General features: G+C 36.8%; 3 protein-coding genes and 3 non-coding genes across 9 annotated transcripts in view; 4 read left to right on the top strand and 2 right to left on the bottom strand.

Annotated features, from left to right (window-relative positions):
- The first annotated feature begins 546 nt into the window (after positions 1-546).
- SAG (S-antigen visual arrestin) lies at positions 547-16,273 on the top strand. Its single transcript, XM_072410112.1, has 13 exons — positions 547-667; positions 3,963-4,041; positions 5,328-5,388; positions 5,514-5,558; positions 6,300-6,493; positions 7,638-7,697; positions 7,964-8,031; positions 9,195-9,330; positions 11,695-11,805; positions 12,724-12,845; positions 13,536-13,559; positions 14,320-14,385; positions 15,931-16,273. The coding sequence occupies exons 2-13, from the start codon at positions 3,982-3,984 to the stop codon at positions 16,031-16,033; spliced, it is 1,050 nt and encodes a 349-aa protein (XP_072266213.1). The 5' UTR covers positions 547-667; positions 3,963-3,981; the 3' UTR covers positions 16,034-16,273.
- A 9,445-nt stretch (positions 16,274-25,718) lies between these two features.
- On the top strand, positions 25,719-25,789 carry TRNAF-GAA (transfer RNA phenylalanine (anticodon GAA)). Its single transcript has one exon. It is a non-coding gene; the product is annotated as a tRNA-Phe (tRNA).
- Positions 25,790-25,979: 190 nt separating this feature from the next.
- TRNAF-GAA (transfer RNA phenylalanine (anticodon GAA)) lies at positions 25,980-26,052 on the top strand. The gene has a single exon. It is a non-coding gene; the product is annotated as a tRNA-Phe (tRNA).
- A 1,868-nt stretch (positions 26,053-27,920) lies between these two features.
- On the top strand, positions 27,921-27,993 carry TRNAF-GAA (transfer RNA phenylalanine (anticodon GAA)). The gene has a single exon. It is a non-coding gene; the product is annotated as a tRNA-Phe (tRNA).
- Positions 27,994-33,346: 5,353 nt separating this feature from the next.
- Positions 33,347-57,628, bottom strand: YEATS2 (YEATS domain containing 2). Its single transcript, XM_072410110.1, is given in 22 exon segments — positions 33,347-33,771; positions 34,266-34,339; positions 34,494-34,568; positions 37,050-37,273; positions 38,052-38,253; positions 39,193-39,275; positions 39,903-39,976; positions 42,221-42,317; positions 42,552-42,741; positions 42,878-43,051; positions 43,935-44,084; positions 44,177-44,289; positions 44,812-44,973; positions 46,863-47,121; positions 48,276-48,431; positions 48,983-49,090; positions 50,579-50,977; positions 53,168-53,392; positions 53,550-53,642; positions 54,943-55,040; positions 56,978-57,097; positions 57,529-57,628. Coding segments are annotated over 21 exon segments (3,180 nt in total). The 5' UTR covers positions 57,078-57,097; positions 57,529-57,628; the 3' UTR covers positions 33,347-33,647.
- Positions 57,629-65,781: 8,153 nt separating this feature from the next.
- The window catches only part of KLHL24 (kelch like family member 24), a 37,469-nt gene continuing 31,161 nt past the window's right edge, over positions 65,782-72,089 (bottom strand). For 3 of the 4 annotated variants that reach the window (XM_072407761.1, XM_072407760.1, XM_072407762.1), the window contains 2 exons: positions 71,661-71,696; positions 65,782-71,304 (listed from right to left, as the gene is read on the bottom strand). In XM_072407761.1, coding sequence (XP_072263862.1) covers positions 71,104-71,304; positions 71,661-71,696 — 237 coding nt within the window. In that variant the 3' untranslated portion in view covers positions 65,782-71,103. The remainder of the gene's footprint in view (positions 71,305-71,660; positions 71,697-72,089) is intronic. The other variant, XM_072407763.1, reaches the window with a different exon arrangement.

Raw genomic sequence — 72,089 nt, 5'->3', positions numbered from 1 at the left:
TATGACCAGTGAACGTTACCTCTTGCCACATAGCTACCTAATCATCTAATTTTAAACTATTCTAAACCTAATCAACTAATTCTAAAGTGATGGTGTGCTTATATCCATGTGAAGACAAGTAAATCTGCCTGGGTTCAGTAAGAGTTCTGTAAAACCCAGCAGAAAATTAGCACTTAACCCCGCCAAAGTCTATAAGAGACAGATCTTTGAAAAAGGAAGGTATGGTGAGCTGGTCACTGCCATTGGGGCTTATATTAATGCAAAATGAAAAAAAATACTGTAAATTGTAAGAGAGTCTGTGGACAGTTGGTTGCCTTCTAATAAATATAGCCATGGCAGAATGTTTTGGCATCAAGCACTGTAGCATGACCTCCATGCCCAGACCTGATAGAAGCAGTAGGTACACCTAATGACCAGTAATAACTTTGCCTATGCTATGTCCTACAACCTCTTGTTAATGCTCCTAGGTGCTGACACAGATACTTCTGGCTCATCTCCTAATCCCACTTGCTTCACACCCCCAGTTGGGGAATAATTGGATGTTTTCTCCTCCCCACCCTCCTGCTGCTGCTACATATTGGACTGCCGGTACTTAGCAGTCAGAATCTATCACTGTTTGTACCCACAATCTGAAGATCTCCCACTTGATCTTGCTGCTGTCTGCATAGTAAGAAATTTTTGTGAATTTTTGTAAGTGACTTTTTGAAGTTCCTGTAGCAGTTTTATTGTGCATAAGTTTGTGTATAATTTTTTGTAGCTTAGGCATTTTTAAAAGAATGCTTTTACTGTTTTAGTTTTAATTATTATATACATTATTTTTTAGGTATTCTTAATTAAATTTGCATGTCAGATGTATAATTTGTAGCAGCTTTTCTCTCTTGGGAAAACATGAAATTTATACTACTAACATAAATTTACTGTTAGTAAAATTCACATTTCATTTAAATCAAATCTTAAAAGTTCACATTGTTTCTTAAATATTAGTTTCAAACATAAAATATTTTGAAGACAAAATTCCTCTGCACACATCTGGATTGGGTGCTCATGTTGTAATTTATACTTTAAATTGCATCCCTATATAAATGTTTCAGTTTTCACTGACCAATAACAAAAATATACTTTGTTATATCATCATTTCTAAATTGTAACTAAAACTTTGGAGCAATTTTAGCAAGTTTACAAATACCTGTTGATCTTGCCAGAAATACAGTGACCTTGACCTACACTGCCTGGGAACAAGAACCTCATCCAGTAGCCACATGAATCTGCCATGTAATGAAAATTAACCTACTCCGCCAACTCCTGAATGTGACAACTATGGTTCATTCTGCAGACAGAATAGAGAAATATGTTGACACCAAATTATAAAAATAATTGGTGAATAGAAAAATAAAAATGTTCACATCTAAAGAGTGGTAGATTGTAATAATGTGTGCATGTTTTTGGTAGATATACTTTTTGTATATAAAAGGAGTAGCATTTATTCTTCAGACTAGGTCCCATGATGAAAAATAGGCATAATAGGCTGTTCCTATATTTCTGCAAATGTTTTACGATGATTTTGATTATTTACTTGAAGCAATATAATATTTTCTATTTTTTGATCGCATTTTGTTTTTAAAACCTTAAAAAAATATCTTAGCAATGCTTTATGTCTTTCCCAATAGAAAGAAAGAAAAAGAAGCAATGTTAAACAACACACTAACAACAAAAATAGTTACACAGTAAATGACTTTCTCTCCTAGATTGTAAGCTCTTCGGGGCAGGGTCCCCTCCTCTGTCTGTATCTGTCATTTGCAACCCCTATTTAATTTACAGCGCTGCATAACATGTTGGCGCTATATTAATCCTGTTTATTATTAATAATATAAATAATATTAATATTCTATGTAGGTTTCTTTTAACTACGGTACCTGTTCTAAAGCTATAGCAGAAATGAGGGGAACACTCTCCAAGGCTTGGAAGTATTTTAAATTTTTGTCATAAGAACCAAGTGTCGTTGTTAAAGGATTTCCCCTATCCCTTGTTCTAAATATTTACTTTAGAATGATTGGATTGCCCCTTACTTTCAGTTTTAGGGATAATGTCGCCGGAACAAATAAAGGGAGTAATATATCCCTAGTGGGACACAGACAACAGTAAAAATCTGACAAAGGATAAATTTATAAACTATTCTTCTCTAATCCTGTACAATAATTTATTAGACTACATAACATTTGCTATTGTGACTAATGTGCACTTTTGAGGACTGGGTACTAGGTAGCAGAACGAGTCATTGTTTTAATAAGGTTTAAAAGGAAAAATGTAGAAAAATTCAAAAGGCTGTCAGCGAACATGCAGCAAAATTGACAGGGGAATTATTTGTAAATATACCAATAAATATACCCATTTAAAAGTCTTTTTTGTTTTCCTACTATCTCCATAGCAAAAAGGTTGTTTTACTATAGTTTTTAAATCAAAGAACTAAAACCAAAATGGTTTTACAGCATGGTTTTAGGTCCTTTCGTCATATGGCAGTAGTACTTAGCTGTGTCATTGTCTTCTTTTTCAATGTAATATGTTTAGTGCATTTTTAATCTAATGTTCCCTAATCTTGTAATCTTCTTAACACCTTATAGATACACTTCTAAATTCTGGTCTCTTTTTTACATGTTAATAGGATCATCTTAGCTCAGTAGATAAAAGAAGATGAGAAGAAAAACCAAATCAACAAGTTTATTTTTTTAAAGCATGGGCATCTTCTGCAGCACTTTACAGAGTCCATAGTCATGGTACTGTTTTTGGAGAAGCTCACAATCTCACCATAGTCAATATCAAGGTCTAAGCCCTATTTAGGGAAATACCATTAACCTACCAGTATGTTTTTGGGTTATTGGAAGGAACCCACACATACATGGGAAGAAATCGACAAAGATAGTGTTCTGGCTGATATTCAACTTTGGAACCCCAATCCTACAAGGCCATAGTTCTAGCAATTAAGCCGTGGTTGTTCCTTTTTTACATAATTGTATTATAAATTGCTATATTTTACCAGTTTATAACATTAAAAAAACGATTACGGAATTTTAATTTTTTTTAACACCCCTCTGGTTAGGTAGAGGCTTAAGAGATCTAAAAGTTTTGTATTTTACTGTTCCCCTCCTTATATTGCAAGAAGTTATGAACAAATCTAAAGATGTAGAAAATGCCTGATGTAGAGACTTATCTGAATGTATGCAGAACTGGCTGATCCACAGAGAATGATGCAGGCAATTTCAAACCATTATTTTTGATTATTTACTTGATTCTGTCCAGAATGGAACAATCTGCATGCATATATTCAGATAAATTAAATAGCTACAGTTCATCTTTTTTCCCTATCACAAGGGTCTCATTCACGCAATGACTGTTCACTGTGTTTTTCAAATGCACATGTGTTGCCATGCATTGTATTCATCAGCCCATTCATTTAAATAATGTTCCCAATGTACCTCATTGCACAGAATGCTTTGATCCCTATTTATAAAACTGTGAATCAGAAAGTCCCTCAATCATTCCAGGTCCAATGTCAGATTCCCTGTTTTGTGTTTCTGCTTGCTGTGCTGCAGTGTGTTGATAAGGTTCATTTAAGGTTCCACTAACCTTGTATTGCATTACCTCACCAATTTCTGCACATACTAGCAAGAATGAATCCTAATGCAAGTTTTTGTCATTTATACATTTATATGACTCAGGAGTTGGCAAACAGAATAGGACAGATCTCGCTATATATAAAAATTTGAAAACATCATATTAAAAATCACTTTAAAATCGACATTTTTTTATAAAATATATGCTAACATATACACTTTAGTTTCCTTTGGGGCACTAAAAAATTACTTAGGCATGCAAAAAAATGTGATATCCCACAACAAGATACTATATGTTCATATATGTAAAAAGCCAAGTTTCTAAACAGTCTCTAACCCTTTCTTTGCTAACAGATCTCCAAGACCAGGTACTATGAGTGGAGAAAGAAAGTCCCGATCTGTTATCTACAAGAAAACCTCCCGTGATAAGGCGGTAAGAATATCTAACTATGCAGCACAATTTTATTAGCGTGATAATATTTATTTGGCAGATAGTTTTGCATTGAATTAGGATAAGTTAAAAACTCCTTGTTGTTTTAACATCTATGTCCCATTAGTTAGATTTATTTTTACTTTATGTCCTGAATACACATCAAGAAGTAATAGGAAATCACTTGAGGTGAGAAATCATCTCTCCATTAGTTGTTCTGGTATGTTGTTCTGGGGGTGTTTAAAACTAACTAGCTCCAACTGCAGCACCATAAAATACCTAAAATGTATATGGAGATTTTTCAGATATCAGCCTAATTTTCTACTATAGCCTTTATACAAGAAGAAGGATCCACATCTGGCACCTTAACACCTTATCACCTGTGGTGATGTTTATGGTCCTTATCTATTGCTATATTCCAACAAACCTGGAATAAACTTCTTATCCAGGATTGAAAACATTTGCAATAGCAATTGCCTTTGAAAAGATCTATTCCAGGTTTGCTGGATCACCCTGGATGAAAGTGTATCCTCTGCAGTATTGGAACATTGGAAAGCTTTAATAAATCAGACCCTTAGAATTCAGATATGAATGTGAAATACAAGCTTAACATTTTGTAATAAACAAATAAACAAGTCATTGATGACATGTCTTTAATTTGTTTTCATTTACAATGTTTGCTCAATATCCCCAACAATTTTAAGCCTACTAAGATTGCGAAGAAATAACAATGGTACACAATTTTGGGGCCACAATAGCCATTGCATACATTACATACTTGATGAGCTCAACCAAAAAAAAAAAGCTGATCCCCACGCTACAAAAGAGGTGTAGAAGCTGACAATTCTGTGTGGGAAAAGAAACTATAAATTATTTTTAAATAGAAAATATTTTTATTGTTTTTGTTTTACTTTTAAAATGTTATTGGTAAATTTGTAATTTTTGCATTATTGCCAAGCTATCATTGCAATATCCAGCTTCTCATACAGCATTTTGCTTTTTAGTCCCACAAATTCTGTATAAAATTCACAAGTTTAGATCCAGGTAGAAATCAAGGTAAAAATAGGCCAAGTAAAAAAGTACTCTTTTAATAAGTGCCACATACATTCTGACCAAATTTAAAATTATTACATCATTATCATTGACTAATATAAAAATGTATTCACTAATATATTATTAAAGTATTTTAAGTAAATCATAGGAATATAAAGTGTTTGATACAATGGTAAAATTTTTATGTTTATGTTTGTGTTGAATAGTAATAAAGTGTTCCTTTTTTTTACATACAGGTGAGTGTATATCTTGGTAAGAGGGATTATATTGATCATGTAGAGTCTGTGGAACCAGTGGGTAAGTTAATTGTTTACAAAAAGTTGGCAGAATGTTTTTGTGCAATGTTTTATTGTTGACATGTACATTATTAATTTACAACTTTAAAAATATTGTTAAAAAAAATGTACTTACTTGTATTGCAGATGGTGTTGTCTTTGTGGATCCTGATCTTCTTAAAGGAAAAAAAGGTATATATCCAAAGGATTAAAATGGATTACCATGATAAACTGCATGATAGGTCATGTGAGGATTTACTCATTTATGTATGAATTATGTACGCTGGATTCTTTCAAAGTTCAAATCAAAATGTACTTTAAATTGGCTAAATACATATCCGGTAAAACATACAATTTGTGGCATTTATTGATGCTATTTTTTTAACCAAAAGTCAGTAATATTTGATATTTCCTGCCATTTGCTAGAAACTTTTTAAAATTATCTTCTTTCACTTTTTCTCCATGTTATAATAAAAACCAAAAGAAAATAGAGTGTGCAAAGGCTTACAATAAAAATGCTGCCCCCCTACCAACATGCTGCACAAAATGAACCTTGCTTTTTATATAGATCCAGTGGTCTCACTAGAGAGGTCCAGTATGCCCCTTGCTATGTTAGACCAATAGATCTGCAATCAGAATAGCTCATGCTTCTGTATGATTAAAGAGCTCTAGTTATGTTAGATATGGGTCCCTGCAGGTATACTATATACAGATATATACTACTTCCACACAGGGATCTAGGTTTTTTGGCAGGTAAAGGCTTTTTTGATTCCAGCTGTGGTTTCCTTCTACAGAAACTTTGCATCAACAATCATTAGGTTATTCTACCCTGCACAATACCCCAAGCATCAATTATGAAGTTATTGGATTGACCCAATTCCCATGTTAATAATTTTGTAAATTATCTGTTTCTTTTCTATACTCTTTTTACAGTGTATGTTACCCTAACATGTGCATTCCGCTATGGTAATGAGGATATTGATGTTATTGGCTTGACCTTCCGCAAGGACCTCTACTTTGCACGTACGCAGGTGTATCCACCTGTAGAAGATGTAAAATGCCTCACAAAGGTCCAGGAGCGGCTAATGAAGAAGTTGGGAAATAATGCATATCCTTTCTTGGTTGCGGTAATATAATATTTCTCCTATTTTAGTTTTGAACCGAAAATATTCCAGCAGTGGTTGAATGCTTATTTTGTTTTCTTCCCCAATTATAGTGCCACCTTGCAGTGCTAGTCACTATCCCACTAACACAGTACAACTGTTTAAAACACAAATTCCCTGGGTTGCTATGTGCTTCCTTCATCATTTACAGTTGTTTAGATCTCAGACAGGTTAAGGAACACGATTATGTCTATTTTTGTATACGTCTGTATACTGGTTTTGTGCATTAATTATTATTTATTTGTTTAATATTTTATATTCTTGATGACACTTATTTTTGTTTTGTATAACACCTTTAGTGTACAGAGTCTGTCAAAGACATAATTAATTATTTAGTTTATATTTAACTACAATTAGAAACAGTCTTCTTGAAAGGAAATACTTATTGCTGTTCTTAAGCCCTATACATATGTTAGACAGACATGGTTCTGTTCTACTGGGCCTGATTTATTAAAGCTCTCCTGGGCTGGAGAGGATACAATTTCATCAGTGAAGCTGTGTGACCCAGCAAACCTGGAATGAATTTCTTAAAAGTCATTTGCTAATTGTTAGCAAATGTTTTCAATGTTGGACCAGATCCATTCCAGGTTTTCTGGATCACCCAGCTTCACTGATGAAAGTGTATCCTCTTCAGCCTTGGAGAGCTTTAATAAATCAGGCCCTTTAGAAGGGAGCGGAGATGACAAGCAAGTTTCACCTCACTTTGCTCTCCTTCTTAGGAAAGTAGTCATAAATGTTTAGTTTATCAATACATGATGGTGCATTGAGGGACAGCTGTATCAGTGTTAGAGTTTTGTCCCTGATGATCACAACTGTTTGGCCCTGGTGACAACATAGCTAGAGTCTTTTGAAAAGAATCTTGTGCTCTGGCATCTCTGTTATGTGCTAATTTGTTCAATGGACAGATAATAAAAATTAGTTTAAAAAAAAAACTTATTAACCCCAAGGCATTATATTTCTGTTTAAAGGTTGAGTCTACGATGTTAGTTCTCTAAGTTTGAAGAAACACTTTAAGCTGTCTGATGGTTTTCATTTTTTTAAAATTTTTACATATAGTTTGAAAAATACATAAAATTAAATATTTCCTAATTTTCTGTGTTTCTTGCAGTTTCCTGATTACCTACCATGCTCAGTGTGTCTACAGCCAGCTCCATCAGATGTTGGCAAGGTGAGGGGAAACTATATGCTACATTCTATTGTATAAATATAAATCTAAAAGTAGGGCCAAATGAGTTCTCCTTTTTTGTCTGATAATAATGGAGGCCCTAAAAGGAACCAAATAATGAAGAAAAAAGGAAAACAACATTGTAAAAGCATATGAAAGCAAATGATGTAGCTTTTTATATGTGGATATTTGTACATAAAATTATATGCAGAGATAAACTATAACATATGGTCAGTCATGCACTGATGTTTTATCATACTTACATTAAGGCATGCGGCGTGGACTTTGAGATTAAAGCATTTTCAACTACCAACTTAGATGACAGAATTCACAAAAAGTGAGTCAATTATAATTTGTGTTATATGTATCAACTTGCACTTAGATTTGTATATTTCTTTTTGTACAAAATGTGCTGAAACCATAAAAATCAAGTAAATCAGGTAAAACTGAACACTTTTTTGTAACTTTAGTTGCAATGAAATGTTAACTTTAAGTATGAAGACAAAGGATAGTAAAATAAGTGTTCTCACTTTGCCGAAATTTCCTAAAAGAATTAAAACACTTACAAACTTTTTAGTTTAAATTTGTTGGAGACAATTGTGTGGTATTTATTGGTTAAATTCACTTGAAACAGCTCCTAAATGTTCCTTGAAACTAACCTGAACCCGGTCTTTTGAGGGAAAATCTCCTCATTATCTGTAAAAATAGTATATAGATTTGGAGAAAGACTTTAACCCTAACTGCATGCTACAACAATATCCCTATCCCTAATGCTAACCCTATCCTATTTTTATAAAGTCATGTGATTTCTATGTCAACACTGAAGTGGTGATCACAGGGCTTTATTTTACAACAAAAATGTAATTTTCAAGCAAATTTTGTCTAACCAACCTAGATAGTAAAAAAATGGGATATTTCAATGCAAAATAAGTTTCACTAACTCCCTACTCTGATTTCTAATACAAATCAGTATGCAGTTCAGTTATCTAGGGCATTGTACGTGCAAAACGTTACACATGGCCCTACTACATCTTTTAAGTAATATAAGTTATAAATCAAAGATTTTGCAAACAAGGTAATGATTATTAGAACACAGATCCATGTTCGAGCTAAAAAACACTAAATTTTCTTAAGTGCTACATGAGCAAGGGTTGTAAATCCTTTGATATCTGTATTCTTGCCAACTTTCTCCTGTTTTAGATAGACAATCAACTCTGTAATTCAATAAACACCCTGGGGTTTAATTGTTCTTTGATTCCCAAAACCACTACCTGATCAAGTTCCTAATGAATTAGATCTAAATTCCACCTGATAACTTTTCTTTTAGTATAAACTGTTAAAAATATTTGTTACACATGTGTAATATTATTGTACAATGTGTAAAACAGCTTTGTTAACTTTACTTTGGCTTCCAACAAACTGTAGAATAGTGGTTACATTTATAGCCAATGTCCACAAATTATGTCAACTAATTGATTTTGAACATTTTTTATTTTTTAGGAACTCTGTGCGACTACTGATACGAAAAATCCAATATGCCCCTGACCAGCCTGGACCTACACCTCGTGCAGAGACCTCCTGGCAGTTCTTTATGTCAGACAAACCTCTGCACCTGACAGCTTCCTTGGCAAAGGAGGTAAGAGTGAATTTAGTCAAAATATATATTATATAGTATAGTATATTTTGGTATATATATATATATATATATATATATATATATATATATATACACTGTATTTTGGTATATTTTATAGTAAATAGTATTTTTCTTTTTTTCTTTCTTTCTTTTAAACATTCTTTAATAATTTATTTCAAAGGGATACAGAAAATAAAAATAGGGATAGAGAGGCAATAGTGCAATAACAATAACAACCAATAAATAACAATCAAAAATGTGCAAACTTTGCAATTGCATGTAAAATAAGTCATTCAATTACAGTACATACCAAAAACCAAACCAAAAACCTTTAAACTGACTTGTAAATTTTTAAAGTGGACACATGTGTGGAATAAAAGGGTACGGGGGGGATATGCCCTACCAGTAGGAAACTGCCGGGTTAAGGGAGCCTCGCAAATATGAGTGTAGGGAAACTCTTGTCTGGAGAGAGGGTGGAGACGAGGAAACAATGTCTCATTTCAGAACACTAGTTTCAGGTAAAGTAGTCATGATATTCATTGCTTGTCATGAATTAAGACCAATAGAACCATGTGATGGCCACTTTTCTGCTGATACCCCGAATGGAGGTGGTAAGGTCCTCCAAATGGTAGATTTCGTTAACTCTGTGTATCCATAAACGAATCATGGGAGGCTCAGGGCTTCGAGGTTGCAGCTATAATCAGATGTCTTATTACGGATGATTTGTATATTTTTAGGGGGAACGAGTTGTGTTGCAGGAGGAAGAATGCCGGGGCACCACCAGCAGCGATCTGACATGTTAGGAAGGATGTGGTGGAGATTCTCTGGGGTGCAGTACCATCGTGAGACTAGCTTATAGCAGGTTTCTTGAAACCTGCTGCTTATGAACGCCTTATGGGCCCAGTGCAGAATAGGCTCTTTTTGTTCTGCAGAGAATGTGAGGCCTAGGTCTGTTTCCCAGGATTGGAGAAACATAGGCTTGTATTCCGAGGGTGAGGACTGTAAAAGGCCATATACAATGGACAAGGAATGTTGAATACCTCCCCTTGCCTGTACACAGTTGTTCGAAGGGAGTTAAAGGTCTGCTAAAAGTCAAGGCTGGTTGGAGAGTTTGCAAAATATGTGAGAGTTGTGGAGATCTCCAAAAAGTCCAGACCAAATTCTCCTGAGCAATCCCCCAATTCCTCTCGCCTTGTCCATCTACCCGAACAAATGAAATGTTTTGCTCTACAGATACCTATAGAGAGTAGCACCAGAAACTTCCATCCCCCACCCCTGGGGGGAAGGATGGTTTACCCAGGATAGGGAAGAGGGGCGATGGAGAAGGCGAGAGAAACGTTCCTTACCGCTATAAACGCTATAATCGATAAACGTTCCTTACCGCTAATTGCCAGGTATAGCCCACCATAGGGTGGGACTTAATGTGGGGCAGGACCACTAAGGCTAGCCATGGCAAAAGGTTCAGGGGTGTTCGGCAGACAGTTTGCTCAATTGACACCCATTGTTTAGAACCCGCATTTCGACACCAGTCCAAAACTCACATCAAATGTACAGCTAGGTAGTAATGAAACATATTTGATACTCCCAAGCCTCTTTCAGAATTGGATCTCATAGGTAAAGTTCTGCAGAATCTAGGGGCTTGATGCCACCCCATATAAAGTATATTTCTTTTTTACTTATATCAGTTAGTTACATAATGAATTACAACTAGTCAGTCAGTGGCTTTTTGAATGTTTTCCACTTTAATATATGCTGATATATACTACCAAATGCTCAAAGTACTCCTTGAGCAGACATGCTAGACTTTAGATTACATTTGCTTTCTTTATGTATCTATGTTCTATAGGAACAGAGGGCTATTTCTATGTTTGACCGTTTTGACATATTCCTTGTGGGTTGTGGGTGAAGCCATTGTAAGCTTCCATGCACACACATGAGCACACAAGGTCATATAAGTTTTCCATTTTTCAAATCAGTTTCACAGACTCAGTGGACCTGATTTATCAAAGCTTTCCACTGCAAAAAATATACTGTAATGGGTGAAGCTGGGTGATCCAGCAAACATGGAATTGATCTAGTGCAGGACTGAGAACATTTGCCAAATAATAGCAAATGATTTTAGGAAATCCATTCAAGGTTTGCTTCATCACCCAGGTTACCCCATCAGACCCATTCAGACCTATTCGTCTATCTTTTGCAGTCTTTGACAGCTTTGATAAATCACTGAGTCTATGTTACTGATTTATCAACTGATTTGAAAAATGGAAACCATCAGGCCCAGCGTGATTACATTATAATGTAACTTCCTCAGAAATACCATCTTAAATGTAAACTCTATCCTGCCATCATTTCTCCTACCTGCAGGTGTTTTATCATGGAGAACCAATTTCTGTGGCTGTAACTGTGACCAACAATTCAGAAAAAACAGTGAAGAAAATATCTGCTTCAGGTAAGCTGTCTGAACAAAAAATCTTAGTAATATAAGGGATAATGAAACAGAAAAAAAAAAAATACTTGGGGTACTTACGCAGTTTTAAGCTAGAAAATACCTAACTGAAAGAACATGACCTAAGCTTTTACTGAAAACTGGCAAAATAAGAAAGACATCCACTTTAGATATCTTTTATAATTGGACATGGGGAATGTATCCTTTTTTTAAAGGAAAATCTTATCTTCCTCCTCCTTTGCTGCTGCATAGGCTGGGTAAAAGGAAACACTAGTTGAGCAAAGGAGGGCTAAATGGATGGGGGGCAAACAGCAACATTACCCCTGGCTGGAAATACAGTAAGCCACATTTTAATGTAAAATATTAAAAATAGGCAACAATGGGGCCCTTTCAAATTTTGTTATTGCAAGTAAACACTGGAATGGGAGATCAATTAAATCTAGAAAAAAAAGGGACTTGTGCTTAACTGTTTGCTGGGTTTTACTCACATGTGAATTTTGATAAAAATGTATAACATCCATAAAAAATCTATAGGTAGTAAATTATCTGCTACCAATGTAGCATGAGTACAAAAACTCAAAAATAATGACAAGTGTGAACATATGTTCCTCTAAAAATTGGTCAAAAGGTAGAGTGTAAAGTTTTTCATATGAATATGTGGTTAGAGCCATCTGAAATTTAAGAAGAAAAAGTTCCCAAGCACAGATGATAACTATAAAATTATTTTAGTTTTTTTATATTTCCTCCAATTTACAGGATATTCAATTCCTGAAAAAAGCAAGGCCCCCACAACCTGCATCAATGAGGCACTAAATTGTAAAACAAATTGTACATCTTTATTTTAAATATTTTATTGTCTTTTTTTGTGGTAAAAAAATTATAGTAATGTGTTTGCATTTAATTTAGCCAGACAGTTTACAGTGAATTAACAAAAATGACAATTACATTATCATAAGAGTTTATTACTGACTACACCTAACTTTTTTCTTAGCCTAAAGGAAGGCATTGATCGCACTGTGATGGGAATCTTAGTGGATTACAAGATTAAAGTGACTCTTACTGTCTCTGGGTAAGTTATAAAAATTGTATTTTTTATCTAATTTGGACTTTATGTAAATAAAAAAGGGTATTGCCATACCCTCTAGCTATTTAATTGGAATTTTAGAGACCCAGAGTAAGCAAACTATAAACAATTCCATCAACAAAAGTGTACAGGATGTGAAGGGGTGATAACAGTGACGTAATACTGCACTAACAGGCAGGAAAGCAGTTTTATATATAAAAATGTGTCACTATCAACCACATGATGTGTACAAAGCCATGTGCTGACTGTGGAGGTAAATTCCCAATAATGCCTAATCAGAAATCTTGCATAGGTAATAGGTTACCTATGGGGTATTTTTTTTATGTAGACAGGCTCCTAATTTCCACTGGTTCACTAACACAAGAAGTAAGGAGGAAGGCACAACCTGATTGGCTTCCAGTGCATATACAGGAAACAGTAGGCTGATACTAGGATAAAGTTGGGCATCTACCCTATTTTTATTTAAAACAAATTCAATATATATATATATATATATCTGCTTAGAGTTAAGCTTCACATTTTAAAGAAGTTTAGTCATTTAGATTGGCCTACCTTGTCATAGGCCTTGTATGCAAAATTGCAGGCTTCTTTCTAAATGATCTATAACCGTTTAAATGAGCTATGCTTGTTAAATCCATAATTAACCAATTTTCTGTTTTCTCCCCTATCTGGCAGCCTTTTGGGAGACATAACTTCCAGGTATAAATCATTATAACATTGGGCACCCTGTTTACTAAAGAGATGTTTGTAGTCCAGGATTGTTAAGCTCAGGCTGGAAATGTGGCTGTTTTGCCTTTGCTGAAAAGGCTTATTTGTTAGAAGACTTTTGGATTTGTGATGGATTTATGAGTTATAAATGGTTAATTAGCTTTCTTCAGCTTGGACTCTGCTTACAAAGCTAAATAACTTAAGCGGGAATGTAAACATGCTAGCACTAGCAGAAAAAATACCTTCTATAGTCAAATAAAACATTGCATATATTTTATATTCAGGCAGCTTTGAATTTAAATCTAATTTTGTTTATGGTTGTGTTGGCAAGCTGAGGAAATACTTAACAGCCTTTGTAACAGCAAACTTTGTGACTCTAAAGCAGCTTCTGCTCCGACCACTGGGATTACAGCTACCCCAGAAAGTCAAAATTCTCAATGTTCTGCCCTAAGGACTCAATGCGAAGTCTTTAGGGCACAATATATATGTGCGTACCACACTAGCAGAACCATGTTGCACTACTTGTCCATGCCTTGTGCGAATGGCTGTCACACAAGCTGCATGTTCTTAAACTGTAACCAACCACAACAGACATATGTAAGATAGAGGAACTGCATCCCCAACAACACTACAGTAATTGTACACATATATTGTATTTGGTATCATGATAGTTAGTAGAATACTTAACTGTGCATGTAGAGTTTTATTTTATGTTACACCTGAGTTTTATATTTTGTTTTGCTCTTCACAGTGAGGTTTCAACGGAACTCCCTTTCATCCTTATGCATCCTAAACCAGACAGTGGAGGTAAGGAATAGTTTCAAGTCAACAGTAATGAGCTAAAACCATAAAATGGATAAGGAAAAAAAATTAATACATTCCAAAGTAGTACATGCAGTGTAACTAAGACCAATAAATTACTTTGGGTGCTGCTTTTTAAGGCTAATGATAAATGTGCCTTACCAAAAAGAACAGCACCAATTATAGAACCAAGTTGTGTTACATGTTTCATGATAGTAATTCATACAAAGATTCATAGATGTGTAAAAGGCAATGATATCAATATTCTTGTTTAATACAAACTTTTGGAATGTCTTTTATCAGAAAATTTATATTACATATCATATTCATATATGACATATATCTCTATAATATTCATACATGTTTCTGAATCCTAATTTTCCTATGTTTTTTTTTATTTTTTATTACAACACAATGACAGCTAAGGAAAGGTAAGAAACCATAAATATTGCCATTTTCTTCACTGATTGCTCTTTTTTATGTGCCATATGAGTCAATATAAGATTTTACAGCTTACAAAGTGGAGAAATGCTTTTTATTTTAATGCACAATAGTTTGATTGTATTGGTATCCCAAATATGAAAAAAGTCAGGCATGGTTTTAGTATTTAAAATTGTGGAATGTAATAATTATTTAGTATTGTATCAACAATTTGGACATTTTAAACTAGTATGTGAAACAAAAGAAAAAGATTGCAGAGAAAGGCTTTTAGATGGCACTCATATAGTACAAATTTTACAGTAAAAACATACTTTTATTTGATCTACACACAACTATAACGTGTTTCAACAGACAAAAACAGTGCTAAACATTATTACGAGGTATAACAATATCGCTTTTGTTTGTTTGTTTTCATTTGTTTCAACAGCCAAACAATGAAGAAAAAATGTATGGGGGGGGTTTGTGTTTAAACCTTAAATTGCCTCACCTCCACTAGATCTCCAATCCTGGAGTAAAGCTCCTGTGATTTTAGCCTTCAGATATTCATCCATGCATCCTTTTTCTAGCTTTTCTCTCAACAAACTGCTTTCTGTCAGAGCTATAAAAAATGGATATAATTTATATAGAAGTTTTAAAGGGATGCACCTAAAGTGGCAACATCTCAATTATTGAATACACCAGGTACAACAAAAGAGCCCTCATGGCCAGAATCTATGAAGAACAACATGATGCTGCCAAAAAGCACCTATAAATTTGTCACTTGAAACAAAATATTTATTCACAGCTTGCCCATAGCAACATGCAAATCAAATTAGGATATTGAATGGACACATAACAGATTTGATAAAATCAAAAAAATTCACTTATAACCCTTGGATTTTTTTCAGTCCGATCTTGTTTAGGATTGTTGAGTTGTAAATGTAATTTTAATCACTCATACTGCATTGTTGTGTTTTTTTTGGCGTGTGATACAACATAGCTATTGCCAAGGCCAGCCTCAGCAGTTATTTCAACATATGTAAAGTAAACATTTCATTGCTTTGCCATTCTGTTTTTCAATTCCATTTGTAAATGCTTTTGATAAATGTCCATAACATTTTTTGTTTTTACTCTTACACAGTGAGCAGGAAGAAGATCTTGTATTTGAAGATTTTGCCCGTGATCAACTTAAAGACGAATTGCAACCTGAAGAGAAAGAGGAAGAAGAAGAAGATGAGAAATGAGAGGAGATTCAAACTTTCATTATCCTTAATGTATATTGCTCTTTGTAACTTTCATTGCAGCTTGTAATACCCCTTTTTCACAACATAGGATACATTGAAAAGAGGAAGAAGGCCAGAATAGATTACAGAATAAGTTAATGCTGTATATTCAATGTGGATGTTTTATCAGAGCTGATAATTACATGTGTATAATAAATGGTGGTATTGTCCTAAACGCATTAAACATGAGAAGTAGAAACAGGTGAGACTTTCTCTGAACATTTATGAAGATAGGAATACATGATGTGCTACAATTAAAAAATAAAGTAACTTTTTTTTTAACAATTTAGTCATGTGAAAAAAGAATACCTCATAGAACTGATTTTTCAACATGTTTGAATAGGCAAACATTAGATCTGCTTTCAAACAGTGCCTACAAATAAAGGTGATATACCTAAATAAAACAATATTATCCATAGATGTAATCTATAATTATCCAGAATCTGGTGCTGCCCTCTTAGCAGGGCCACATTGTCTTCTTTAAACAGGCACACAATAATTTTTTATTTAACCAGTAACTACAAATAAAGGTGATAAATTAGAACAATAACAAATGGAAAAAAAACCCCACCCCACCGACAACAAACACACACCGATGTCACGGGAACTCCCCTGGTGACTCATCGTGTGCAGAAGACGCTGGAGGAAGAAGGAAGAAGACAGGGATCGTGGCGATAAACAGGGCGGGACACGGGCGGAACAGGTAAGGCTGTATTTACTATTACTTCCCATAGGTTTACCTACCCCGATTGTGACTCAGGGTAACCACTTTGAGCAACTTTTTTCTACCCAGAATAACACACGGGGTTACTGCTAGGTAGGTTAAAGTCAATAGGCCGACTTTAAACATTAATAGTAAAACCCTATGCATGTTAGAACCCCACACATTTGCTGGGTATGTGTAGGAGAACAGTGGCAACAAGGAATGAATACTAACGTTCCAAAAGACCTTGTGGTTTTCCAGAAAATGGCAGATAGCGTGACAGAAGGCAAATAGGATTTTTGCATGATGGACAGCTTCCAGAAGGCAGCATAAACATTAGCACATTGAGAAAGGGTGGCGCTACATGTGAACTCAACCCACTAGCAACACTCTCAACCACATGCATTGCTATTTACGCACCCCTATTTAATTTATATAGCTGCATAATATTTTAACTTTATATAAGTCCTGTTTATTAATATTAATAATAATAATATTATTATTATTATTATTAATAATAATAATAATATTATTAATAATAATAATATTAATTGTTAGCTGGCATCATGACCTGGATGACGTGTTAGGAATGCCACCCATAAAGTTGTGGTTTTCCAGAAAATGGCAGGCACAGTGACAGCAGGCAAATAGGATTTTTGCGTGATGGACAGCGTCCAGAAGGCAGCATAAACATTTGGACATTGAGAAAGGGTGAACTTAACCCACTAGCAACAGTCTCTGCTGTCAAAACACCAGAAGATTACATTGCTATTTAATGTACGCACCCCTATCTAATTTATGTGGCTGCATGTAAATCCTGTTTATTAACCTCCTGGGCGTTTCACTGATATCTGGATTTCTGTACCAAAAACTGATTTTCATTAAAAAAAAAAATTTTTAAATTGTAGACCTGTAACATACAGAAATTTGAACAAACAAGGGTCCAATAGATTGTGTGTTTCAAACTTTTATATAATAAAGTTTGAAACACACAATCATGTAAAAAAAATATTAACTTTAATAATAAAATTAAATAAAAAACACAAAAATCAGCTTAACCTTCCTAGAAGTAACCCGAGTGTGACTTGAGGTAGAAAAAAGTTGCTACAAGTGGTAACCCCGAGTCACACTCGGGTTATGTAAACCTATGGGAAGGTAATAGTAAATGGAGACTTACCTGATCCTCCGGCATCCCACGCCGTCCAGCTCCACGATCCCTGTCTTCTTTCTTCCTCCTTCTTCCTGCTTCTGCATCCGATGAGTCCCTGGGGAGTTCCCGCTGACGTTGGTGCGTGTACGTTGCTGGCGGGGTGGGGCGGGAAATTCAAAATCCATTTGCATTGCATTAAGTATAAAATAACTGTATTAAATGCAATACATTGGATTTTTATGTGTAAAAGCAGTACATCGTTTTCAATAACATTTATTTTACAATATATAAAATAGTATGAGTATAATGTGTTTTTTTTTTTAAATATATAGATTTTTTTAGTTTATTCAATTTATTGTTTTTACATGATTTTGTGTTTCAAACTTTATTATACTCATACTATTATATTATACTGTAAAATAAAATTTAATGAAAAACAATGTACCGCATTTAGACATATAAAACCGTAAAGAAATGAACCACTAGGGAGGTTAAACAAGAATGTATGAATAAATACAAAAATACTAAAAATGCAATAATTCTGTATACTGTATAGTACTATATTTTTCTAAAACACCTCCCTAGTGTGGTAAATTTTAAAACAGAGTCCAACGTCACATAGACGTTCTGAAGACAGAAGACGTCTCGGGGGGAGCTGGAAGGACAAGGTAAGTGTTTTTCCTCAGTTGTAATCTGATTATAATACAATGTATGTATGACAATCAGATTGCACTGTAACGCTTGTTTCTATTTGTAGCTAGCCCGAACCTGGTTTGGGGTAAAAGCTTTCAGCCAGTTTTCTTACCCCAAACCAGGCTCGGGGGAACTGCCCCGGGGGTTAATAATATTAATTGCTAGCCCACATTATGACCTAGATCACATGTGTTAGGAATGCCACCCATAAAGTTGAAAACAAGTAGTGCAGTGACATTAGGCAAAAGGATGGAGTACCAGAGACAGAGCATGGGTCAGCGACAGCAGTAGCAGTGTGTGGACTCTGGTCAGCTATCACCAGGTGGACCGCATTGGTAAGTGTCTTGGAGAGCTAGGTGTAGTGCATCATTAATACCACAATACAATTTTTGTGAATAGAGTACTGACCGGCAGCAGCAGGAGGAGGCAGCGGGTCCAGAGACGGAGCAGGGACCGCATTGGTAACTGGCATCTGAAGCTGGGTGTAGTGCATCTTCAATGCCACCCACCCAGAAGTGTGTAATACAATTTTAGTGAATGGAGTACTGACAGGCGGCAGCAGCAGCAGCAGCAGGAGGAGGTGGTGGGCGCTAAGACGGACCGAGGACCGCATTGGTAACTGGCATCTAGAGCAGGGTGTAGTGCATTGACAATGTCACCCACCCAGAAGTGTGTAATACAATTTTAGTGAATGGGCTACTGACAGGCAACAGCAGAAACAGCAGGAGGGGGAGGCAGTGGACCCTGAGAAGCAGTGAGGACCGCATTGGAAACTGGCATCTAGAGCTGGGTGTAGTGCATCGTCAATGCCACCCAGAAGTGTACACGTTTAGTGAATGGAGTACTGACAAGCGGCAGCAGCAACAGCAGGAGGACACGGTGGGCCTTAAGACGGAGCGGCAAACTCATTGGTAACTGGCATCTAGAGCTGAGTGTAGTACATTGACAATGCTACCCACCCAGAAGTGTGTAATACAATTTTAGTGAATGCAGTACTGACAGGCAGCAGCAGCAACAGCAGGAGGAGGAGGCGATGAGCCCTGAGAAGGGGCAGGGAACGCATTGCTAATTGGCAGCTAGAGCTAGGTGTAGTGCATTGTCAATGCCCCCCGGAAGTGTAAAGTTTTAGTGAATGGAGTACTGACAGGCAGCAGCAGCAACAGCAGGAGGAGGAGGCGATGAGCCCTGAGAAGGAGCAGGGACCGCATTGGTAACTGGCATCTAGAGCTGTGTGTAATGCATTGTCGCAGCAGTAGGCGGAGGCGGTGGGCCCTTAGATGGAGCGGATACCGCATTGGTAACTGGCATCTAGAGCTGAGTGTAGTACATTGACAATGCCACCCACCTAGAATTGTGTAACACAAATTTAGTGAATAGAGTACTGACAAGCAGCAGCAACAACATCAGGAGGAGTAGGCGGTGGGCCCTAAGACGGTGCGAGGACTGCATTGATAACTGGCACCTAAAGCTGGGTGTAGTGCATTGTCAATGGCACCCAGAAGTGTACAGTTTTAGTAAATGGAGTGCTGACAGGCAGCAGCAGCATCAGCAGGAGAAGGAGGAGGAGGCGGTTTGCCCTGAGACGGAACGTGGACCGCATTGGTAACTGGCATCTAGAGCTGGGTGTAGTACATTGACAATGCCACCAACCCAGATGTGTATAATACAATTTTAGTGAATAGAGTACTGACAGGTTGCAGCAGCTGCTGAGGAAGAAGAGCCTGCTGTACTTGAGGCTCCTGAGACCCAGTCCACAATACTCTCTACATGACATGCCTGTATGATTGTATTCCGCCCTCCCAATACATCTACCAGCATACTGGTGATCTGCACACATCTCAGACTTGCTTGACCACTTGTGCTGCTGCCTCTAACAGTTTGCTGCTGCTTCTGTCCTACAGTGGCGGACTCCTGGGGAGTATGCCCCATGCCAGATGCGGCAGGTTGCCCAATGCCACGCCTTCCCCTGCATCTACCGCTCATCTTTTAGTTATTCAAGGTATCAAACACTGAAATATCTGTCTTTTTTTAAACAGTAGGAAAGAGGATTATTTTTATGAACTCTCTTCTTTAGTAAATACCAAGAGGTATTAAACACTGAGATATCTGTATTTTTTATGTAGGACAGAAATTTTTTTTTACCAAACGCTCTTCTTTGGTAAACAGCAGGAGGTATCAAGCACTGAAATATCTGTATGTTTGATATAGTAGGACAGATTTTTTTTCCCCCCAAATGCTCTTCTTTGGTAAATAGCAAAAGGTATCAAACACTGAAATATTTTTATTTGTAGTTTTTACATTGTAGGACACAAATTTCTTTTTCTCAAACACTCTTCTTTGGTAAATTGCAAGAGGTATCAATCACTGAAATATCTATATTTTTTACATAGTAGGACAGAATTTTTTTTTACCAAACGCTCTTCTTTGGTAAATAGCAAGTGGTATCAAACGCTAAAATATCTGTATTTTTTATATAGTAAGACAGAATTTTTTTTTACCAAACGCTCTTCTTTGGTAAATAGCAAGAGGTATCAAACACTTAAATATCTGTATTTTTTATATAGTAGGACAGATTTTTTTTTTTACCAAATGCTCTTTATTGGTAAATAGCAAGAGATATCAAACACTGAAATATATGTATTTTTTATGTAGTAGGACAGAATTTTTTTTTTTACCAAACACTCTTTTTTGGTAAATAGCAGGAGGTATAAAACACTGAAATATCTGTATTTTTTATATAGTAGGACAGAATTTTTTTTCCCAAACGCTCTTCTTTGGTGAATAGCAAGACGTATCAAACACTAAAATATCTGTATTTTTTATATAGAAGGACAGAATTTTTTTTCCCAAACGCTCTCCTTTGGTTAATAGCAAGAGGAATCAAAGACTGAAATATCTGTATTATTTTTAGAGTAGGACAGAAATATTTCCAAATGCTCTTTATTGGTAAATAGCAAGAGGTATCAAACACTGAAATATCTGTTTTTTTTATATAGTAGGACAGAATGTTTTTATTTACCAAACACTCTTCTTTGGTAAATAGCAGGAGGAATGAAATTCTGAAATATCTGTATTTTTTATATAGTAGGACAGAATTTTTTTTTCACAAATGCTCTTCTTTGGTGAATAGCAAGAGGTATCAAACACTAAAATAGCTGTATTTTTTTATATAGAACAGATTTTTTTTTACCAAATGCTCTTCTTTAGTTAATAGCAAGAGTTATCAAAGACTGAAATATCTGTATTTTTTATATAGAAGGGCAGAATTTTTTTTCCCAAACACTCTTCTTTGGATAATAGCAAGAGGTATCAAAGACTGAAATATCTGTATTATTTTTAGAGTAGGACAGAAATCTTTCTGTAGCAAACTGCTTTTTTTTGCCAAATAGCAAGAGTTATCACTGAATTATTTGTATTTTTTATATAGTAGGACAGATTTTTTTTTTGTTACCAAACGCTCTGCTTTTGGTAAATAGCAAGAGGTACCAAACATTGAAATATCTGTATTTTTTATATAGAAGGACAGAAATTATTTTTACCCAAACGCCCTTTTTTGGTTAATAGCAGGAGGTATCAAAGACTGAAATATCTGTATTTTTTTTAGAGTAGGACAGAAATTTTTCTGTAGCAAACGGGCTTTTTTGGTACATATGGGCTTTTGGACCAGATAGCATCAACAACTGCTATATCTGTATATATACAAATATACAGAAGGGCCCTAACCTGTCCCTGTCACAATGTATGTCTCTACCTGCTTGTATCCTTCACACAGAACACAAGATGGAGTGACTTACCCCCTCCCTCATTCCCTGTAAATATGCCTGTGCTCAGGTCTCTCCTGATTGGACTGCTGGGCCTTGCTGTGCATCCTGGAAGAGAATGAATCGCTCCAAGCCATGCCATTCCCACCAGAAATAGTGGCCCCTGCCCCCTGCATTTTTTCTCTCACTCGTTCAGCAAGAACACAACCTCATGGCGAATCACAAGGCCATTTTTGCATAAATGTTCCGTAAGCAAGAAAGGCCCAATTCGCCGCGAGATCGAACTTACAAATCTCACTCGCTCATCCCTACTTGTCACAAAGCTAATAAAGACATGATGCTTGCCTCCCCATATCATGAAGGTAATGTGAATAAGTTGAAAATGTATCATCTTTTAAGAGAAATTAGTACCAAATTGTTTAGTCAGCGAGAAATTAAAGTGGTTTAATAACCTTGTTTCGTAAAAGAGAAAACTATTTTCCTTCACTAAGATATTTATTTGTGTCCGCTTATTGGTAACTGTTTTCCATTTCACTGAATCGTGTACGTTTTAGAGATAACGACCTTCCTGATTTGAGATTGCTCCATCACACCAATAGTATAGCTGGGTTTCTTGCTTCTCATTTCTATCTTGCACTAGCAAAATGCATCTAGGGTTGAAATGCGTGTGAGCTATAGTCGACTGGATATCCAATCTCAATGTTAAACCTTCACTTCTATGAATGTCACCACGATGCCCGTGGAATACTGTTAAGCAACATGCTAAAATAGCTCAGTGGGATTGGTTTCTGAGTTGGTTACCTGATATTACCTGGTTGAAAACGCTCTTTATGTATGCAATTATTATAATTGTCTGTCTAATCTTACTGTGTTGCTGTATTCAGTGTATTCTCTCCTTATTGCAAGCATTTCAGGCATTCTGTCCTAGACCAAGGGACGTTGGACATGAGTACATTGAGTACCTATGGATGAATCATAAGAGGTGAAGTCATATTCATGACTTAAGAGGGGATTGAAAGGGTCTGAGACACTCCATTTTGTTGCCTGAGACACTCCATTTTGTTGCCTGAGACACTCCATTTTGTTTCATATTTTAGTTTTTAGTTATGAGAGCTTAGTTATGAGAACTAAATGTATTCCTTGGTTGTTTAGACTATATGTGTATAAACCTGATGTTCTGCCAAGATGAGTGTCTTGTTAATTCTGCTAAACTCAGATAATGTCAATTGTTTATGAATAACAAGGTGTTTTGTATGTGTCTGAAATTATGTTGCTAAATTGTTTCATTTAGGATACATATATTTTAGTGATTTTCCATTCATTCTAATAAATGAGCATGCGCAACGGCATATTGTAATGGTATATACACTAATGTTTGTTAAAATAAAGTTGGAGATTGCTTGATACCATACAAGTGTATGCGTCAGTGATTCTTCCCGGGCGCGCCTGTTCTGATGCACTGAGAGACACTGGGATGGTGAGAGGTCTGAGAGGAATAGAGCCAAGAAACCTGCAGATCCTTTCAGGCAGAAGTTCCAGATTTCTGAAGGGATCGGTTGAAAGTGAGTTTTTTGTCCAGTAGTAAAGTCCAGCATTTTGCTGTTCCTTTTTGTTTGCACAGGCAAAGGGCACAGACTTAGAAACAATCCATTCTGTTTTTAAAAAATAACATCTATACAGAACGTCACAGTACTCCTGCGCGCCAAACTGGTAACTTGCCGAAATTGCTCAGTTGGGAGAGCGTTAGACTGAAGATCTAAAGGTCCCGGGTTTTGGCAGCTATTGTTGTTGTTTGAAGTGCTTGGCTGAGTGTTGGCTTTTCTCATTAAACTAGTTTGCCTTTCCTTCCCTTCTCAAAGGCAGCTGTTTTCAGAGTATCTAGGTTTGAAACGTGTGTGAGCTGTAGTCGACTGGATATCCAATGTCAATGTTAAACCTTCACTTCTATGCATTTCACCACAGTGCCCGTGGAAGCTTTCGAGCAACATGTCGAAATAGCCCAGTTGGAGATCGTTAGACTAAAGGTCCCTGGTTCGACCGCGGTTTTAGACAGACGTTTCAGATTTCTGAAGCGATCAGTTGAAAGTGAGGTTTTGTCCAGTAGTAAAGTCAAGCATTTTGCTATTCCTTTTTTATGGCACTGGCAAAGCGCACAGACTTAGAAACAATCCATTCTGTTTTTTAAAAATACCATCTATACAGAACGTCACAGTACTCCTGAGCTGCATGCTTGTAACTTGGCTTTTCTCCTTCTCATTAAACTAGTTTACCTTTTTTTTCACTTCTCATAGGCCTCTTGACCATAGCTATGTGAAAAATAAATGCATATGAACATAAAATGTGTCAGTTTCAGAGCTGCTACTCCTTTTGCTCACTGAAGTGTGATTGCAAAATAACACCAGTTGTAAAGCCATGCATCTTGATGTATATATTCTACAGACACATGCAAAATTTATAAACATAAAAACAATCCATTCTCCTTAGAAAATCACATCTTTACAGGTCGCTATGGGGATTCTGAGAGCAATGGCCTCACCTTGGTGAAATAGCTCAGGTGGGAGAGCATTAGACTGAAGATTTGTAGGTCATGGGTTTTGGGAGCTGGTGTCGCTGCTTGAAGCCGTTAGCTGGTTGTGAGCTTTTGTCCTTCTCATGAAGTGTGTTAACCTTTCCTTCACTTCTCAAAAGCCTCTTGTTCATGATCGAGGGCTTACCTTGTCACAAAGCTAATTAGGACATGATGCTTACCTTCCCATATCATTAAGGCGATGTAAATAAAGAGAAAACGTATCATCTTTTCGGGGAATGTGGTACCAAATGGTTTAGTCAGCGATAAATTAAAGTGGTAAAATATAAATACACTTGATTCGTAAAAGAGAAAACTAGGAGTATTTTCCTTCACTCAGATACTTTCTGGTGTCCACTTATTGGTAACTGCTTTCCTTTTCAGCGAATGGTGTAAGTTTTAGAGGTAATCATCCTCCTGATTTTAGATTGCTCCATCACACCAGTAGTATAGCCGGGTTTCTTGCTTCTCATTTTTTATCTTGCACTAGCAAAATGCACAGACATCATAGCAATCCAAACATTATGCAACACCTTCACATCTCTATTGGTCTCTAGAGGGTCTTGGCGAAATGATTCACAACTTACCAAAATAGCTGAGTTTGGAGAGAGTTAGACTGAAGATCCATAGGTCCCAGGTTTCGGCAGCTGTTTTCAGAGTATCTAGGGTTGAAATGTGTGTGAGCTATAGTCGACTGGATATCCAATATCAATGTTAAACCTTCACTTCTATGGATGTCACCACAGTGCCCTTTGAAATATGCCGCGCAACATGCCGAAATAGCTTAGTTGGGAGAGCATTAGACTGAAGATCTAGGTCCTAGGTTCGACCCCGGGTTTCGGCAGACGTTTCAGATTTCTGAAGGGATCGGTTGAAAGTGACTTTTTTGTCCAGTAGTAAAGTCAAGCACTTTGCTGTTCCTTTTTTTTTTGGCACTGGCAAAGTGCACAGACTTAGAAACAATCCATTCTGTTTTTAAAAAATAACATCTATACAGAACATCACAGTACTCCTGGGCGAGAAACTGTTAACTTGCCGAAATAGCTCAGTTGGGAGAGCGTTAGACTGAAGATCTTAAGGTCCCTGGTTCAATCCCGGGTTTCGGCAGCTATTGTTGTTGTATGAAGTGCTTGGCTGAGTGTTGGCTTTTCTCATTAAACTAGTTTGCCTTTCCTTCCCTTCTCAAAGGCCTCTTGACCATAACTATGTGGACAATCAATGCATATGAACATAAAATGTGTCAGTTTCAGAGCTGCTGCTCCTCTTGCTCATTGAAGTGTATGAGCTATAGTCCACTGAATATTAGGTCTTAATGCTAAAGCTTCACTTTTATGCAGGTCGCCACGGTGCTCCTGGAAAACTGATTAGCAGCATGCCGAAATAGCTCAGTTGGGCTAGTGTTAGACTGAAGATCCATAGGTTCCGGTTTTCGGCAGCTGTTTTCAGAGTATCTAGGTTTGAAACGTGTGTGAGCTGTAGTCAACTGGTTATCCAATCTCAATGTTAAACCTTCACTTCTATGCATTTCACCACAATGCCCGTGGAAGCTGTCGAGCAACATGCCGAAATAGCCCAGTTGGAGAGCGTTAGACTAAAGGTCCCTGGTCCGATCTCGGTTTTCGACAGACGTTTCAGATTTCTGAAGGGATCAGTTGAAAGTGAGGTTTTGTCCAGTAGTAAAGTCAAGCATTTTGCTGTTCCTTTTTTTATGGCACTGGCAAAGCGCACAGACTTAGAAACAATCCATTCTGTTTTTTTAAAAATACCATCTATACAGAACGTCACAGTACTCCTGAGCTGCATGCTTGTAACTTGCTGAAATATCTCAGTTGGGAGAGTGTTAAACTGAGGATCTAAAGGTCCCTGGTTCAATGGTTGTTGGTGTATGAAGAGCTGGGCTGAGTGTTGGCTTTTCTCCTCATTAAACTAGTTTACATTTTTTTCACTTCTCAAAGGCCTCTTGACCATAGCTATGTGGACAATAAATGCATATGAACATAAAATGTGTCAGTTTCAGAGCTGCTACTCCTTTTGCTCACTGAAGTGTGATTGCAAAATAACACCAGTTGTAAAGCCATGCATCTTGATGCATATTTTCTACAGACACATGCAAAATTTATAAACATAAAAACAATCCATTCTCCTTAGAAAATCACATCTTTACAGGTCGCTTTGGGGATTCTGAGAGCAATGGCCTCACCTTGCTGAAATAGCTCAGGTGGGAGAGCGTTAGACTGAAGATTTTTAGGTCATGAGTTTTGGGAGCTGGTGTCGCTGCTTGAAGCCGTTAGCTGGTTGTGAGCTTTTGTCCTTCTCATGAAGTGTGTTAACCCTTTCTTCACTTCTCAAAAGCCTCTTGTTCATGATCGAGGGCTTACCTTGTCACAAAGCTAATTAAGACATGATGCTTACCTTCCCATATCTTTAAGGCAATGTAAATGAACAGAAAACGTATCATCTTTTCGGGGAATGTGGTACCAAATGGTTTAGTCAGCGATAAATTAAAGTGGTAAAATATAAATACACTTGATTCGTAAAAGAGAAAACTAAGAGTATTTTCCTTCAGTCAGATATTTATTGGTGTCTGCTTATTGGTAAATGCTTTCCTTTTTAGCAAATGGTGTAAGTTTTAGAGGTAATCATCCTCCTGATTTTAGATTGCTCCATCATACCAGTAGTATAGCCGGGTTTCTTGCTTCTCATTTTCTATCTTGCACTAGCAAAATGCACAGTCATCATAGCAATCCAAACAATATGCAAAACCTTCACATCTCTATCAGTCTCTAGAGGGTCTTGGCAAAATGATGTGTGTGAGCTATAGTCCACTGGATATCAAATCTTAATGCTAAAGCTTCACTTCTATGCACTTCTAATGAAGTGTGTGAGCTATAGTCCACTGGATATCAAATCTTAATGCTAAAGCTTCACTTCTATGCAGGTCGCAACGGTGCTCGTGGAAAACTGATTAGCAGCATGCCGAAATAGCTCAGCTGGGAGAGCGTTAGACTGAAGTTCTCAAGGTCCCTGCTTCGGTCCCGGGTTTTGGCAGACGTTTCAGGTTTCTGAATGGATCAGTTAAAAGTGAGATTTTGTCCAGTAGTGGTCAAGCATTTTGCTGCTCCTTTATTTTTATGGCACTGGCAATTTGCAAAGACTTAGAAACAATCCATTCTGTTTTTAAAAAATAACATCTATACAGAACGTCACAGTACTCCTGAGCCGCACTCCTGAGAGCGTTAGACTGAAGATCTAAAGGTCCCTGGTTTTATTGTTTTTGTTGTATGAAGTGCTTGGCTGAGTGTTGGCTTTCTCATTAAACTAGTTTGCCTTTCCTTCACTTCTCAAAGGCCTCTTGACCATAGCTATGTGGACAATAAATGCAATAGGAACATAATATCTGTCAGTTTCAGAGCTGCTGCTCCTCTTGCTCATTGAAGTGTGTGAGCTATAGTCCACTGAATAATAAATCTTAATGCTAAAGCTTCACTTCTTTGCAGGTCGCCACGGCAAAAAGCATTTTGCTGTTCCTTTTTTTATGGCACTGGCAAAGTACACAGACTTAAAAACAATCAATTCTGTTTTAAAAAATCACATCTTTACAGAACGTCACGATACTCCTGGACCACACACTGGTAACCTGCCGAAAAAGCTCAGTTGGGAGAGTGTTGGAGTAAAGATCTAAAGGTCCCTGTTTCAACCCTGGGTTTTGGTTGCTAATATTGTTGTATGAAGTACTTGGAGTGTTGGCTTTTCTCATTAAACTAGTTTGCCTTTCCTTCCCTTCTCAAAGGCCTCTTGACCATAACTATGTGGATATTAAATGCATATGAACATAAAATGTATCATTTTCAGAACTACTGGTCCTTAGTGGGATTCTGAGAGCAATGGCTTCAGCTTTCTGAAATAGCTCATTTGGGAAAGCCTTAGACTGAACACGTGAAGGTTCCAGGTTGTTGTCGCTTCTTAAGTCAGTTAGCTGGTTGTTAGACCTTGTCCTTGTAATGAAGTGGTTTAACCTTTTCTTCACATCTCATAATAGAGGGCTTACCTGGTCACAACGCTAATTAAGACATGATGTTTGCCTCCCTATATATTTAGGCAATGTGTGTGAATTGAAAACGTATTATCTTTACAGAGAAAGTGGTTCCAAATGGTTTCGTAAGCTAGAAATCAGCGTGGTAAAATTTAAATAATCTTGTTTCTTAAAAAAAAAAAAAAATTTATTTCCTTCACTTAGATATTTATGTGTTTATTTATTTTCATTTTTGCTGAATGGTGTAGGTTTTAGAGCTGATGTTCCCCCTGATTTTAAATGGCTCCATTACACTAGAAGTATAGCGGGGGATCTTGCTTCTTATTTTCTATCTAGCACTAGGAAAATGCACAGACATCAATGCAATCCAATTATCATGCAAAACCTTCTCATCTGTACAGGTCTCTGGAGGGTCATAGCAAAATGGCTTACGGCTTGCCGAAATATCTTTGTTTGGGAGAGAATTATACTGAAGATCTAAAGGTCCCGGGTTTCATCAGCTGTTTTGGAATTATGTAGGGTTGAACGGTGTCCAAGAAAAAAAAAGAAAATAATATATGCCATATTCCAATAGTTAGGCATATATGTAATAGGATTTATCCCTAATAACTAAATATAATTAAACAATGTATGAAGGTATGGGCCTGCATGTTTATGTTGAATTAAAGTGATCTGTTTACCCCTTTCCAGTCACTTAGACCCCCTTGAGGTTCTGAATTCAAGGAATTCCAGTGACCTCACAAAAGAGACTATAGAAAAACAGATACTAAAACAGATGCCTTAGATGGTGCTGGCACTTGAGATTGATGGATGACAGGACAGAGGTATTGGGGTGATAGCCCCTCTTGACCTTTGCTTACACCCAAATTGGATGACCCTTGCTGGCTTCACCCAACAACTCCAGGCATCTCTGCTCTAGTCTTTCTACATTACAAGTGTCTCTGAGGTTTCTAATAATTTTTGGAGCCAATAGGTGTCCTACAAATCATACCCAGTAACCAATCCAAAATCCCCTATGAGACCCAATGGGAATTAATTGTAAAAAACTGGGAGCCGGGATAATGGGAAAAGTAGTTAGGGAACTTGGGAAAAGTTATTGTGTTATTTTACTTTATTGTAATTGCAGGGTTTTGAACTAACCTCTATTATGTTATTGCAAGGGTTTAATGTACAAAAACCAATGTTTTTATTTTACTTTATAGTCTGTTGATTTAAGTTCCTATATAAATCTGACAATACTGTTGTGTATTGTTATGTTTCTAACTTGATTTTATTTAAGCTGTTTGAGCAACTTGACATTATTTGTATATGAACCTTCAATTGCAAAATATATATGTGCATTGGTATGTTTACATAATACTCATATTTATGCAGATATTATTCAAATTCAACACAAGGGTGCTTGGAGTCAAACTTGGCCGGGGTGCAGGAGTGTTTGCCTCCCTTCCCTGGACTGTTGTACCATAATGGGAACAAATCAGTATGGCGGGCGCCTGATGAAATCTAAGTACTTGCCAGATGCCAGTCCCCCAATCTAACTCTGCACTTTTCTCCTAAAGACCCCTGGGACTTCTGTGCGCAAAGGTGTGTGGTAAAGGACTAACAGAGGACCAGGAGCCCACAGATAATACGTGCAAGGTTCTTACAGATGCAAATCCAAAATACTAAGCCAATGGTCATACACAGGTGATCAGTGCACCAGATAAGCTTTTCAAGGACCTCAAAAATAGTCAGGGTCACAGGCAAAAGGTTAGTCCAAGCAGCATACATTTGCAGGGTTAGAAAGGGGCAAGGTAAGCAACAGTAAATCCTAAGAATTTACACTCCAGCAGCAGGTCAGCAAACTTAACACTACAATATGCACTGGGGACTGTGAGCAGAAATGCTATAATGTCCAAGCAGCCAATGGCAAGGCAGGATTGAGTCAGGAACTAATATGCCCCTAAAATCCCCTTCAGCTGTACACAGCCTCAGAGAATGTGCTGGGGATGTCGAGAAAATACATCTCAGGCTGCATAGTTAAGGGGAAGCAGCGGCTGCTGCTATTTCTTTGTTCTCTGCTGCTGCAAATGACATCGCTGTGCAGAATAAACAGTGTTTGATACTGCGATGGTGCAAAGCACATGATCGCCGGCCAAATAAGCATCTCCTAACATGAAAACCCAGAAATGTCTGACTGAAAAGGTGGAAGCCAAGCAATTTGGAGACTTGCTAAGCCTCTAGAAGACAGCAGAGAGGATTTTCAACTTCCATAATAGGACCTGACAGTCTATAGAGGAATGTTTGCTAGGATAAATGATTTTCCTCCAGTTGCTTTGGAAATTATCTCTAGATTGTCCCCAAAGAGGGAATGTCATTTAAAAGGAATTTTACACACACCTGTTTGAAACCGGTTCAGCCACTCAACTTGAGCCAGAATGACCTCATGAAACAGCTTTGGTCTTAAAAGTTAGAGCTAATTCAGATATACTAAATGATCACACTAATCTCCTTGCTTCCGTCAGCTACTGCTGACACTGTTAATTTCTTAGTTTTGAAAATGGATACCAGGGCCACTGCCAGAAATCTAGCTCCAGCACCAGGGTACTTCTCTCTCAAGAATGAAGAATACAGATAACCACCAGCTGTTCATGGTTAGCAATCCAAGCTACTTATCTTATGTTCCCCTACATTTTATATATGGGTTGGTCTTTGTGAGGGGTGACCAAACTTTTAAGATAAAACCAGAAATATCTGTGTCAGAAGCTCTAGGCCCAATGAATGACTAGAGCAACCACCCACCTCTTTACCGGTTGTGAAATTTAAGGTCACCCCAGTAAACAAAGGAGGAAGCCCAAATTATACTGATTCCAACACATAGGAACCCATTGCAAGAAATGCAAACATATGTGCAGTATATACTAGCATAATAAATTTATATACACTGCAAATACCCTCCCCCTCATCTAAATGAGAAAAATCTCATTTAGATGACCAGACATGTAGGGCCTGATTTATTAGAGCTCGCCAAGGCTGTAGAAGATAAACTGCCATCAGTGAAAATGGGTAATCCAGCAAAGCTGGAACAGATTTCCTAAAAATCATTTGCTAGCAAATGTCTTCAATCCTTGACCAGATCCATTCCGGGTTTGCTGGATCACCCAGACTCACCGATGAAAATATATAACTTCTACAGCCTTGGTAGTGCTTTAATAAAGCAGGCCCAAAGACTCCACCTTTGGGACGAAGTGGTCTGCTATAATTTTATCATGGTTTGGTAGGGAAACAATCAAGCTCCTAAATATATAAGGTGGGGAGAAAATAAATGCAGGGTCATGTTTAGGGTAAGGTTTATATAAAAAGTTGGAGCATACATGTGGGTAATTGGAAGTGGAGAGATGAGGAGATAATTTGAAGAACATCTAACTTGATAAACGAAACAACCACACACTACATCACTCATTAAATCAAAGACTTCTGTGTTTTTGCTAGCGACAACCTGAATCAAATATGTAACTTCTGCCATTTGTGACAGTGAAAAAAAACACTCCGGGACCAAAGGAAGGTTTTAAGTCTGAATAAAAAGTGATATTAAAATTAGAACACAATATTGAATCAGACAATATTGAAGAAGCTGGATATTTATAGAAAAAACTGAGAAATCAGCATTTTAGGATTAGAAATCAGTAATGGTAGCCTCCACATTCTCTTATTACAGTTAACATGAAGACCTTTTTCCCCTTAGCACCTTGTTCATGTGTCACTCTTATCTGGTTACAATGCTTACCCTGCATTCAACTTTCTTTATTTTTTTCTCAAGTGTTGTAAATATGCTGTACCTATGCATACTACTTAGCTAGCAATCTATGCAGTATATGCAGCTTTTGGTGGTGGGTGATCATTCTTCACACTCTGCACCAGCATAATCTTTAAATAGATTTAGTATAGAGGTACTGTTGAGCACACTCATTCTGTATCCTGTCGCAATTTGGGTAGCTTGCTTCCCTGATTACCCTGATTTTCCCCTACAAACTGTTTGCCGAAGATAACGTTAAAAACAAGCACATAAGAATTAAATGTTTGCTTTAGATAATTATTGGCAATTAGGAGAAGTAAATTAATTTACTATTTTGATTAGACAAAGAAGTGGTGTAATTTATTTGAGTTTGGTTTTAATGAAATGAGATGGTGACCATAACTGAACTGCCCAATCCAGAAAGTACCAAGGGGTGCTGGGACCTGTAACCCTCCTGCAGTGCAACAAATTGGCATGATGAGGTCTGAAGTTTTCATAACAGCAAAATGTCAATACCAGCAGTAAGCAGATAAAACATAACTTAACAAATAAACACATATATATGCACATATGAATGAATATATGGAAATAAGAAAGATATAGTTTCCTTTAATACAAAATTATTTAGTGAAACAATTGTGAAAATTGTTTTTTTATTCAGTGTTTTCTATCTCAAGTGGATGCATACAAATATACATATTATAGATACACAGAGCTACAGACATTATTACATACTGGAGATACCAAGCAGTAGACGTCAAAGAAGAGCAATATATCTTTAGCAAGAAATTAGGCATTTATTAAACTAATGACTCCATAAATTTATGTGGCTCTGATCAAATGTGGTTTGACATGCTGCACTCTTTGCTTTGCAGTGTTGTTGCTGTGTTAGATTTATTTCAAGGAGAGTTCATCGTCCATATTCAAAGCACCCATGTGCCTATTTGTGAGGAAGTCAAATAATGGAATATTGCAAATAGCCTGATGGATGTCTGCAATAGTAACTTCTCTAGGAGCTCTATACACAAAACAAAAAGCAACATAAAAATATTTACCAGTAATAAAATCAAACAGATGATAAATAAACGTATATTGTTTTTGTAAAATGACGACTGAAAATGAAATGACAAATATAGTAATAAATAGGTGGGACCACAATTTCCCCTCAATGACACATTGTTTACATTAGATGAGCTGGTTGTACCAACCATTTGGTAATCTGATGGAGAAACATATACAAGAAGGACATTGCTAACACTGAAAAAAGTTTCTAAATGCCCTATTTTCTAGCGGATTGATTTTGGTGACTTTATGTGTCCTTCTTGTAATAGTCATGCTTTATGTAAAAAGTATTTCACAAAAATATGTATGATAGTCAGAGTATAAACTCTGCATATCCTAGCATAAAGAGATTGTAGATTAGAGGAAGTCCAAAAACTAATTCATAAAGCCCTAATGCAATCACAAGAAATCTACAACTATAGCAGGTTAACATAAAACAGGTTAACGTACCGTTTCCGAGAATTCATCTGATAGGCCACAGCTAAAGAACCTCTTAGTATATCACTGACGAACTGCTCAGTTGCCTACAAAGAAAAAGTTAAAATAAATCCAAAAACTTGTGATGTACATAATTCAATTTCAATTTTATCATCTAAGATATAAAAAGTATAGGAGAGAGAGAGTGGAAAGTATGAACCATCCTCATAGTAACAAATGGCTACTTCACCAACTACATACCTTTAGGATCATTTCTTCTACTGGAGATGCATACACATTTTTCTGGATTTCAACTGGTTGTAAGGAGATTCCAATCTTTTGCAAAACAAAGATATTGCATATTAAAATTGTACACCCCCAATGGAACAGATCAATTTTTACATGTCTGCTGTAGGCCTGTTTATTGGGTAATAACTTTGTAATTACATAAGCATTTTATTTTTTGTTTAAGGGAAAACAGGGCCTTTCTTTAAACGTTAACGGTCAGAAGAACAGAATTTTTAAAAAATCATCTGCAAAATACTTAATGGGAAAAGGTTGGGAGACATTAAATTAAATTGGATCTAAATTGCATATCTATACTATTTTTTTTTTATTTGGCTAGAGTGTAGAAGGATTAGAATTCAGTCAGGTTTCATTGCATTCACAAGCACTGTTGAAGAGATTCATGTCTGGTATAAAGTTTGTCATGCCAGGTCAGGAGGTGAAGGAAATTCTTAACAGCAATAAAAAAATAAAAATACATTTTAATTTAAATAGGGGAATTGTAAAGCATGTGTACATTTTTTCCTGTTGCAGATTTTCCATACTCTGTCTGCTAAAGGTTCTCTAAAATCTTTCTAATGCAGACCCTAACAGACCAGTAACCTTTTCCAATTTATTCAAACCTTTAAAAAAATTTAATGAAAAGTAAACTTTAACAGACATCACTAATATTTTATTTATCTGCAAATTAAAAGGGATAAGTGTGTAAATGCAGAGGAATAAAAAAGGAACAGATACAAATGTATTGTTAATTTGTGTATTCACTGTCTGCATAGTTTGTAAAAACTGGATTTATCAACATTCTCCAAGACTGAAGAAGATACACTATCGTGGGTGAAATTACAATTCATGGGTGATCAAGCAAACCTAGAATGGATCTAGTCCAGGATTAAAAACAGATGCCAGACATTAGCAAATCATTTTAGGAAATGTAATACAGGGTTGCTGTATCACCCAGGTTTAATCATAATAGTCTTATCTTCTCCTGTCTTGGATAGCTTTAATAAATCAGGCCTACTGTGTCAGACAACTATTTGACAAGAGTTGCTTCTGCAGCTGCTCGATTTACACAACAAATGCCAGCTGCCATTTTTACCAGATAAGAATTGGCATCAAGTGCAATGGACACTACAGACTTATATTAGCAAAGCTGAGATTTCAATAAAGACTCAGGTGATGTAAATACACTGCTGAGAAAAAAAAAGAACTGGTAAACAGCAGCATACCTAACTTTATAATAAATAAATAAATAATCGTATATTTTGTCAAACTGTTTATACGCATAACTTCTGCCTGCAGCCTACAATAACAAATTATGTTTTCCATTATAAAAGGTAATAATGCATTGGCACTTTTGTGCAAATACCCACAGCAGATTCATTAAATGTTGTAATATAAACGTTTTTTTAATTCTGCATAACAGTACCCAACTCCAGTGACAACTTTTTTTCTTTTAAAAATTGACGGATTGGTTAGAATGGGTTTTAAATAAAGCCTATACACCATTTTAGAAGAATTCCGTCTGACACCTGTCACCCACATAGGAAATTAAGGGAAAAGTGGGTATGTAAATGGCAAGGCTTAATCTGAGTCAACAGAGTCAGGCAATTCCAAAAGCACTATATTACACAGCACAGTCTGACGATATGAGGTTACAGACCTACTAAGAAGGCATGTATATGATTATTATAGATGTACTGGATTGTAAAGGATGCAAGTTTAAGGGCTTAGTGTTAATAATATGTATTATCAGCTGCAGCATTAAATCATTTTACAGTTACCAATATCTCCAAGGCATTCTACTGCTAAGATATCTACACTGGATTGCCACACAATGGGTCCACAAACCCACTAAAGCCATTTTTGATGTGGTCACACTGTGTTGCTACAAATGCAATACTACATTTGGGTGGATCCCTAAATTCATAAGCATATCTAACACCCGCAAGAAATACTGTAATGCACTTTTGCTTACCAGTCCTTAGATGTTGCGTGTATTCTTTTTTTGCGTGCACTTTTTACTTTTTTTTCACCTGGTGACCCTGATGGTAACATTTTCCTTGTCCAAGGCTGGCAATGCTTACACACTGTACTGTATCTATTGAGAAGGTAATTTGGGCTGCAAACATCCCCCTTTTCCTTATCTTTTTTATATAAAGCTGCAAAATGTTTCTAGTTAACAGAAGATAGTTGGGAATGCTGAGACTGTAAGACTGTATGAGTCTTACGTTGAGTGTGCTTAAGTAATAAATACAATTTTTCTTCTTTAGTTTAGAAATTTTTGAAGGTACATTGTGGGAATCTGTTATTGGCTCAATATCAAAGATTTTTAGACAGGACAAAGAAAAAAAAATAGTATTTGTAGTTTAATTGGAGTTGTTTCGTATTTTAGATGTATTTAGATGTAACAAATGGTTATACTAATACTTTTTTTTTTGGAAAAGAACTATCATATTCTGCTCATAAGGACATACTGTAGTGGCAATAAAAAGCTATTAACTGTTCATATTAAAGAGTATTGAAAGCCTATACCTCTTGTGCTGTGTCTCTGATGAACTCACAGGATAAATTTGGGGTCAAGAAAAAATTGATATCATCTCCATTTTCATTTTCCTTCTTGATACAAGTCTTCTGTTCTTTCTCCATACTTATGATGTCCACATCCTCATCCACCTCTCTCTCTTTTTTAAGAACCTTCTCTAACTCCTCTATCTTCTGACAGATTGCTTCAGAAGAGGAATAGGAGGAAGGTAAAGCTAGAAAACACACATATAGTAAGAAATCATCAGCACCCATTTGATATCAATATACAGATAACACAATTGTTAGAGACAGTTGATTTTGGCAACCACCACACGCCACAACTGCTGCACATGCGATTTTAAATGCACCAATATATCAAGGAAAGTAATAAAAAATAATACTCTTTTTTTTTTGCTGCACACTAGGTATATGCTGAGCATAATTGCATTTACATTGGTGCACTGCAACCATTGCATGCAGCCCCCTAACTTTTCAACCAACAAGAACATGTCATGGCAAACAAAGGTAAAACAAAAAATCGCCTGGCTCCCTCACCTGCAACTCTAGTTCATGGGCTAAATGGATCCTCCTAGCAGCCTATGATTACTAAAGGGTATCCAAAAAATAAAAAGAATTAATCTATGGTCCACGTAGTGAAGTGTCTGGTGTTTTTACCAGCATGGGGCGCAGACCAATAAAGAGCTTGTCCCTGCTCCATGAATAACAGGCCGGAAGAAGGCATTTAGACACCAATTTTGTTCCATATTTGGTCAAAAAGTTTTGTCTTTAAAAAAAACAGAATTTTAATTTGTGTACACTAAAATTCATTTAAATATCTATGTTACTATGTCATGTAAAATAAATATTTGCTAAAAGTTTGCGCAAATGTCACAAAAAAATTGGTCTAGCAGTAAAATATAAAGGACAGTTATCATGGGAGAATTTATATTTAAAATTAACACTGAGCATTGCAAGTTGTAATGCAGAGTGAACTGCCTTAACTGTACTCACAAGCCTCATTGTCTATTCGAGTCAACACATCTTCAATGGATTCTCGATCATCACTAGAGCTCTCTGGATCAGGAGGCGTGTAACCGTGAATGCGGCACCAATGTACGATTTCCTTGGTTTTCAGTGGCGCAATAGTACTAAATTTTGGCTGCTTTTCGACTATTTCCTGAAGCATTTTCTTCATGGCCACAGCTCGCTGCCACTAAAAAAAAAAAAAAATTATCCTAAACATGCTTCCAAAGGGTTTACTTGCTTGCCCTTTGCTCCCGTCACCCATGTTCCTAAACTTTTTCAACGTCTTCAATAATGTAGTGCTGGAGTCAGAGTGGCCTATTGTCCAGTTGTCAAGATGTGGCAAAAAGACAATAATCCTTTTTCCTGTGTAAGCTATGGGCCAAGAATGAGTTTACCGTTAGGCATTCAACCGGGAATGTTTGTACACTACACGATACTGCTCATACCATATTCCTTGCTGACTCTCACATACATAACGCCTGATGTTAAAATACTCAGTTTCTCACTGACAGTAGTTAAATTTAAACCTGCCATTGAAATATGAATGTGACTGGTAAAGGTAGGGAACAAGCAAGAGGTTTCACATTAGTTATACATCACAAGTTACACCCACTGCCTTTCTAGGTACTGTGAATCCAGACTGAGGTAAATTGAGTACAGCTGGTCCCCGAGTTAGGGACATCTGACATATAGACCTCTCCTTGATACGAACGGGCATTCTTGCTCGTTCTGTGCTGAACAACAGAGGCTTGATAGGGGGGAGGGGGCAGTTCGCAAGACTTGCAGAATAAATCTTTTGCTAAACACAGCTGAAACTTAGCTCTATCTGTACACTTCACTTTAGAACACATGCTAGTAGTTTACCGAGTGGTGTTCTTTGTTGTCTAAAGTTGCTGTGTACAGTGGGAATGTAAATTACATTATGATAGAATTTAGAAAGATCATTTCTCTAACTACATATACAATAATACAAATTTATGAGTACAAAAAAATATATAAAAACATGTTTTATTATATATATTTAAGCTAAAGGTTAATATGACTCTTAATGAGTATTTATAAAACAGTTTTTACACTAAAGTACACTAAAGAGACACATCAAATAAATTTTTCTCCCAAAAAGTACCTCAGATGCTCTCCTTTTTCCAATATTCCAACTGTAATACTGCTCTAGCGAGCTTGCACAGAATGAATTACTGCCATCCTCATCTGCGGAAAAATATTTTTGAGACAAAATGGGCAAAAGTGTATGTACTGTATGTATATTTAGGTCATATATACATTTGGGCAACCGTGTAACAAAAAAGAAATTTGAAGGTTGCTGACCATCACGATGGCCCACTTGCTCAGTGCTTTGAATCACTGGCCTGGAACAAGTAAGCAGGTGATAACTTGTAATATGCCTTTCTGCATACTTCTTTCAAATCCGTTATTGACTAAGTACTAACCATAGTGGGCTAGATTTACCAAAAAGGCATCTAACAGGTCAGCAAATCAGAATCTACATTTATGTCATGACAGGTTTATATTACACAAAATGCTCATAAATAAATAAAATTAAATCCTTTTATGCTTTTAGTATTTCGTTTGGTAACAACATCCCTCAATGAATACCAAATCAGAAAAATAAATTGTTCATTCTTTGTTTTTGGCCATCTTAAGGCACATCTGTGATCTATAGAGCATGTTTCTCAACCAGGCTGCTCTAGGGTATTATTCAGGCAGTCAGACACCTGTGATTCATAAATTGTGCAATCCTCTTTTGTTTAGATAAAAAGATGAAACGATGAGCGATTTTGGCTAACCATACTAGTACATTGAACTTAGGCATCTTACCTCTTTCACCTATTAGAGGAATTTTCTTCACAGTTGCAGTTAGCAGTTGCTTGCAGTTCTGCAGATGTTCTGTCCTATAAATAATTGCAGAACTGGGCTGATCATTAACATCATTTACAATAAAGCGATTTATTAAATTTTAGTAGTCTACATTGTTACATATATGTTACTATGGCAAATATGTCCACTCATATTTTTAGACAATTATTCCTAATTTTAAATATCAAGAGCTAAAAGATAATACACAAATGGTAGGCATAGGATCCCAAGAAGTGAAATAGTATTTTCTGCTGGAATTCCCCTATAATTGTTTATAAAAGCCTGTTTTCCTAACCTGTAATTGACTGCGTTAATATAACTCCTTCATGGTAAACGTAAAAAAGAACATCTTCCTGCAAGAACATACATTTACTATTTTATGAATTTCAAATGAGATGGGAGCTTCTAGGGGTGCTGAACTTAATATACACATTCTTTACTAGTGGTAAAATTGTGCAGAATTTTCTTCACTTAAGAATCATTAGCAGCAAACGTTGTATGTAATATGTAGAATATTGTCCGCTTCTGGGAGAATGTCTTTTGGACAGATAAAACAAAACTGGAGCTACAGCACTATGCCCAGATGACAACAAAGTTTTCAAAGAAGAGAAAACCAGATCTACTCTAAAACATATAGGTTAGGTTTGGGGGCTGTTTTTGGTGCTCTTAAGCTCAGTTTACATTTAGGAACTGAATCATGCAGTCTGCAAATGGCACCCTTCAAACTGCAGGAGCAGTTTACTTAGGAAGAGGGGGCGAACTTACCGATGTAGTATTCTCAAACATAGCCACAAGAATTGCTTGTAACCAATAATGGTTGGCAATCACTTTTGTTTCGTTTCAAGTGTTAATTAGAGATAATTGTGGGTTCTTCATATTTGACAAGGGGTACCAACAAGTGTGTTAATGTTTGTACATAGTGCTGACATATTAAACAGCAGAGTTGAATTGTTGACTTTTTTTTAAGCTAAATCAGTCAAACCTTGGCAATAAAAGTAACTAATAATTTCTATCAGGGTTTCACTGCTGTCTGTAGGAAAGTTTTCCCTTACTTTCTATTAGGGGGGTGGAGCAACAGCTGCTATGATATTTCTACAAAGGAAACAGAGGTAGCTGTTATAATGAGGTAGGTAAATAATGTTTTAGTGCATTGTTCTTAATTGGGTTTGTCATTTACTTTTAAACAAACACCTGTTTTGCTTGTTTCTTTTTCTTGCAGAATGAATAGGCTACATTTCTTCTACAGTAAAATACCTGTCAGTTCGCTACTCCTTGCTTCTTTTGCCAACAACTTCAACTGATTTTCTCCCAGGATCGAAAACTATGGGCCAGGTTAATTGGCCAGGCCAGAAAAATGTAAAAACTGCAAATGTGTGTGGAAGTTCATTTATTTCCAGCTGCTAGCTATGTAGAGCTCATTGGATATTATAGAAAAATAATGAAAGTTTGTTTTATTGCAGGAGAGACAGACTGTTCCCTGCAACAAAAATAAAAATAAAGAACCTGTCTGCTTATAATTTTCATATATTTTTATTTCTACATTTAGTTCTGCTTTATTTGGTTCCCAAAAATTGGCCTGAGAATATTTTATTTGCAAATGAATATAGCAGAGATATTAGATTGTGACCTCCTCTGCAATACAGTGACATGACTGCAGTCCAGAGAAAGCTCTAAGGATTATGATTTGCCCGGTGTTGGACTAATACTTTAAGTCACCGACAGTAGAAAGATGCAGGTAATTGCTGTCTTTTATCTAATTAACCTGATTTGAAGGCGTGTTTCAGATCAGAAATCTGCAAAGTATTAAAAATAGTGGTTGGGAATGACAGCCAAACACTTTGCCTGTTAGACAGGTTGGTCTAACAGCTTTTAATTAGGAGGGAGTCTCACTTGTCACACTAAATTCTTAACTACATACACTATGGGAATTTTGACAACAGGGGTAACAATTCCCAAACCAGACTAAAGAATTAGGAGAGAGAGAGAACCAACAACTTGAATCCTCAAGGTATACAAAGGCTAGTAAGTAATACAACTGGGTAAAAAATGGGTGAAAAGACCTGGGAGAACTATGCATGCCATTACTGATGATCTCTCCATATCAAACTGCTTGGACAGTTTGCAGGCTTGGAATCAGTGCTTTACGAAACCATAAACCAAATCATTTAGAAATCACATGTTTTTTTTGTTATTGTCACCTATTTATGGCAATCTTTACCATACCAAAACTAGACTGCAAAATACTTTAAAAAGCAATATGGAATAAGAAATGTAATTACTTTACAGAGCTGAGTTCCTGATCTAAGGTATCCTCCATCTTTACTGTTGCACTGCTAATATGAAAAGATGTGTTGCTGTGGTCAGGTTCTGATTTCACTGTAAAACATATGAAATTAAGAATTAACATGAACTGATATCATATACAGTATCACATCTTTTTTCTAGTATTCTATGTTATACATGTCACAAAGTTCTGTTCTATGAGATATCTCTAACACAAATGTATCGTCATTGAAATTGTAAATTCACTCACAAATCAATGTTTTGTCTTCAAAGCATTCAAACTTTAAATGAAACCTAATTTTGCTAGAATGGATGTGTGAAAATCACCTGTTAGAGAAGAGCTGGTGGGTGCTGGACTATGCGTGGTTCTTGATGATAACACAGGTGTGGTTAGTGTGATAGATTTTCCACTAGTCACAGATTTTGTGTGACTGGTGGTTGCAGCGCCTGTATGTTGCTGAGCATGTAATTTGCTTGATGACACATTCTGTGTAGTTGTACTGGATCCTTCTACAGCCTGTAAAAACAAAGAGGGTAAAAGAGCAATTACAGTTTACAACTCAAAAATATATATTTTTTTTGGGGGGTGACTTAAATAATGATAAGCTACAATACAGGAACACATTTCACCTATCTTAGTCCAGTTATGATACCTGTTGACTTGATCCACTTGCAGACAAAGATGGTAATGATGTACTGGCTGCAGTTATCACCCCACCAGCAACCCTCAGCAATGTGGTACCAGGTTTCTGTGCTTGTGACGTTGTTGGCAATGACTTTAGAATGTTTTCGGATATCTTTACTAGTCCAGCTGAACCACTGTTTGCCTTATAAAAAATTACATAAATAAAAATAACTAGATAGCAACAGTACTATGCCAACACCAAATGCATAGGAAAACAAAGTAAAATGTAGTGACAATGCATTACATCCATGAAACAAAAAAATATAAAGCTATGTAAATAAGAAAAAAAATTAGACCAGTTGTTTATAATGCCTTTCTTAACACTACACTGTTTAGTAGAGAAAAACCTACACACATGCAAAAGCCAAAGGCTTTTAAACAAGGCTGGCTATGACACTGAGAAGGCCTGCTTAATAATATTTTTTATTACACTGTATTTATATAGTCCCGACATATTACGCAGCACTTTACAAAGTTCAAAGTCATGTCGCTAGCTGTCCTGTCCCTCAAGGGGGCCACACAATTCAATGTCCTTACCATAATCATATGTCTTTATTATAGTCTAAGGTCAATTTTGGAGGGAAGCCAATTAACCTAACTGCATGTTTTTGGGATGTGAGAGAAAACCGGAGTACCTGGAGGAAACTCACACAAACACCTGGAGAAACTGCAAACTCCATGCAGATAGTATGCTGGCATAGATTCAAACCTGGGACCTAGTGCTGCAAAGGCCGGGGTGCTAACCTCTGAGCCACTTTGCCACCTAAAAGTGTACTTCTCTATTGTACAGTAAGGTAAACAGAAGGAGCACCTAAGAGGACGGACAGGGTGACAATCCTGTCTCAAGAGCCCACTAAAATCATATACAGAATTTAGTAGTTAGTTAGTTAGTAGTGGCAGTAAACATATCGATACACCATTAAAGTTCAATGATGTAGTATATTCAAGCAAAACACAGAATGCATTCCAGCATTATATAAAATAAATAATTAAATTAGTTACAATAAATCAGAAGTCACTATTACCTGGGCAATCAGCGTGCTCTTCTGTCCAGCAGTTATTTTTATGGTTTGCTGACCCTGTGCTGATGACCCACCACTGCCTTGAACCACAACATTTGAGATGGCTTGTTTTCCAGATGTCTGTGGAGATGGCTGCCCAACTAAAAATGTGCCCTGTGAAACAAAGATGAACAAAGCAGAGTGCCATCAGCAAAAAAACTAAAGCTGAAGGATATAGAGAACCTTTAACAAAACAACATACAGACCTGAGGTGTCTGTTTCAGAATATAAGATGTGTAGGTGAGATGTTGGGGTAACCCTGTAGAAGCTCCTGCTGTACCAGAGCCACCACCACTGCTGGATGCACCTGACTGCAGATCTGGAACACATGGTAACATTTTTTTTACATTACTTAAATAATATACATAGCAGACAAAACAGACAAAAAGCAGGTCTTTATGTGACAGATCAGAAAGAAAATAACAAAAAAAAACGTGATATCTAAATGATATGGTTTAACTTTCATTTCACAAATCATTTTACAGGTTAGACTATAATGGCACAGATAGCTTTTTATAAAAAAAGATAAATATCTATTAGGCTATAAATGTTTTTTGTTAAGACCTAAAATGCTTGGTCATAACTGTAATGTGCAAATTGCGTACTTCTAATGGTAACCACTTGTAAAGTAAACTTTACGGAAAGCTTTATTAAATCCTGTTAAAACATGGTAAATTATGTTTGACAAAAATGTCAAAAAAACAAGTAGTGGTTTAATCAAGTGTATTCTCAAAATAATACTAAAAAATATCTACTTTGCTAATAATATATTTTCCATTGACAATATAAATAAGCATTATGAGTGAAATTCCACATGTAGAGGCCCTGTATGTTCACTTACTTGCAGTACTAGCAGCTCTCAGGATGGCACCTTGAGGTATAAGCAACAGCTTTCCCTTACCAGAAGTGCTCTTGCTGTTAGTGGTGAGGTATAGTTTGGTGCCAGGAGGTAGATTTGCCAGGTTACCTATGTTTGTGGATGGCAGTTGTAGGGTTGCCATTACTGCAAAAATTAAATACAATAAATTAAACACTTACAAATTAGAAATCATGTTGAATGTTGACACTTTGTATGTTTTAGAAGCACAATGGAACGTGGATTCTGTTCTCAGATGTTCAGATAACCCACCTGAATGCATTTGCCAAAAACTTTCAATATGAAATCTTAGTGAAAGAATTAGCATATATGTAAAAAATATTAGTAATGTCTTAAGATAGCATATGCCACCAGATGCTGAAGTTAGTGTGGAAAAGTGTTAGGTGTGCCTGTCTGACAGTCTAGGGTAATAGATTATTATAAAAGTGTACGTGTGTCCAACTTGCAAAGCTTATATATACAAAAGGCATGAGTCCTCAAACTCCTTCATGTAATATATTTGAAAACAATGAAAAAGGTTGATAGCAGGTCTGAAATAATAGGAAAAGGGCATGCTATATGGGAAAAATATAGAAAAAAAAATGTAGCACAGGGATACTATACAAATCTAGTAGACATTTTAGTGTACATAAAATAGATAACCAAGATTACTCATAAAAGTTACTCATATCAGCTCTAAGCTGATATCTAAGCAGGGACAGCATTATTTTACCATTACAAAAACGTTTGTGAAATTGGAGTTTTCCTGTTAAGCAATTGAATTAAAATAAATAAACAAAAGAGTTACCTACAAGTATCAGGTAATGAACATGATATGTGCACTTATTTCAATCTTGTCACATCTAAACACATAAACAAAGGGATTTTGAGGATTCAACTCAGTAAGTGGAACTTTAGAGGCCAATTACATCCAATTATCACATATTTATCAAATATATTTATTTTATTTAAATACCATTAAAGACATAACATTTAGAACGCATTAAAAATAAGCAACTAACACAATCACATATTTCTGTCTGGGTTGCCCATTCCTAGGAGCATACCCTGTTGATTTTCTATGCGTTTCACAGAATCAATCAACTGTGAATTCAACTTATTAAAAAACTTGATGTTTTGATAAAACATTATGTTTTTTAATAAGTTGTATTCACAGTTTATGGGTACAATTTGATGTATATTGATTGATAATTTATTTACACTAGTATATGCAACATTTATTTCATTACCATATACCCATGATTCAAAACAAATATGATAAATGCAACATAAACTTGCTGTCCTATTTTATGTTATTAGATAATGAACTTGACTCCTGATTCTTAACCCATATCACTGCTGTCCTTACCTGTACTTACCTATTGAAGTGGGGCTTTGTGTGCCATAGGAATCAGGTACTTCCACATTTAAAAATGATTTTTGAAATGAACTATAATTGTTAAACTGAGATGTTCTGATGGATGGATTTATTGTTTTAAATTGTAGATATTTCTGTCCTTCTTTCCTGAAGAAGGGGATTGATTCTGTGAAATGCGTAGAAAATCAGCAGGGTATGCCCCTAGGATTGGGCAACCCAGACAGAAATATGTTATTGTGTTGCACATTTTTAATGAGTTTTAAATGTTGTGTATTAAATGGTATTTAAATAAAATACATGTTTCTGATATATATGTGATAATTGGATGTAACTGGCCAATAGAGTCCCACTTACTGAGATGAATCCTCCTGTTTATTAGATCAGGGATGTGGCCATGTGATTACTAGGTGGTTGGTCATTTTTGATGTAGTTTGTTCACATCCAAACCCATGCTTTAACTGTAATGGGAAGAGCTTCGTAAAGAAACTATATGTATTAATCTATCAAACAGTTTTAAAAGTACATGTAAACACACACATCAGACGCCCCAATCAACCTCCACCAAAGCCAAGTTACTATATTTTTCCCTTTTCCTTATATTTGAAAATTAAATAAATGACAATAATTAGCATTATCGAGCTGGATATTTTGACAATACCTGACCCCTGGGTTCCAGTTTTTGTCGTTACTGCAGATGCAACTTGTGTTTTTGCTATATTTTGTGCAGATTGGGCTAAAGCATTGGCACTTCCACTGCTAACAACAGCTTTGGCCACACCTTGAGCTACCATCTGTTTTGCCCCTACTGCTTTGGCAGCTGAAGAGCTGGATTTGGCAACAAGGATCTGCCCACCACTTATAGTCACAGAAGGTTTAATTGATGCTTGTACAGCAGATCCAACAGGAATTCCAACAACCTAAAGCAAAACAAAAAAGGGTAGTAATCCAGTTAAAAAATATCTTACAAAAGAAAGAGCTTTAACTAAAACTAAAAGCAATGGCATAGCAAAATAATATTGTGTCTTAAAACTGGTTATTGAATAATTTTGCCCATTAGTTCTTACATGCAATGTAGCATACTACCCCCTGTTGACAGCTTAATGAGGACATATGATATTTTAACATTATATAAAAGGGGGACTAAGCTATTTATAAAAAAAAAATGTTTTTTAGTTTTTTTAGGGAGAACCCCTTTCCTTCTATGAATGGGAAACCCAGAACCTCCTGTGATATATACCTCATGTATCCCAAGAGGCTTTGGGCTGCTCCCTCTACACATGTCCAATTGCAGGCATACGCAGAAGTGGCTTTCCCAGAATGTAAAAAAAAAAAAAAAAAACTATTTTTTTTACATTTTCAGGGGGAGACGTCACCCAAAATCTTGTACCTGCACAGTGCCAAATCGCGTGACGCAAGAACCAGGTAAGAGAAGATGGCGGCACTAGTTGGTTCATCTGCACCAGAAAAAAAAGATAACAGGGACAGAGCAGAACTGACTGGAATCAAACTGCAAAGGATTAATGGCTCTTCAAAAAAAAAAAAAAGTACATTTTTATTTTTTTTTAAATGAAAGTTCAGCTTTAATAGACCAAGGACATTAGTTATATATTATAATATCCCAACTGCAGCTCTTACAATCTTTTCTGGTACACTGAACAGGATGCACATCACAATAAGTCATAATTTCTGCAAAATCATTTGAAGCTCGCCTGTAGGAAGCTTAATAGTTATGAGCCTAGGACTTAAAAGGCCTGGTGCCGCTATCTTCTCCTCATCTTCTGGGTTTTTCTTACGCACACAGGCAAGAGATTGGGTGACGTATATGGGGAAAAAACTTGCCCACCACACTGCGCATGCATGAGATTGGCAATTTGTTTCCCTTTTGACGAAAAGGCTTCTCCTGTGCATGCCGGAGATGTTCAGGCATGCCCAGAAGGAGCACCCAAGAGCCTCCTTGTTTTTGCTTCACTTTTATGTAAAAGTGAAAATTCTGAGTTTAGGTACCCTTTAACTGTCCAATAGCAGATCCTTGGGGAAGATTCAAGCTCTCCAACTGCTACCACAAAATTACCTTAGCTCCCTCAGGAGTGCTTAGATTTTTTTGGGGTGACACAGCAATCATCTGGTTGCTCTTTACAGTTACAATTTGTTGGAGGGATGGTTGAGATGTTGAAGGAGTTTCTTGCTGTTGCTGAGACACTTCAACTGGTTCTTGTTTTATGATCACCTGAAATTTGAAAGAAAAATACCATCTAAATGTTTCAGCAGACTAAGGTACAATAATAAGCAAAGTGGTATACAGAAAACTTCTGTTAGGAGATAATGAACATTTTAGTACCTAAATATGAAATAGGTTCTTAGTTATCTCCTTTACAATGTTTTTGTTAAAGGAAAATAACATATTGCACTATTGTAAGAAATAAGCATTCCTTTTTGTACAGCCATTTGATTAACATAGCTAGTTACACTAAACCAGACAGATGAAAGTCCTATTAAACACTATGCCATGAGATGAAGAGTTGGAAACTAAGTCTAGAAATACAAGAAATCCTAGGTCTGGTTACAGGTAAAGACTTCAAGAGCTACCATTTCAGGGTAGCAAACATAAGGGTGAGAGTAAAATACTCTCTTATACTGCAATTAAAGAACAAGAGTCCCTGTTCGGATGATTCCACTGTCTTCCCCTCGTCGTCCCAGTTTGTGAATTGTCAAATTGCAAGATTAGTTCAAGGTAACCAGCTACAACTCGATATAAAAATTAACCATTTCCAAACATACCTTTGTAAAAGCACCAAGCCCTCCAGCCACAGTTTTGGGGCTCTGAGATTTTAAGTGACTTCCAATAGGACAAAGTGGAGGCATTGCAGCAAAGAGAGATTCCTCCTGCTTAAAAAAAAAAAAAAAAACACACACACAAAAAAAAAAAACAATAATATTATTGTATATTGTGTCCCACCAAAATATTGCATTACTTTTCTAATCCTACTCCTTTAAAATGTTTTCTGCAAGTGCTCTAGCTACTGCGACTCTGTGTATCATAACCAACTTCGGCTTAGCACCCAGGTTTGTGGATTATGCCATTTGAAATTGTGTATATATTAGCAATAAAACTATATTTTAACACCCCAACACTAACCAAATAAAACACATAAAAATGAATAACCTCTATAGTTTAATTTTGTGGAATCCCTCCATTCTTAATGCCTTTACTCCAATTGCAACAGAAAAGTTACCACAATCTATTTGAAGTTTATTTAAACACATTAGTAGTCAGAAACTACTATTAAGACTACCTGAATAACACACAACTGACAAACAAAACATATATATCACAGAGCAACACCCACACAAACGTCAATCAATTGGTTCAGTCATTCAGCCAGAATATCCCACTCACCTGCGCATTAAACTTAGATTGTTAGTTACAGAATTCAGCAAGGATCACAAGAGGATTTTTACTTTGAAATACATAATACTGACACTTTTTATGATAGGATCTAGCATAGAAGCAATAAACAGGAAGCACTGGCTTTTACACTTGCTATAAAGACTGCCAAAAAGCAACAAAATTGTTCAGTGGATAGGAAAGTGTTCAACAGCACAAAAAGAGAAAAAAAAAGGATTGCTACAGTAATGTTAACCGCAAGGAGCACAAACAATCCTAAATTTCAAGCGCAAACAGCAGTTAAAGCAAGATGATGTACCAAAGAAACAATAAGCTTCAGAGCCGTTTAGAAAGAGATGTGAATTGGAACCACTCATTCTTATCAGTAGGTCATACTGACCGCCCTGTGACAGAACACTCCTGTGTGCAGAATTAAGGAAGCAGCATGTAAAGGTTCTCTGCAACATTCCTGTCCTAATCCACAAAGATGGAGGAGTGGATTGAGACAGGCTTTTTAACTCTGTCCCTTTGCTAACTCATTCAAAATGTATTGCTTAAGTATGTAATTGCCCTCTTCCACTAAAAATTAGCAAAAAGACATTTTTAGTATTAAAACAAAAATCCTAGAGTTAAAAAAAAATCAAATAAAAAAATTGGATGCAGGCATCTTTTTCCATAGCCCATTCATTTCTATGGGAATGGCTTGAATGCGGTTTTAATTATTTTCATCTGAAACAATCATTATTGATTGCTTCAGGTGACAGTTTACTAATGATTGCTGTATAGACAGGCTACTTGGCTGTTTGTCAGGCATACTATTCTTTCCTTAATGAGGGGAGTAGGATAGGAAGCAACTCACTATGAGGATGTCAGTAAAATGTATAATACCATCAACTGGTCTTGGTAGTTAATGATGCAACACAACAGATTATTAGCTTCCTCCATGATATCTGGGAAGACCTATACGGACACACACTAGATTGATCAACAATTGTTTTGGGTTCCAAAAACCTAGTGTGTGTGTGAGGTAAGGCACAGGAAGACACAGTGTGACTGGTGTGTGAACTTCAGCTGTTAATATCTTTATCTATATCTGATGATGTAACAAACAAAGTTTGGAAAAAGGCCATACCAGACACAATTTTGCAGCTCATTGTGATTGGCTGGAAAGATTTCCCAGGGGACTCAGCCAAGCTTGTTGCCTGTCCTTGAGGGACAATCTTGCAGCTGGCAGTGATAGGCTGGAAAGCAGTGCTGCCATGAGCTCCAATAGTAAACCTCTGAGTCATTTTTGTTGGTGTGCGCTCAAGTGATGAGGTCTGAGTGTACAATGTGGGCTCTGAAGTCATGCTAAAACCTTGTTTTAATGGAAAAAAATGTGCACCATTAATAATGCAGCGTCACATACATACAAAACGAATCCTCAATTGTCAAACACAATAAACAAAAACGACTTCAATAATTGTATCTTGCTATATAAAAACACATGTGGTAGTCAAATTAGACAAAGTGGCCACAGTGCACCACTATGGCAGCTGTAGTTGTCTTAGGAGGTATGAAGCTCCCACATGTGATTTCTAAAAGCACCAAACAAGCCGCCTATTAGATTTAGAATCTTTAATGCTACAGCAGGGTGCCAGACTTAAGAAATGCTAGTGAAGATGGTATGAGACTGCAGACACATCAGCATGGCTGATGGAGACTAAAAACTGCTGCAGGAGACAGTGAGATACAGGGGACAGGTTACCCAAGACAGCTAGAGGTCACTCGCATTACAGCACATTTGAAAATCAATATTCCTAACTCCAATTTCAGAATTATGCAAAGGGCACAACAAAAAACAGTAATGGGCTGCATATGACCCATGGGTCATATGGGCTCAAAGAGCCAGAAGTGCTGCATATGACCCATGGGTGCCCAGGGCTCAAAGAGCCAGAAGGGATCTGCAAACATGGAGTAACAGACATAGCTAACTTAAGTCTATCCCTGATAAACGCCTATGTGTCTTTCTAAATTATAGTACTCATAGCCTTTTTTGTTTTGCATAAATTATGCAAGAGTTTAAACCCCTGTTTTTTTTTTTATTGTAGTCTGTGTGTCTCTCTGTTAGGAAGATTAACACTTTGGGTCTGATTTATTAAAGCTCTCCAAGACTGACTATCATGGGAGAACAAAGCAAACCAGCAAACCTGGAATTGGTCTGGTCCAGGATTTAAAGCATTTGGCAACTAAGAACAAATCATTTTTACGAAATCCATTCTAAGTTTGCTGGTTTTCTGATAGGATTGTAATCATTTAGGTTGAATGGTAATACAGGCTTACAAATTGTAGGTGTAGGATTTGTTTTCATCTCATATACCATTTTATTTCAATTGGACATGTGCATGACTGTTTCTTGGCTACACACAACATTAAAAGAGAAAGGACAAAGTGTAACAAAGTTCACGGAATCATTTTCAACTTTGTTGCTTATTATTCCATAGACATGGTGATTATGGTATTTAGTGCTGGAACAATATGGGTCAAAGCTTGAAAGACTCAAAATAAATTATTATGGTTAAAAAATGAAAAAGTACTCTTTTCACATTCTTTTAAAATGAAGGAAGTGATGATATGAATTTGACACAAAAATATAAATGAGTATTATGTGAGAAAATTGAATGTTATCAGTCATTGAGATTTAAATGACAAAAAAAAATCAGACTATTAAAAGGCACTTCTCAGTGCTTCATGTATAGTTTTGGCCCAGACAATCAGGGACTGACCTGAAACCCCAGTCCTACCTCTTGCATCTACTAGACAATACAGCTCCCCTTTATGCAAAGGACCAATAGAGATATGTGGGAGGGTGTTGGCAAGCTTTTCTCAGAAAAAAAATTGCATATTTGAAGAACTTGAATTAGAAGGCTAGTGAAGACCTTGTAGAGAGCTATACACTGGACGGTGCCTGCTTTTGAACAATGAGGCAAGATTGCCAGCCTAAACCTGTACAACACTAAATATTCTGCCTCTTAAAAGCATAGGATATGTACTGCAATTGATCCTAAAAGTTTAAATATTATACAAGTACAACTGCTTTAAAAAAAAGGTGGCATACATTTAAAATGCTAGCATAATCAGTGAAAAGCAGCTCAAATATTGAGGTCTCTAAAAGGAAATAGGGGCAGCAAACTCCACGTTAAAAAAAAAATAAACAAAAATGCGAAGATGCTGCTGCCTCCAGCCACTTGGAAAGGAAAAAAATGGCCCATCCGTTAATGTTTTGCAAGAAGTTTTAGCAGAAAAATGTTACTGCTTAAAATGTTTGCAAAAGCCACTAGTGTGACTAGCTTGTTTCCAATAGGTGACAAACTTTCATGTTAACCCCCCACATCATGCTTAGCGGCTTAAACAGAATACAATAGAACAACTTCAGACAATTTTTTCCCCCCAGATTAAGCCTTTTCTTTCCCTTGTGTTTTGAATACTAATTATAGTATTTATGGTCTCCGCCAAATGTATTTACATGCAGATGCAAGAATATTTACACGTGTACATCTTAATTTTGGTGTAGCCAACAAAAAACTCAAATGACATACCTTTCCCATCTTTCCATCTGCAGCAGAGGTCCCTTTATGCCCAATTTTAGTAGTTCCATGACTATCAAGCAGCTCACTGTGAGTACAAACAGAGTCAGTTTCTGAATTACTGATAGAAGGGGTGTCTGAACGGTGGTTTGCAGGAGATGAGGCTCGTGAAGGAGATTCCAAAAACTTTTTAATAGATGGGTGATTTAGAATTGTGGGATCACATGCAGATGTTGCCTGGAGGAACAAGAAACAAGTATATATCTAATGTAATAAAAACTAAAATCGGATTACGATTAGGCACTGTTAAACTACAGTTTACTGCTAACAAATTGTTGAAATGTTACTAAATAGAACAGTGGAATGAAATGAATTATATTGCTTTTTTGCTTACCTCATGGCCTTTTCCAAGCCCTGCAGAAGCATAATAATTGGCCACAATGTATGCTCTGAGTTTATCCATCATACGTCTAGCTTCATTCAAACGCTGAATAGGAAACAATGAGAACACTTGAATAAGAATGAGCCTAAATAGCATATATATATATATATATATATATATATATATATATCACAGGACTGTACTGTAAAAAGTTAAGAACAAGATTTGGAAAGAATACTATCACTTCACATCACATTAGATTCTGTTACGGTTCCATATTTAAAGCATAAAGGAACTACTTCCTCTCTACACAGCAGTGACCAGAGTGGTGCTCCAAATCTCACCAACTCACTTTAGTGATTTCAATCTCACATCCCTTCCTAAAACACCTCTAAGTCCAGTGAGAGAGATGTACAGCTTTCAGTGTTCTCCACGGCCCCCTTCACACCACCCGGGATATTTGAGTAACCACCCAGCTGTTTTGGGTGACTACTAAGAAGTTGGTTCACAAAACACAGGCCGCCACCTGACTACAGCTTCTTCCCACCAAGCTTAGAAAAATGTCAGTGGAGGACATTTTGAATGAGCTTAAGTAAAAGTGCCTACAGCCTATTTCCTACTCTGGTCTGTTTCTGTATAGAGAAACGACTTTTCTGCAATATCTTGTGGACGTAAGCTTCCCCAACCACCCAAATTACATCTCCTGCCAGCCAGAAGGGCTTTTGAGAAGTAAGGCAGCAAAACTGATTTGCTGAGAAGGAAATAAATGTGTGTAAGTGAAGTTGGTCAAAGAAGGGTGGGCAATATGAGCAGCTTTGTAGACCAGCAGGCAGGCCCCATCAACAGATATCTTTCTGTATTTTTTTATGTGCATACCGAGAGAAACTAGCATGTATTGAATGATTTTTTTTTACACCTTAAGAACTTCAATTGCAGCCCACTATGGTTTACGTATACTTAGAAGCCCTTAAGTTACAAGATGTCTTGAAAAAATACAGTAGATCTAAAATAAAATTGTGGCTCTTTTTGTACAATAGTAGGTGGATTTATTTATTGTAGGTATAATAATTATGTTATGCTTAGCCTAGGCCTGCATTTAGCTCTAAATTATAAATAGATCATAAATTTTTTGCTGCACCACCTTTAAATTTTAAAGAAGTATTGTTTTTGCTAAAATAATTACAATTACAATCAATGCTCCTGTTACTAGGGACAACAAAATAACTGCATCATTGCAGAGGTGGATGGCCACATATTATTAAAGTCAGCCCTACGGGAAAAGGACAATAAATTCTGTATACTCTGTGACAGTCTGTGTGCATAGAAGACAACTAAATTTCACTTATTGGTTATATTTTCAAAACAGAAGTAGATTTTCTTGTTAAATTCTATACATTATTCTTACTTGATCAATAACTTCAATCTCATGTTCCTTATTCTTCAGTTCAATAGCAAACTGCTCCTTAATAACGGATTCTATCTTCAAGACTGCAGCATCTCGAGCTTTAACAGCACAAAAAGAAAATACATATCAACTCAACAAACCATTGATAAAGTAAATAAGTTAATAATGCTGCTGTTTATGCATATAATGTTCAGGACCAAAAATGTTATTGACTAAAATATGTGCCAACTGCATTCAGAGTGTGACGTCAGTCAAAGCATGGTGGCTCAGGGGTAAGTGGTCTGGCCTTTGCAGTGCTGGTTCCAGGTTTGAATCTCGGCCAGAACACTATCTGCATGGAGTTTGCAGGTTCTCCCCGTGTTTGCATGGGTTTCCTCCCACAGTACAAAAACATGCAGTTAGGTAAATTTTCTTCTCCCCAAAAGTGACCTTAGACTGTAATAAAGACATATGACTATGTTAGGGACATCAGATTGTGAGCCCCTTTTAGGGACAGTTAGTGACATGACTATGGACTTTGCACATAATATGATGGTTCTATATAAATACTGAATAATAATAATAATCCAAATTGTAGCCAGATTGTTAGTGACCCATTACTGGTTACTGACCCATTAAACAATAGTCATTTGTTCCTGTACTCAGTAACTCACTTTAAACTGAAACTGAACCTGCAGTGTGGCAAAATGTGACTACTGGGTGGAAATCAGGCAGGAAAGAATATTGCAGAAGGGACATTGCCTGTTCCTTTCTGCAATAAAAAACCTGCCTGATCTCCATTTGTTCAGAGTGGGACTTTAGAGTAAATTACATAGAGTAGTTCCACTCCATGTAATTTAAAGCAGTAAAAACATTAGCCGAATAAAGACATCAATAAAGTATTTACATTCTTGCACAGAAATGTAACATATTACAGCTTACAATCTTTAGATATAATGGCTTCATTAGTTTTCTTTTTCATGCATTTTCTAGTTATTTCACCTGGTGATTTTGTCAGTAAAACACTTCTTTCCCTAGGTCGACAACACTGTGTTGTATCTAAAGAGAGGCATATTTGTCACCCTGGGCTGCCGTGTTAAATTGGATACCAAACACCCTTCATAGGAAATAGCTATACTGTAGTTCACAATCCCCAGAGGTTGCTGGGGGTTCCCTGAGCCATGAGAATATTGTGGCTTTCAGGTGAGTTTAACCAATGTTTTTTTTATGGCTATGTGTATGGATGACATGCTTCCCACTAGCCAGCAATGTACTATGAGCTGAGAATAAAGTAACTATATCAAGGGTGAAGACCTAAAAGGTATTTCAAGGGTTTCCCTCATGTAAAAAAGTTGAGAAAAGCTGATCTATAGGCTGCCACTGGTGAGATGCATACAGGCAGGGCCACATCCAAGAATAAAATACCTGCACCACAACCTCAACACCAGTTTGAACATAGCCTTGAAGTGGGACTGTCATGAAAAAAAATAACAACTTTATAGGTGGAAATACATTGTTATCCGGGTCCAACAAGTGCAAGCAGCCCAAAGCCTTTTTGAGATATGTGGCATATGTTTTCCAGGAGGCTGCGGGTTTCCCCTTCAGTCTTCACTGCCACGGCGGGGAGGAAGGAAAAGGAAGGGTTATAACATTAAAGTGAAAAAAAAAAGTTTTGACATTATATGAAAGGTCTAGCCACCCTTTTATATAGGTCAGCGGTCGCCAACCGGTGGTCCGCGGCTCTGGCCCGTGCCCCCCTGCCCAACAAGGTCAGGAGAAAGAACCCCGCTGGGGGGTGAAGCAGCCAGCGCCGTGCACCATGTCTCCCGTATGGATTGCAGAATAAGGGCGGTGGGCCGGTTGTGTCTCTGGAGAGTGGGTGGGTTCTGGCATCAGAAGTTTCTTCCCCTTTAAATGACACACGGCTGCCTGCGCATGCACAGTCTGGAGCCGTGCATTTAGTGGTCTGTAGGTCCAAAAAGGTTGGTAACCATTGATATAGGTGATAGGTCCACCACCGATATAGGTGAAAGAAAAGCACAATTTATTCATATACCTGAGGTTTCAATAGCCTTATGCCGCTTGTTTTGATGAACGACCGATATGTCTTCATAGTCTGGGTCCTTGCCTTCAATAGATCTCTTTATTCCAGACATTTTCTTTTAGGAATATTTATCTGTTGAACAAAAAAATAGTTTTAGAATTCACATGATCATACAGTTTATACCGGTAGCTATATCTTCCTACTGGGTACAAACAACAAGTGGGTTATTTTTCTAAGCAGAAAAGAAAAAATACCAAGCACAGTGCCGCACATAACTGCCAGGCAGGCTTTACTTTTCACCAGTTTAATTATTTAATATAAAGATATTTGTATTATATTGCTTGCTATTACATTGCTATACACCACTGTACTCTGCAGCTCTTTGTTTGGTGTCTCTTGGATGTAAACAAACACATTGTACTGGTACAGACAATAGTGCACAGATTTTATATACTCCTAATTGCGGGTGGTGAGATTTCAGCACGACCCAGCATCACCCTGCACGGATAGAGTGTGCTCTGCACGGCCTCGTAAGGGTTAATAGACTGCAGTGTGAAGCTCACCCGGCATAAAACAGGGAAGGGCCCACGCGTGGCGAGATCACGTGACTACAGAACAGCCTCAGATCCGGCCTATCCTGCATTGAAAGAATCTGGAATCTCGGTGTGCAGCCTCTAGGAGGATTACCTATCTAATCGTTCATTCAGCCCTCAATAATTACGTCACGCCGGGAGGATTCTGGAAACCATTTTGGTATCTGGCAGGAATAAAAGGGTACATGCATCACAGTTATTATTTTTTGTAGATGTAAAATGTAACTTGTTTTATTTTTCATACATATGCATGTTAGTGTCTTCTTGCTGGATACCATAAACACAATGCATGGAGTAGGACAGGACTTTGTGGTGTAAAACAGTGGTTCTTGATGTAAAGATTACCCACAGATTACCCACAGTTTAAAAATAAAATAAAGAAAACATCTGACTTTTTGTTTTCATTACCTTTTTAAAATGATCAATAGAATAATGTAGAGCAGTTTTTTTTATTAAACGTACCTAAACTCAGAATTTTCACATGTAAAGTAAAAATTCCCTTTTTTTTTTAATCTTTATAATAATATTTCTCGATCACCTAGAATAAATGGGAGCACAGAACCTCCCAGTATATGCCCAATTTTTTAGATTTATTTGTATGTGGATTTTGTCCACTAATTGCAGCCTTTCTGTAAGTAAGAAACTGAATATATATTGTGTTAGTTTGTTAGAATGAGTACAGGGCTAATTACACCTTTGTAGCTGGGAGTAAATTAATATTTTTATGTTTTTTTGTGTGTTTTGTCGTAAATGTTTGCCTTGTTTACAATCATTGTAAAAAGAGTAAAATGGAAATACAAACCACAGCACAAACATACTGCTATATATATATTGCCTGATATTCAGCCAGTCATGGTATTTACAGCAGGGGTGTGTAATTAAAGAAGTTCTAAAAAGGTTCCTATGTGTAGAGGTTTATTTGTGTCTGTCTCATTTGCACCACTGCAATTAAAGAGTATTATGTGTCCACGTGTGTGGTGTATATGTAATTGGACTCAGTCTTTATATTTAGTATAATATAACTACACCAACTGTTTGTCACTCTGTGCACACAGAATTTTGTCCTCATCCCCCTCTTTTTCAAGATGTAAAGTTGTTAGGTATGTAGATAGTCCTGGATCCTTCCCAGCAGTTCACTATACAGTGAAAGGAGATGCAGTATAGTGATGAGTTCTCCTTGCTGTAAATTAGCACTTTTGCTGCTATCATGTATATTTTCATCTCATGATTTTCTCCCACATTCCAGCAGGAAAATGATAACAGACTAAGTTCGGGTACTTACACAGCACCGAAAAAAAAATTAATATATATATATATATATTCAATAATGTATTCATTTGATATGCTCCTTTTATATCTATCTTTATATCAGTTCAGCTTTCAAACCCCTATCATGGTATTTTTTTTTGTCCAGCTTGGCAGATTTTTTTTCACTTCCTGACCTAAAGACACACAAAGACATTACACAAAATCTCATCAACGTTAAGGTTATTTCTATCTTAGTTGTTACCATAACATTTCTTATCACTTGATGATTAATGCCTATGTCTTGCCCTGGGGTCAACTCTAAAATCTAAGTGTCATGTTCTGAAGTCAGAGACCAATCAATTAAAGTAATACATTTAAACAAATTGCCTTGGTTTTCAAGTAAATGTTCACCAGTGTAGAGGAAGGGGAGGTTTGGTCTATAGAAAGGGCAAAATCAAGTGCACGTTTCCCTGAAAGTTTACATTTATACATTTTTAAACTGATATTTCAGCTTTTCTTTGTTCTGTATGCACTTATTTGTACACCCATATCACGGGATTCCAGAAGAACTATGCATGTATGTATTTAAAATATCACATTTAATTATTCTTACCTCTCATTATCAGCCAATGAAGTCACATGAGTTATTTTATAAATGTTTTCACCCAAGATTAACCCAGGTATTACTCAAAATGTACACATGCTTCACAGTGTCTTCAATTGGAAATTGTGTAAATAAACTTGTATGCATGATTCATTTTTCTACTTTAATCTAGTGTGAAAATGTATAAATTATGGGTAAAAATTGGGTGAATCCTAAATAAAACATTTGTAAATAGACACAACTGTATCACATTGATTAGAATGAAACCCAAGTCTCTGCCAATGTGATGAAGACTTGACTATGAACTTTGTAAAGTGCTGTTTAATATGTCAGTGCTATATAAATACTGTGTAAAAATAATAATAATAATAATGTGTGTAATAAGCCATTCACCTATTTATTGACAAATGCTTTTGAAAAACAACACACTTTCAAAAAGTGCTAATTCAGCAACAATATGCACCATTGCTTAACTGCAGCCTTCCCTTGATTCCTGCACAGTCACACAGACTCCTGTCCCTTACTGAATTGTTTACTGATTTCTGGACACTGTGAGCTTTTCTCATAGTGAAAATTAGAAGCTAATCTAATTTCCTGGCTGAATCATCAAGCAGTTAGCCCTTTCCTCCTCCAACCTTACTGTTCTTGCCCTGTCCCATCATTTATTGGATTAAATTTTTTTATCATGGAGGCTCAGCATGACGTGGGCCACATCTTCCAGTTTTCAGCAAGCTATGTACAGCACCCAGTTGGTTACTACCACCAGCTACCTAGCACCAAATTGAACAAATAAGAACAAAGACACTAGAAATAAGGTACGTAATAAAAACAAAAAGAACTTTTTATAATCAATTAACTAGCATATCAGCTTGGGGAAGAAGAACCAAGGAGGCAAAACATAGGCAGATTAAACTTTACCCTAAACAATCTTCATGTCTTCCCCTCATTACAGCTTTTATTTGCTTCTTTCTAAGCACAAGAAGGTGCCAGTACATAGTATGATGTTCCCGTGTACCATTACTAAGCTCTGTGTTTTTTTACCTCTGCTTTTGCTTCTTTGCCAGCCTTGGTTTTTTTTTTTTTTTATAAAACTGAGTTTTTATTGAACATTTCGTAAGTCGTAAACATAATAATTAGGGAGATGGGGGGAGGAAAAAAGAGTGGGGAAGGCAAACACTGGTAAGTGAGGAGCTCACAGAATCACATAATAACCTGTTTACTGGTATAATAAGCATCCCAGTGTTCCCATACCTGTTCAAATTTAGCAACCCTATTTCTAAAGAGAGCAGTAAGGTACTCCATCAGGCCTACATCTTGGAGGACTTGTGTATACAAGTCCTCCAAACAGGGAGGCAGCTTGGATTTCCACTTAACTGAGATCAAAGTGCGAGCTGCCACCAGACCATGTGTGGTAAACTTACAGGTAGGTTTAGGGGGACCCTTAAGGGGCAATCCCAAATAGTGGTGGAGCAGGTCTAGGGGAAATTGTTGCTAAGTCACCTCCCCAATTAGCTCATTGACTCTCTCCCAGTAGCCATTACTAAGGGGGCAAGACCAAAAAATATGTTCCAGAGTCCCATGCTGTGACCCGCAGTGCCAACAGGCAGGATCCACAGCTGGAAACAATCAGGGGTGTGATACCGTCCGAACAAAATCTTGTAAAGGTTCTCTTTGTAAAGCGCACATTTTGAGCTTTTGTTTGCTGCCTTCCATAAAGTGGACCACTCATCCCTCTCCAGGGTACGGCCCAAAATAGCCTCCCAAGTATACATGTATGCAAATTTGCCAGAAACCTCCCATGCCGACTCATGAAGAAGACAACAAATGGAGAAAATAAGGCCCTTGGAGAACAGACCGCCAATACATATTCTCTCAAAGGGAGTTATTTCAGTAAATTTGGGCACTGATTAGAGGGATTGGACATAATGCCTAATCTGTAGATAGGCAAAAAAGGTGGTTCGGGGGAGGTCAAATTTTTCTTGTAGTTCCGGGAAGGAGAGCAGTCTCTTCTCTACCGGGTGTAGAATATTTCGGAGATGGAAAAGCCCTTTGTCTCTCCATGGCTGCCACATATTTCTGTCTAGAATATCAGGTATTAAAGGGGTTTGTATAATGGATGTAAGCACAGAGCTACGAGAGGGGAGACCATATTTAGACTTGTATGTTTTCCATATATTTCTCATAAAAACCATTGGGGACAGCAAATTTCCCTCGGGTAATACCAAGGAGGAACTCCAAAGCATCACATTGGGATGGAGTGGGGAAATCCAAGCTTCCTCCAACTTCCAACGTACACTGGAGGAGAATAACATCCAGGAAGGCAAGTAACAAAGGTGTGTCGCCACATAGTACTTAACCAGTTCTGGAGCCCCCAGACCTCCAAGTTCCTTAGGTGTGCAAACCACCGACTTGGAGACCAAGTCTCCAAGACAATCACCAGAACACCACTGTAACATCAGAAAACATTGTGTTTGATACGGGCTGTTTAAGCAGTGCAAAGGTCCCAGGAGGGAGTCCCCCGCCACACCCTGCTAAACCAGGCCCAGTGTGAGACCCCTTCAATGGGCCATAGTGCATGTAAAGCATATCCATAAGAGGGCAAGGTCTTACAACAAAGAAAAACTCTCCATTAATAAAGACATAAACAGGGAGACAACAGCGACCTCCAGTTTATCAGCATAAAGATGGGTAAACAGGAGATCAGAGTAGTCTGACAAAATACAGCATTCCCTGAGAAAGCCACAGATTATAAACTATAACGTCAATCAAGTAAGATTTCACAGCAATATACCGGAGCAGTAGAAGGATCATTAGGCAATCACAAAAAATAGCGTTACCTTCTATCTCAATGGCATAAAACTAGACAAAACAATGACAGTAAATATCAGCAAAAAATAAAGAAAGCTGCATACTCAGAAGTGAGCAGCAGTGACATGTTAAGTGTTAAAAAGGATATATGAGCTGAGCCCTATCAATGCTGTCCACTGTCCCAAGGGAGTGGGGGCGTAGGGGAACTACGTCCTAGGTAAGTGCATGCATACGTAAACTTTGTAATTTCCTAATAGATCTGTAATTTTGTAATGATGGCCTTGTCAACCAGACACTCCTACAAAACAGAAAGGCCAGGTCCTTGACCTCCACCATAGTCCTCATTAAGACCTGACCTCCAACTTTACTGACTTGACAAATAAAGATCATTAGCACAATGATAGCCTGACAACGCTGTAAAGGTTATTTTGATATTAACTTTTAGGAGAATTTCACGCACTTCCTGTTCAAGTTTTGTTGATGCCAAAAACGAAATGGGGAAGTAAATAACCCAATGGGGGCAGCAGTTTAAATTCAGCATGCATTAACAGAGTTTGCAATTACTTTGTGCAAATCTGGGGAAATAAAATTTTATGTGAAGTGCACTTTTATATAAAGACAACACATTAAAAAACACACACAACCACTGACTGCACTTTTATAAAGCACAAATGTGCCTGTTCTGCATCAACTTGTGGACTCTTTAGCCAGCGGAAGAAAAATGACCATTGTTTGTATATAAAAAAAAGTTTTTTTATAGCTTTAAAAATAGCTACCATTGTTGCCAACCAGTTGTAAATGTTGGATAGTCCATTACCCCCCTGGCATTCTAATTCTGTCTGTGTTTTTTTTTTGCAAAAAGCGTTACATTGTTTTGCATGGAAATTTATTTTACATTGTAGGCCTATAATTCTTAGGCATAATTCACCCAAATATGTCCAATATTTAATACATTTAATAATAAACTATAAATAAAAAAAATCTGTTAAAACAAGGGTGCATAAAATACTGAAAATTGTAATATACCTGTACACTTGCATGTATTATATATACCGTATGTTTTCGCTCCTCAAGACGCATTTTTCCCTAAAAAAGTAGGGGGAAAATGTCTCTGCGTCTTACAGAGTGAATATTTCCGACCGGCTACAGTACCGTCAGCCGCTGCACCACGTTTATATTAAGGTTTATACATTGGGGTAATGAGAGCAGCACAGACAAACACAGATCTCATGCAGCTGCTATACCAGGCGTGTCAAACTCAAATACACAGAGGGACGAAATTAAAAACTTAGACCAAGTTAAGGGCCAAACTTAAAATTTATTGAAAAAATTGAGGAAGTTTACTACTTCATCCATAACTAACAAAAACAAACCCCTCTACACACACTTTAGGGTTGAAAAGAGTAATTTATATCTATCTATGAAGGCTGTGTGTTGTTCATCCTCTCACATCACAAGTTTGTCTGACACTAAACATTACACTATGCAGTCTCTAATGGATTGAAACAAACACAATGCGCCTGGTAGTCATTGCCTAGCCTTTGTGTCACACGATGAGTGTACACAAATAATGTCTATGTATTGCATGTATTGAAAATGATGATGTGAGGTGGTAACGCGGGCGGGCGGGCCAGATGTAGTTCATTTTTGGAATTCTTTGGGGGACCAAAAAAAAGGACCTTGAAGGCCAGATGCGGGATGGAGTTTGACACCCCTGTGCTATACGAAAAGTAGGAATATTTCACAGTGTATGTGTGGGCATGTACTATATACCTTGGAGATCAGCTGTGCTGCTCCCTGCCTACCTTGCACTGTGAAATAATCTTACCCTTTGTATACCAGCAGCAGCATGAGATGTGTCTGTGTCCCTATTGCTGTCATTACTCCCATGTATAAACCTTCATATCTTCCACACTGATTGTTGTAGAAACTTAAAGTTTTCAGGGTATAGAGAGATGATAATAAACTGAATTTAAACTTATATTAACTTTTAATTTCAGGTTTATACATTGGAGATAATGACAGCAGAATAGACACAGACACAGCTGGGTAGCTGGTTCAGAATATTCTTTTACTTGTTTTCCTCCTCTAAAACTAGGTGCGTCTTATGGTCATATAGTCTTATATGGTCTTATAGTGCGAAAAATATGGTATATAATATAATTATATTATATATTATTTTTTCTTTGTATTGGATTCAATACAGCTATTTTGTATTGAATCCAACACAAGTTTTTTTTTTAATTTCCCGGCCGCACTAACGCATGCACAAACGTCACCGGTAAACCCCGGGGAACGTCACTGCATACCCCGGCTGAAGATCCGAAGAAAAGGACGAAGCCCAAGGATAAGATCTGTCGGGCAGGACGCCGGGGGATGCGATGGGAAAAGGTAGGTGTTTTTTTTATTGGTTTTAGCTACCCCGAGTGTGGCTTGGTGTTACCGCTTTTTGCATGTTTTTTTTACCACGAGCCACACTCGGGAATACCGCCAGGGGGGTTAAAAGAAATGGAGGAGCTCAGCTTTGAGAAGAAATTAGTTAAACTGAATCTATTCTTCCTTGAGAACAGACATTTAAGGGGGGATATGATCACACTCTATAAATATATAAATGGCCATAAAGAGAACTCTCTTCCCAATTATTCACTTTGAGATCATTACAAAGGACAAGAGGGCACTCTTTGCGTCTGGAGGAAAAGAAGTTTCAGCTCCCTCAGGAAGTAGTTTCAGCATCTACCATAGATTGCTTTAGGAAAAAGCTGGATGATTTCTAGAAGCACAGAATATATCTGGGTATTATAGCTTCAAAGTAAAGATAACAGAGACTGTTGATCCAGAGAACATCCGATTGCCTCATGGAATCAGGAAGATTTTTTTGTTTTTTCCTTGTTAAAGCAAATTGTACCAGGGTTTTTCTTTTGCCTTCCTCTGGATCAACTATGTCTATATTGTTTTATACCTGGGATATGTTAATTTCTCTAGTGGTTGAACTTGATAGACTTGTTTTTCTGAATTTCACTAGAAAAATACAGTTGATATCTGAATGGATACTGCAAATAACACAGACATATTCCTGGTGCACACATGAAAGCATACATGTGGTAGTCTATACCAGCTGTCGCCAACCTTTTTGGTCCCGTGGACCACTAAAATTATCAGCTCCTTACCGCGCATGCGCAGGGAGCCGGTTGTCAAACCATAGTGACGTCATGATGCCATAACCCACTCTGCCATTGTAGCCTGTGATGGGAGAGTGGGCGGGTTGTGTAGTGAAACACAGCCTGCCCATTTCTGAGACAGGGATTTGCATGGAGGACGTGGTCTGTTGCCCCGGCCGGTGCGTCCCCCTGGCAGGGTCCTTTTCCTGACCACGCTCAGGGGGTGCACTGACCAAACCAGTGGTCCGCGAATCATCGGTTGGCGACCGCTGGTCTATACCCTTGTTCGCATGCTGCCATGGATACATAAGCACTAAGAAAAGAAAATTGCTGTAGGTTTTGTTACATGGTTGGCTACTGATCAGCCTTTAATCTCCTTGCTTCCATATTTTTAACCACAGTTGATTATTTTCACTTCCGGACATCTCTTTATTTAGGTCAAATATCAGTACAATAGTAAAACAGTCATGTTACATTTGTAGTACAATTGCAGAAAAAAAATCATTAAAAAATGTACTTAAAGGGGCATTTTTTAAGCATCACGTCATTGTACAGTAAGTTATAAACACACAGGAGTGCCCCATAATCCTGCAATGCCACAAACTCCTTACTCAGGACAACATCTGTCTTTATGTCTTTAGAGTTCTGTATGTTGCACTTTGAACAGGAAAGCTTTATTATCTGATGTTTACTTTACAGATTTTCAATACCAGAACATAGAAGGATGTCATCGTCTTAACATGATTACACATCAGCAATTATCACTCTATTCCCTTTAGTGATGCATACTTCTTTTACAGTATAGAATATATTGTGTACATTAAAAACAACATGCATACAAAACAACCCTTTTTTTCCCCCTAATTGTATTAGAAATAACTCTTCTGTTTTGGTAAGTACCAAGTTAGGTTTTAAATATGTACATGCACACTACACACTTTCCTGTCATGTCAGCATCCAATATCTTTGTTCTCAACAAATCCATGTTCTAAAGGCACATTATAGTGGAAACTATACATATTTTTGTTCCATTAAGTTGCATTGTCCAATTCAAATCAGAACTTGATCAAAACGTCAAAACGTTTTAGAGCAACTCCAGCTAACATTTCCCTGTGTCTACAAATAGATACTCGTGGACAAGTTGACTCATTGCACTTATTGCTTTGGAGGTCTAATAGTTTAAAATAGCATAGATTGGATTAATTCAGAAAATGCTAGCTTTGTTAGCAAGATCATCAACATGTGTAATAAAAGACTACAGAAAGTGGCCATTACTGTATTAGAAAAATGTGGTCTCAGGTGGTGGATTTCTAGTTTGGCAGCACAAACACCACCAATGAATTGCCAAGCCTTCACTTTTTATTGGAAATGCATAGAAGCACAAGTGATTGTGAAGAGAAGCAGTGGATTTGTGGTTTTGTAGAAGCTGTGTATAACATTTATAGCTTGATTCCCCTATCAACGACTTTTATAGACATGAAAGGGGGAATGTTAAGTACTCCTGTTCAAGAAACTGCCTAACTGCTTTACAAAACTAAATAGCAAGGATCCATTTGGACTAAAGCTGGTGTTATACAATGAAGGATACTTTCTTGTTTATGTTTGTAATACACTGGTCACAAAACATTGTAAACATTGCTTTGTAACGTTGGGAAAAATTACGGCCATAACCTTGAAAGAGACATTGAGGGCATCCCCATACCAAAGCCATCCTTCCCTATCAGCTGCTCTAGGGATGCTAGGTTTTTGCTCAGACAGGGACTTTAAAGGAACGTTTGAAAAATTGTTGGCTGCTTATACTTAATTATTCCAACAGCTTATGTTTCATGCTGAATCTTAATTAAAGTGGAATTAAGTTGTGACCAGGTGGGCAGGTCCTTTATTGCAGGAGGAACATGCAATGCCCCTTTATGCAGTAAAATATTCTCACCTACTTGATCTCTATTCTTTAATAGCACTACCCTGTCCACGAGAGTTAATTGAGTCCGGACAGCCACAAGGATGCCGGGGTGACAGATGATGAAGACAACAATCAGAAGGCTAAGTATGATTTATTGCAGAAGGGACATTACCTGTGTCTTTCTGCAAGATGTGCCTGATCACTCATATTCAAAGTGAAACCATACTTCTATTTTAAATCAATAAAAAATCCATAGTTGTACTTTATCAACATATTCCATTTACTCCTAACCACAGGCAGATTTTACACTAAGAGAGACTGCCATGGCAAAAGATTAAATTTTAACATAAAGAAGGAGGTCTGTGTACAAACCCTGAAATAGTCCACACCCAGCAGTAACTGCTATTGTTCAATATCATCTTACATTTAACTATTCCTATATACTTATATAAGATATTTATGCCTATGCTCTATACACATTTCCCTTTATACCACATTATTTCAAAGTGTATAGGTTTGTGAAAACAATGGGTTTATAATAACTATTTACGCTATTGTAGCCAGCAACACAATAAAAGTTAGCAGAAAACAGAACTGTGTAAACTACAGCAACCAATTAGGTTATGGCAATTTTTAGGCTGCAGTGGGCCACAAAATCAATGCTGCTATTTGACATCCATGAAGCAACATCACCACTGTTCCTTTACATAAGTAAGTTTTCTCACAACTTTCACTTTGGATTTAATTAGTAAATTTAAGATCCGAGTGAAAATTGAAAAAAAGTGTGAATCATATGAAAATATTCATAAATAGGAGTTAGTTTAAGTATGTCTATTTTCTCTGTATTATGTGTTGTACTAGATTTCATCTTTTATTTTACTGTTTTATCGTTTACAATTTTTACCAGTTTATCAGTTGTTAGTTAGTTTACCTTTACCACTATGTAGTTAGGTGCAGTAGAGCTATATGGGCAATTTCAACCCCTTACAAGCAATGTTACTGTCTGTAGAAACTCAGTCTCCCATGAGACCCACTCACCGGGCTTCAGGATGTCTCCTAAGTGCTGCACTTAATTAACATAGAGCTAGTTTCATCTGAATAACAAAGAAAGCTATTTTAAGGCCTATTCTCCTTTAACACTGAATCATACCTAGGACTCTGGAACTGTGGCTGACAGTATAGTGTAAATCCTTGTAATTCTCCTTTTGTATAAATGCAGTATTATTTCTTAGTAGAGCTGACTTGTGTTCTTTTAGCTGATATTGTGTGCTGTATCCAAAATGTATAGATGTTTATTAGGGGAGCTCAGACAACTATGTACAGGGCACACTAAAATATAAATCCATAAAACATGCGGCATATAGTTTACTGCATTCTATTCAGACTGAAGAAAAGCTATGTTAGTTTACAATGACAATATGTCTGTATAAATGTCAGTCATTGTTCAGTAGGTGTTACTGCAGTGATATGCTGGCTTCACCTGGCCCCTCACTTAGAACAAAATAAAAATACCAAGGATAATCATCTAATCATTTTTAGGAAAAAAAAAACATCACATAAACAATAAAATATGTGATAACTGCACAGCATGCAGAGATAAGTATAAAAATACTTATTGTTGCAGGTTGGTTTTCTAACCACTTTCTGGCATTCACATTAATTAGGGCTATACATGAAATATTTATCAGCCCTATTCTGCTAAATTTAATCACATTTTAGCTAAAAAGATTTACTTAATTGGCCCAGCAGCCCTAGCCTTAGACGTGACATATACCACCTAACATTTATTAGCGTAAATGGTCTTTCAATACTTCACCCTTAACATGGGGAACAAAATAATATTCAGGTGATTTTGTCTCTCTACAATCTCACTATACGTACTGAAATGACATAGAAAGCATGCATACACTGGGTAAAGCCTTATGGAAAAAATGAATCATAGTGGAGTTAAATTAGCTATACAATACAAAATGTATAGGTATAAAAAATCAAATAAAAGCAAAGCTTTTTAAAAACATGCACAATCATTTTTTGGATTAAAATGTTTTCACTCATACAAAATGTAAGTTATTGTTCTATACACTTTACAAATAGTTTTAGCATTAAATATTCTAAATGTAGACACACAGCAAGAAGGATTATTACATTTTTCAAACCTATAGATATACCATGTATTCTGAAGGACAAATTATAACCAAAACTTGTATATTCATTTTTTTAGAAGTGCGTGTAGTGGGGTTTAAAGTTATATGAAAATTATCTTTAATAAGGACATAATAAAATCCTCATCAGCAAGTACAAATAGACAGACATATTTAAAATAAGAAGACACTTGTCTTTCTAGACCTTCAGACATGTGAGATGCAAGTTGTTTAGGAACATTAGTCATCAGGCTACATTACTAACAAGTTTGATTTGGGTCTTGCCTGGTTTGTTGAATCAACATACTTTTTCAACTCACAAAGCATACACAGACAAGCACAACAAAAACTGCAACTTTAGGAATATTGAAGAGTGATCTCTAAAAAGGCAAAGTTGCAAAAAAATATCCCAGATGAAATTCTGAACAAGGGAAGATTTAAATACATATACACCCTCCTTAATTTTCATGAATCTGAAGTCACAATCTGCTCTCATGCACACTAAACAAAAAAAATAATAATAATTCATAACTGACAGTCAATGACAGTTATACATAAAATGCTTAAAAAATTATTTTACAAATATTACAGTCCTTGTTGCTGGCATAAATAATAGCTGTTGGGCAGCTATGCAAACAGTATTAGAGTGAATTCCAGGAAAAAAAGGCACAAATATTTTTTTATTTACAGAGATTCAAAGGAATCTACCACAAAAAGATTGCAAATTTATTGCAAAGTAAAGTGTTTCTTGTGTTGATGTAAAAAAAAAAAAAAAACTGCAAACACTGGAGATTTTCAATTTATGCAGACATATAGTCATATGTGATGACTATACTGACTGCTATGACTGCTGACACTATCTGTTCATAAATGGACAATATCTCTCATTTACCTTTATGACAGACAGAGGTAATATGTACATGTAGCTTGGGTCCGCGCTACAACACACTAGGGAGGATACGATGTCCACTTAAAGCCCTTTGCAGTGGTACAAAAGTGATAGGTCAGTTCCGCACATACCGCACGGACTATTTAAAAGCAGACATCTGCTTGTGTGATCTGGTTTGATATTACATAGGCAGCTCAATATTCTTGAAGTTAAGTGACACATTTGCCAAAATTTCAAGATCAAACTCTAGGCAGTTTTTAGTTGCATTCTACTTCATCCAAAGTCATGCTTGCCTCATATATTACTAGTTGCACCACAATCACACCCACTGAAACTCCCAAAGCATTCAAAAACAGCTAGCCTACCACTGTTGTGTTTCTAAGAGGAATAGTGTTCATGACTCAAGACAGTATTGGAAGTGAAATGGGGCAGAATGTGTATTATATTTTACAACCATGTGTATCATCTTTTCTTAACCTGTTACAAATTTAGAGTGAACTAAAGCCAAATAGTCTGTAAAAACATATTTTCAATATAATCAGGCTTTTGTAGCCAATTTCAGATGCCAGGCTTGACCTACGCAAGAATGTATGTGTGACTGTAGAAAAGACAAGCATTGAACAAGCATGATTCTGGTCCCTTTTCTCAAGCTTGGATCACTTGTTATGATTGCAAACAAATTCAATGGTAGATTCCTTATATGCGTACTGTACAACGGGGCCAGTTTTCAGATGACAGAGTCTTATTGCAGGGTAATTTTACAAGCCCCTTCATCCCTTCTTCATTCCTTTGTAAGTTCACATTTTGAAGGCTTTTTCATTGTATCTATGAATTGTTACACAGCCATGGTATGACACAGGTCGAGGCATGGCTGCCACTCCAGTAATGATGCTGGTTGCTGGATCATAGCACAAGATAGTGTCTGTTGCCTCTCCACTCTCACCTCTCCCACCAAGTATAAAGATTTTCCCGTTGCATACAGACATGCCACAATTCTCCTAGAGTGAGAAAAACAGGAAGAATGTAGTTACTATGCATAGGAAGGAAAAAATACATTATAAGGGCATTTGTGATCTAACTTCTACAGCTGTGGTGCACTCTAGTTAGTTTAGAAGCATGAACATGGTCTATGGTATGGAAGAAACCATGTTCTCTACAGTACCATTTATCAATAGAACAGATAACCCCATTATATTATATTATTTACACTATGTGGCTCTATACAAATAGAAACATGGTAAGATACACCAGTGCAGCTAGAAATAATCAGAGAGGTTATATAGTGAAACAGCTAGAAAGCAGGAAGGTAAGGAAAGTAAAGGTAAAACACTGGAGATCGCTGGTGAACTCTCACCTTGATAACTGTGTTCAGTTCTGAAGACCCTATCACCTAAAGGACATGAATAGGTTAGAGAATTTTTCGAGGTAAGGCTGCATATTCATTAAAGCAGCATACAGGAGGGAGGGAGGAAATAATTAAAGTACAACATGTAAATACACAATGACAAATGAGAAATATAAAACCAAAGGATGCCTCACACATTGCTAAGTCAACCCATTAACTGAAATGTCATTGTAAGGGGACTCCTAATTTGCTAAACCATAAATCACATCCCTAACACATCCCAGCTTGATACTTCCACCTTGCCATTACACTAACACATCAGGGTATCATCAAGGACCTCCAACCCCTTGCACTTACGATTTTATTAAACCCTGAAAGACATATTTTTGTAGGCTAGGGTTTTTATTTGATAGATATAAAGAAGCTATATATCTTAAA

This window comes from Pyxicephalus adspersus, chromosome 4, assembly GCF_032062135.1.
Source record: "Pyxicephalus adspersus chromosome 4, UCB_Pads_2.0, whole genome shotgun sequence".
NCBI lineage: Eukaryota > Metazoa > Chordata > Amphibia > Anura > Pyxicephalidae > Pyxicephalus > Pyxicephalus adspersus.
Note: the sequence above shows the minus strand (reverse complement) of the source record. Positions and strands in the feature narration are given on the sequence as shown.

Excerpts from the sequence above, each read along its gene's own strand:
- SAG (XM_072410112.1), top strand. The coding sequence starts at position 3,982 with ATGAGTGGAGAAAGAAAGTCCCGATCTGTTATCTACAAGAAAACCTCC. Across the intron at positions 5,389-5,513 it reads AGAGTCTGTGGAACCAGTGG|ATGGTGTTGTCTTTGTGGAT; the intron begins GTAAGTTAATTG and ends CTTGTATTGCAG. Across the intron at positions 8,032-9,194 it reads GATGACAGAATTCACAAAAA|GAACTCTGTGCGACTACTGA; the intron begins GTGAGTCAATTA and ends TTTATTTTTTAG.